The sequence below is a fragment of the Saccopteryx leptura genome, chromosome 5 (assembly GCF_036850995.1).
Source record: "Saccopteryx leptura isolate mSacLep1 chromosome 5, mSacLep1_pri_phased_curated, whole genome shotgun sequence".
In the NCBI taxonomy this organism is placed as follows: domain Eukaryota; kingdom Metazoa; phylum Chordata; class Mammalia; order Chiroptera; family Emballonuridae; genus Saccopteryx; species Saccopteryx leptura.
In genome coordinates, this window is record NC_089507.1 from 144,076,338 (window position 1) to 144,146,675 (window position 70,338).

General features: G+C 45.5%; 3 protein-coding genes across 9 annotated transcripts; 1 reads left to right on the forward strand and 2 right to left on the reverse strand.

Moving 5' to 3' along the window:
- Positions 1–2,844: 2,844 nt before the first annotated feature.
- SH3YL1 (SH3 and SYLF domain containing 1) lies at positions 2,845–32,171 on the reverse strand. 2 transcript variants are annotated; one of them, XM_066385732.1, is made up of 11 exons: positions 32,121–32,171; positions 31,360–31,619; positions 18,812–18,922; positions 16,445–16,558; positions 13,479–13,543; positions 11,028–11,140; positions 10,042–10,170; positions 8,932–9,100; positions 8,230–8,308; positions 7,489–7,545; positions 2,845–4,086 (listed from the first exon to the last, which is right to left on the reverse strand). In XM_066385732.1, coding segments are annotated over exons 2-11 (1,029 nt in total). In that variant the 5' UTR covers positions 31,361–31,619; positions 32,121–32,171; the 3' UTR covers positions 2,845–3,895. The 2 variants fall into 2 exon arrangements, with proteins under 2 accessions (XP_066241829.1, XP_066241830.1); XM_066385733.1 differs by lacking the exons at positions 31,360–31,619; positions 32,121–32,171 and adding an exon at positions 31,911–32,020.
- A 433-nt stretch (positions 32,172–32,604) lies between these two features.
- Positions 32,605–43,539, forward strand: ACP1 (acid phosphatase 1). Of its 3 annotated transcripts, none has more exons than XM_066385736.1 (6): positions 32,606–32,746; positions 36,531–36,604; positions 36,692–36,805; positions 42,168–42,229; positions 43,038–43,143; positions 43,290–43,539. In XM_066385736.1, the coding sequence occupies exons 1-6, from the start codon at positions 32,704–32,706 to the stop codon at positions 43,365–43,367; spliced, it is 477 nt and encodes a 158-aa protein (XP_066241833.1). In that variant the 5' UTR covers positions 32,606–32,703; the 3' UTR covers positions 43,368–43,539. The 3 variants fall into 3 exon arrangements, 2 of the variants coding, with proteins under 2 accessions (XP_066241833.1, XP_066241834.1); XM_066385737.1 differs by lacking the exon at positions 36,692–36,805 and adding an exon at positions 36,853–36,966; XR_010751606.1 differs by lacking the exon at positions 43,290–43,539 and having other exon boundaries at positions 32,605–32,746; positions 36,692–36,966; positions 43,038–43,114.
- Positions 43,540–44,962: 1,423 nt separating this feature from the next.
- Positions 44,963–55,779, reverse strand: ALKAL2 (ALK and LTK ligand 2). Of its 4 annotated transcripts, none has more exons than XM_066385739.1 (7): positions 55,345–55,779; positions 54,889–55,100; positions 54,045–54,372; positions 52,501–52,554; positions 52,336–52,416; positions 49,972–50,037; positions 44,963–46,295 (listed from the first exon to the last, which is right to left on the reverse strand). In XM_066385739.1, exons 3-6 carry the CDS (start codon positions 54,301–54,303, stop codon positions 49,973–49,975), a joined length of 459 nt encoding a protein of 152 aa, XP_066241836.1. In that variant the 5' UTR covers positions 54,304–54,372; positions 54,889–55,100; positions 55,345–55,779; the 3' UTR covers positions 44,963–46,295; position 49,972. The 4 variants fall into 4 exon arrangements, with proteins under 4 accessions (XP_066241836.1, XP_066241837.1, XP_066241838.1 ...); XM_066385740.1 differs by having other exon boundaries at positions 54,889–55,116; XM_066385741.1 differs by lacking the exon at positions 55,345–55,779 and having other exon boundaries at positions 44,963–46,292; positions 54,889–55,192.
- Positions 55,780–70,338: the final 14,559 nt, after the last annotated feature.

Genomic DNA, 70,338 nt, shown 5'->3' on the forward strand with positions numbered 1-70,338 from the left:
GCTGGGGACAGTTGCGTAGGCCTGCGTGTATCTGTGTCTACACCTCAGAGATTTCTTCCTTTTGCAAACTGATAGTTGAAAGAACATTGTGAAGGTGATGAGAGGCAGCCTCCTGATCATTGAGGAGATGAGCTCCTGCTGTCATGAGGTAATGACATGTTTGGCCCTAGTCCTTGAAACCTACAGCAAGTCTAGTCTGTTGGCTTTGTCCTTCCCCGTCCCCTGCCTCTCAGAGCCAATCAAAACATACACAGAATCCCAGTTAAGAATTAATTTCTATTTATTTTGTTATCCATTAAACACAGGTTGTGAGCTAGTAAGAATTATACTTTAAGGCTTGGTCATTTTTACAAATCAGCCCTCTCCTTAGGTTTCTGGTATGCTATTAGTTATGGGAAAATATCTGCAACAGGCCCAGAAGGGCCAAGACCATGTAGAATTGCAAGGTTAAAAAAAATTCTAAAATAACTCTTTGCCTCCCTGGAAGCTAGAAATGGAAGGAGTCAGATGATTTCTGACGGGAACCGACATCCCAGGGACAACCGTTTGTGGTTTTGAGCAGCAGATGTTTGCTGTATGGCCCTGAGCTTGGGGTTGAAGGGAGTTGTGTCCTGAAAGGAGTCTCTGAGGCCTCAGGAAGGGTCAGCCTCTGGGCATCAGCAGGCACAATCAAAGACTTAAATTCTTCACAGACTTTTGTTGGTCTGGTTGGGAGGCAGAAAGTGCTGTGTGGCTCATGTTCGTTAGTGCAGAGACCTCAAAACGCCGAGAGCTGAGCATAGACTGGGCCTGGCCAGGCAACTCATTCCACCTCATTGTTTGCTCATTGCTTCTCGTATGTGCCCTGACTGTTGATCAAACTTGTGACCCTGGCGCACTAGGATGATGCTCTATCCACTGAGCCACCCAGTCAGGGCTGAGGCTACTACTTTTAAGAGGATTGTTTTTAGCTGCTGTGTTGAAGCAAGGAATCCACACTGGAGGCTGTGACAATATTCTAGGGCTGGACTGATGGTGTCTTAATTTAAGCCGGTAGAAATTACTGGTGAGTTTGGTGTAGGATGTGGGATAAAAACAAGAGTCAGGGTGGCTCCTAGGTAACTGTGTGGCCTAAGCAACTGGATGAAGAGACTTCTCTTTGCTGAAGGGAAACACTGAGGAAGGGGTGGGCTACAGAGAAGGGAAAGGCCAGGGATTAGTGTTACACAAGTCAGGCTGGATGTGCTACTATGTGTCCTAACAGAGCCATCTCCAACTGTGAGCCTGAAGTTCAAGGAAGAAGGTCGATGGTGGCAAAGGGGCCCCAGAAATGATCTCTTCCCACAGAGCCCCTCCCCCAAGAGAACGCTGGGAACGAGCAGAAATGCCCCCACACCTCAGGTGACCGGAAAACACCCACATCAAAAGGTGTGGGACAGCTATGCTCATACCAGACAAAGTAGTCTTTCAGCCAAAAACTGAAAGGAGACAAAGTTCATTACATAATGATAAAGAGGTCAACTGATCCAGAAGATATAACAATTGTGAATTTTATGCACTCAACGTCAGAGCACCTAAATACATACAGCAAATATGAACAGACCTGGAGGGGGAGGAGACAGAAATATGGTAATATCAGGGACTTTCACCAATGGCTACGTCATCCAGACAAAAAACCAGTAAGGAAACATGAGACTTAAGCTACAAGTTACACCAGATGACCCTAACAGATACATACAGAACATTTCATCCAGTTGCAGGAGACTACATATGTTTCTCAAGTGCACATGAAACATTCCCCAAGGCAGAGCATGTGTAAGGCCACAAAACAAGTCTTAACAAATTTAAGAAGATGAAAATTATATTAAGCATTGTTTCTGACCACAATGGTATAAAACTAGAAATCATTTAGCAGAAAAAAACCTGAAAAAATTTCAAATATGTGGAGATGAACTGCTCATATATGACCAGCCCATAGCTAACATCATCCTCAACAGTAAACATCTGAAAGCTTTTCCTCTAAGATCAGGAACAAACAAGGACTCCCACTCTTGCTACTTCTAATCAACACAGTACTGGGAGTCCTAACCAGAGAAAGTAGGCAGGAGTAAGAAATAAAATGTAAAATAAATAAATAAATAAATAAATAAAAGAAGGAAATAAAACACATTCAAACTGGAAAGGAAGAACAAGTTGTCTCTGTTTGCGGATAACATTATATACATATAGAAAACTCTAAGTGCTCATGGATGGGTGAATGGATAAAGAATTCATTTACATATGAATTATTTTTTAGCCTTCATAAATGAAATCCTGGACTTTGTGACAACATGGATAAATCTGAGGGCATTATGCCAAGTGAAATATACCAGTCAGGGAAAGATAAGGACTGGAAATCTAAAAAAAACTGAACTCATAGAAACAAGGTAGATTGGGAAGTACCAGGGGCTGAATGGTGTGGGAAATCATGAGATGCTGGTCAAAGGGTAAAACCTTGCAGTTATAATGGGAATGTGTCCTGGTGCTCTCCTGTGTAGCACGGCAACTCTGGTTGATAACATTGTATTGCATAATTGAAACTTCCTAAGAGGTTAGAATTTAAGTGTTCTCACTTAAAAAAAACAGAAATGTGTGAGATGATGGATGGGTGAATGGGTGGAGATCCTTTCACAATGTATACGTGTATCAAATTACCATGCTCTAGCCTTTAAATGTTTTATAATTTTGTCAATTGCATTTTAATAAAGCTGAAAAAAAAAAGTTAGGCAGCCCAGTCATGGAGGTGGGTTTAACCTGCACACCAAACACAGGACCTATGCTTATTTTACAAAAAGAAAATAAGAAAAAGAAAATCAAGACATTAACTTAGCATTTAAAAACCATTTATTTAGGGACATTTAAACCATGTCATTGTAAGTTGATTCTATTGCTAGAAATGAACAAAAATATCATTTTAAAGAGAAAAATTAATGGCTACTTTTTCTCATGTATTCGTTGAATTTCTTTGTAATGGCACGTTTCTACTATAAATGTCTATACATAATTTTTAAAGGTATAAAGATAATTTTTAGGGATTCATATCCTGGTTAATACCTACAACTCTAAGTACGACTATCACTGCCCTATGTGAGCTGATTCTTTTTTCTTAGTCACTCTGCAAATGGAAATATGTGTACTGGTGTTCCTGTCCACATCCTCCAGATTCTCAGTTTAAGCCGTTATCATGAACATTCCTGAATCAAATATTTACTGATGCTTGAAAATAAACACAAAAGATATAAAAATATTCACTGAGGGTTTTAACTATTAAATAGTGTATGTGTGGCCCTGACTGGTTGGCTCAGTGGTAGAGAGTTGGCCCAGCATATAGATGTTCTGGGTTCAAGTCCCAGCCATGGCACACAGGAGAAGCGACTATCTGCTTCTCCACCCCTCCTTCTCCTCCCCTCCCATAGCCATGGCTTGGCCGGAGCAACTTGGCCCCAGGTGCTAAAAATGGCTCCATGGCCCTGCCTCAGGCCCTAAAATAGCTCTGTTGCAGAGCAACGGAGCAATGGCCCCAGATGGGCAGAGTATCACCCCCTAGTGAGCTTTTCAGGTGGATCCCAGTTGGGGAGCATGCAGGAGTCTGTCTCTCTGCCTCCTTGCTTCTCACTTAAGGAAGAAAAATAGTGTATGTGATAAAATTAGTACAAAGCATTTAAAAACATGTAAGTTAATAATTTCTTTATAGAAGGAAGAACAAATTCTTTTACACAAAGGATGGGTGTTTATCCTTTCCAACTTGTATCCTTCTTATTTCTTATTCTTGCCAAATTTTTAAACTTACACTAAACACTGTTAACTGGATAGTAAATCTTGTGGGTATAGAAATAAACATTTTTTGTAATTCTCAAAGAAGAGAATAATGTAAGTTTTAATTCATGGTAACATAGTTGGCTGGAAAAATGCCAGTCTGACCTCGCAGCTTCCCTTCCCACCAATCAAAATGCGAGTCTGTCTTTGACATGACTGTGATCCTGTCTCCCGTCTGGAAGCTCAAGTCCCCGGGCTGCTGTCCTTCAAAGGAATACAGTGCTGTCACTTCCATGGGTCGATGTGAATTGCCTAAAATAAGAAAAAATATTTAAATTATTTGTATTTTCACGGACAACCTGGGAGCACTGATTTAGGGAATTCTGAGGCCTGGGGGCTGCAGAGCCTGGCAGTCGACCTGCGTGGTTTCCACCACATGAGTAAATTTAGGATTTTCTTCTCTGCAGAGGGCAAATGTTGGGAGATAACATTTACTAAACCCATACAAGACAAAGAGCATATTAATATATACTTAGCAATGTATTTAGCAAATGCTTCTGGTTATAATTGTTTGTTTGAATTTTAAAAAACCTATATGATATTATTTATGTTTTTCTTATTTTAATAGGGTAGTCATGATGGCTCCATAGATTAAGTTTTAGAGAAAAGCTGATACTAATGCTCATGATTGTATCATGAAAGATTGAATTGAAACCGTGCTCTGTAGCCACAGGTGGGGGGTGTGGCTCGGATGTGTGTGCTTGGCTGTGGTAGCCGCACCTTCTCTGTCGGCTTCCTGGGTGTTTCCGTTTCTGTGCTTCACTGGCCCTTTCTCTCTAAAGAGATGGTGTTCAAATGATCACATCAAGATATTCAAGTCAAACATCTGCATATGTTTAACAAAAATTTCAATACAATGTGTAGAATTTAATCTCTTATAACAGAAAGAAGACTTTGAGAACTGAGTGGTTAACATCAGTAAAAGGCATTAAATATTGTACAGTGTGTAACATCATAAAATTGTAAGCAGAGACCTTCTGTGTACTCAGCTGCATGGAGTTCAGTGTTTCTGAATTCTCGTTTAACTGTGTGAATTGTGCACTGAGATGCTTATTCACTGCATCTATGTATGGATATGCTGAAAACATATGTAAATCTAAAGCCACTTACTTATTTGATCCCTAATATAATAAAAAATAAACTGAAGTTGGCCTGTCAGTAAGAAATAAAAATAGTCAACATCGCAGTTAAATGACACCGACTGGCACCTGAATTTGTAGCCACACCAGACAGTGCTGCAGGTCTTGCTGTCAGCACGTGCAGTGCCGTTCTGCATTCTCCTAAGAAATCACCTTCCTAATGACTAGTATCAGTATATTAGAGGTGTTACTGGGGTAGTTTTGCTATCATACAAAAAGTTCTGCATATTTTTACATTTTATACTATGTTTACCTCTACTCAATCAGTTTGCAGGAATAAGGTTAAAAGAATGTCACAAAAAAGAATAAAGTTTTGACATAGTCTGGATATAATCAAAACCAGCCCAGTGCCCGCAACACATATTAGTAACACAGTCATGATTATGTAGTGTGAACGGAGCTGGGATACTGCGCAGGGAAGGGATGAAGCAAGTCCTCGTGTCACAGCTCATTGTCATCAGATCAGAGGAATACAAGTTAATGTTAATGAAGAAACCATTCTGAAAATTATTCTTATCAATAATTGTATTGACGACCTCCATATCTAAAGATGAGTCACAACCAACCTCATACAATGAAAACTTGAGGGTTCAAGTAACACCTCCTTTTTGCCTCCAACACATGCCAGGTAACAGAAGGAAACAAGGAGAGAGGGCTCGTGACTACCAGCGGATGTTCCAGAAGCCACGGCCCCCGCAGCTGACAGACACGCACACGTTAGCAGTGTCTGCAGTGACAAGTGCGCAGGAAGGGCGTGCACCGAGGTCACAGGTACTTGTGGGGAGCAAGATCGGCTTCTGTTCCTGCCTCGGGCCATCCCAGGAAGGGACACGCACCCCCTCATCCCTTACCTCCAGTGAGGCTTGGTCAGGTACTGGGAAACCGCGACGTGGACCCAGAGGGAGCATGAGTGAAGGCCACCTGGGGCCATGGCCCAAGTGAGTTTCTTCTTCAATAGTGACCTTAACTTCCTCTCTACTGTAAATATTAGGAAACTTTCCATCAGGAAGTATTTAATGCCCACAAAATAATTCTTTGAAAAAAAATAAAACCGGTGAGCCAAGCAGGTGCATCCAGGAAGGGAGACCACCCTGGAACCCCACTGGGCTATGAACTCTGACTGTTCACAGATGCCATCCCTCTGAGAAATGTGTCTTCAAGTTTTCCATTCCTGAGCTAAGTAAGAAAATCTGAAGGATCTTTGAAGCAACTGGCCACTTCATTATACTATTCAAATTTAATTCAAACAGGGGACATTTTTCTCTCCCAAACCAGGGCTGCACTCAACAGGAAACAGATTACCATCAACTTTAGTGATGGGCAGCTGCCCTGAGGCCTGTAATGAGCAAGTTGGTTTGGCTACCTTTTCAGTAGAGGCAGCGAAATGTAACCCACATGCAGCCCACAGCCGACAGGATGCAGGGCGCCCAGCCTGTGCCCGACCACACCAGGCAGGGAGCACAGAGCTCTGGTTCTGTCCCCATTTACTGTAGGGATGAGTCTGGTGGTGACTTGATCCTGGCACCCATGTCTCAGGCCACGTGTGGGGTCTAGGCTTTGGGGACCACGTCCCCTGTAGGAGTGTGAGTGTTACTGGTGAGTGAGCCAGGCAAGGCCACCAGACCAGTGGTTCGGGCACATATGGTGGCCACAACTGGGGAGGGTGCTGCAGGTGTTGACTGCCCTCAGCCAGGGTGCTGGTAGGTGCCCACATAGCACAGGAAGGTGCCCAGCAGTGGAAGCTGGGCTGACAGCCAGAGCCAGGAATCCTGACATCAGGTCGATGCTCACTTCCCTTCAGAGGACTCTGCTTAAAGGTGGGGGGGGGGGGCACCTTGTTACCTTGTAACATGAATCCCCAACAGTTAACCCAGCAGTGCATGGTTCTGGGACTCCATGACAACAGGCGGCGTGAAACATTAACAGGCTGTTTAACAACTGTTTAACTTTGGCCTCAATCTGTGTCCCACTCACATTTCTAAATAATTGCTTGGTGCTTTGAAAGAATATTTTCTAAAGAATATTAAAGTAAGACAGATTGAAGGATTATTTTCATTGTAAGAAATCTTAGTAAGTTCTATGATGTTGTTCCCCATCACAGTAAAATATTTGAACTGGAAAAATAAAAATTTCCTTAAAAATATAAAAAATATTCATGAGGCTAACACCCAGAAAAAATGCAATAAGGATTAAGTTGTAATTCACAACTGACAAACTTAAAAGCCCGTGGCCCCTGTCAGCCGCGTCTCGTCCTGTGCTCAGGGGCTTCTTGGCAGGAACCTGTCTATTTCGGCTCCCACATCTCTCTCATCACCTCAGATCCAGGAGAGTAAAGGAACAAAAACAGAGCATTTAAAAAAATGGAATGTTCTCAAAATAATGTGGATCTCCCGTAAATCAGAGAATGGGTGCAGAACAGCTGCCCAGAGGTTTTCACAACCTCCAGATTAATGAGGAAATGTGTCATTATAAGATGGATATAAGTAATTTTTAACAGATGGATGTTTTTATTTACCAACTCTCTCATGATAGCTGGGAAGTTCAGGATAAAGCTTGTGTTCATTTCTGCTACCTGCAGGGGGAAAAAAAGAGGGGAACATTTAGAAAATGTATTAGTTTACAGTATATAAAGTACCCAAGAACACCAAATCTGGCCCTTGCTAAGCAAATATTTTAAATCACTCCTTCCTTCCTTCCTTCCTTCCTTCCTTCCTTCCTTCCTTCCTTCCTTCCTTCCTTCCTTCCTTCCTTCCTTCCCTCCCTCCCTCCCTCCCTCCCTCCCTCCTTTCTCTCTCTCTCTCCCTCCCTCCCTCCCTCTCTCTCTCCCTCCCTCCCTCCCTCCCTCCCTCCCTCCCTCCCTCCCTCCCTCCCTCCCTCCCTCCCTCCCTTCCTTCCTTTCTAAGAGAGGCTGAAACAGAGAGAGGGACAGACAGGAGGAAGAGAGATGAGAAGCATCAATTCTTTGTTGTGGCACCTTAGTTGTTCATTGATTGCTTTCTCATATGTGCCTCAACTGGGGTGCTCCAGCCAAGTCAGTGACCTTGGGCTCGAGCCAGCAACTTTTGAGAATGGAAGTTTAACAACTACAGCAATGAGAATCTGTCTTGTGCATTTAGAAGAGGCATTTGATTTTCTTTAATACCCATTAGTTCTTTGGTTTGACTGTAAAGTTTAACAATGTCACTCCATTTCTTAACAATAATATTTAATACTTGCTTAATTATAATTGAATTTGAACTGCAACAAAAATACTTACTTTGAGAGCCGAAGTTCAGCTGTTCTTGTGGAGATGAGGGCTGTGGTCTGGACAGTGGTTTGGGAGGGAGTTCTTTAGCCTGGGAAGAAAAACAAACAAAAAAGCACTAATTTTAAAACCCTGTTTTTCCTTAGAAGCCTATCAGGTTTTTTTCTGAGTATATGTGGCAGATTTATCCCATGCAGGGATGAATGAAACACCCTCACGCTCACATGTACTGCTCTGAGCCTCCTTGACTGAACTGGGTGACAGCACACACACGTTGATGGGTGCCTCTGTAACAGGAAGCACACCTCGTCCAGGTACCACTGATCTCTGCAGGTACAGTGCTGGGCAGCTGGGTGGCAGTGACAGTTCAGACTCTGTCTGTTTCCATCGTGTAGGATGGGATCAGGTGACTGTCAGTGTGTTGTGGAATGAGGCGACCGAGGTGCACAGAACCCTGGTCCTCCCCAGCCTTGGTCTCAACAGCTACTGTTATTGTTAGTGAGTGACACCACAGAGTTCTGCCCTTGGAGAAACGCAGTCACAGAAAACATCTGTCTAGATGACACACAAGCCTGTAGGATATTTCCACTAGAACTTGACATAAATGTAACTACAGGGACATTTAGCAGGTTACTAGGAAGCAGCTATCAGGGACAGACGGCCCTCTGTAAAGAAGGAAGTGTCACGTGACCCGAGAAAGGTGAACCAGCGCACCGAGGCCCTCTGCTGCTCCCTGGCTGCCTTCCGCGCATTGATTCGTTGTCCTTCATTTTCATACTTCTCACTAAAGGAATCAAGGATTTCATAAAGGTCTTCCGCTTGAGCAGGCCGTGGTGTATCTCCAAATAAAATGTCATAAGCTCGAAGATCTTGGCAATAAAACCTAAAAAGAAATATCAAATTAAGAACATTTCTTTCATAGACATAGCTCTTTTCAGAGTTAAATCCTGTGTGAGTATTCACTCATTTACTACTTTTCAAACAGTAACTACAAGCCATAACCATGCTAAACCCCGAAATTCAGCCCTAAGCTCACCTTTACAGGTGGCTACCAGACATAGTCTGATATAGAAAAATTACAAGGAGCATATCATACACACACATAAACACTTGTACATACAAACATATATTTACATATGTCAACTTTTTGCAAACATGGCTATAATCACACAGGTTTTTATTTTTAAGTGTCTTAGTAATCCTAACCTAAGGCTTTATGTTAACATATATGCCTTTATAATTTCTTTAAATGTGTATTTGCTTCTAATTTATATAAAGATTTGCATTAGATATATGGAAGTCCTGCAATCAAATAACTATTTTTGTTTTAGTTTATCCAGAATTTAGGTGAACTTTAGCAGGAAAGTCTTCCAGAAGCCTAAAATCAGAAGTTTCTAAAAGCATTCTCTCTCTCTCTTTTTTTTAAAGTGAGGGAGACAGAAAGAGACACACACAGAGAGGCAGAAAGGGAGAGAGATGAGAAGCAACAGCTCATAGTTGTGGCACCTTAGTTGTTCATTGATTGCTTTCTCATATGTCCCTTGACGGGGGGGGGGGGGGGGGGGGGGGGAAGGGGGAGGCTCCAGCAGAGCCAGTGACCCTTTGTTCAAGCCAGTGACCTTAGGCTCAAGCCGTTGACCTCAGGGTTTCAAATCTGGGTCCTCAGGGTTTCAGCCTGGTCCCAGGCTGATGTTATATACACTGTGCCACTGCCTGGCCAGGCTAAAAGCATTCTTCATTGTACCTCTCAGATTTACAAACCAGAAGTAAAACATCTCATAGCACTTTCTTTGAATCAATTTATATTATTTTGCTTGCACTTACTTCCGATTAGTTTCTTTCCTTTCGATCAAACAGCTGCCTTCCAAACTGATGCCGGCAAAGAGCCCCCTGGACTTACAGTATGTGAAGACCGCAGCGGAGCTCCGCAGCGCGACGTTTCCTTCCAAGTTCCTGCGACAGAGAAGGTTGTGCCTCAGAGCTGAGGGGCTCTGTGCCTGAGGACGACCAGTGGAGAGCATGGGATTTCTGACCCACGAGATGGACTTGTCCCACATGCACGTCACCAGTCTGCACAGGTTTCACCTCCTGCTGGCCTCGCCTACACAGGGCTGAGGTGGTGCAGAGAAGGCAGGTGGTGAGGAAAGACAGCGTCCACGACACCCTCCGCAGGGATGGGGCAACAAGAGGGCTGCACCTCGTCTTCTTTTCCCAAAACAGGGGAAGCACATCTCACGAGAACCAAAGACTGTGGATTTGTTTTGCACAGACTATTTTCACAGAATTAGAAACCTTTTTAGATGATTTTACCGTGTAACTTCTATAAACAGTCTGGGTTTAAAATATTTCTAAACTGCTCAATGAACACAAGAATAGTACTTTATTAACAGAGAAGGAAAACCCACCATGTTTTAAACAACACTCAAGTAAAACACGTCCATATCAATTTTTCACAATTTAGGTTGAAAAAAAAAAAAGGCTTTTCTTTCCTGATCAATGCTACCATTCACCAGTTAATTAAATTTAACTGGCTTTTGCTCCTTCAAAGCTCAATGGAAGTTCGTATTCAATTGCAGCAGATACAATGGCTTGCATTTCAGAAATATTTAGTTTCTTGTTGTGTGTGCAAATTCTCTCATTTTATCACACTGGCTATTTTATAAACTTATTTGTAGGCAACCTCAAACCTGTGAGATATAAAAATCATAACTTTGTTTCATTTTAATTCAAATTTCCTCTTAACATACAACAATCCAGTTTTTGTAGCTTTTCTGTCCAATAGCTGTCCCAATATACTTTATGGAACTCACCTCCCCAAGGGGCCAACCGCCACCGTGAAGTTCCCTCCCAGTGTCAGGTTACCACCTTTCGCAAAAGCTTCCACTGCTCTGCTGTAGTTCAGAATTATAACCAAATCTGATACCTAAAATGTAGAAACCTATTTATATAAAAATGATTATGTTTAAACCTTATTTAAAATGTATGCTGATTAAAACTTTAAAATATTCTATCTATACTGTAGAAAACATTGCAATGTAGACAGAGAAAGAGACCTATTTCTATTTTTTAAAGCTGAGGATGTGTGCTTCTACTATTTCTGCAGATAACAGCGACTCACACTCTGAGATTCACTGTGACGCACCATGAGGGGCTCATGCCTCACCTCCTTCAGTCTATGAACAACCTTGTGACATAGGTGATGATGGGGACTTAGTGAGGTTAAGTAACTGTCACAGTGATGACCAGCACAGACAGATCAAACAGGCAAAGGTGGAAACATCAACAGTACTGCCAGCAAGTGAATGCTCTTGCAAGTCAAGTCAGAGGGCACAGAGCAGGAGCAGGTCCCAAGGTCATGGCCCAGAGGGGCTCTGGCTCTCAAGATAGCTGCACAGTGATATACCCGCCACGCCATGGCTCTGGTACTGGTCAACTATACAACTACACAGTGTCCACTTTATTTAATGTCACAGAGACTAGAACATCAAGAAGAAATACAGTCACCATTACTTAGGGTCTACCACTACTACTTAATTCTCTAAATGAAAGAAAAAACTAGAATGCAAATGCTCAAGGCACATCGACATGGAGAAAGCATTTGTTTTCCAGACACCATGGCTGTTGGGGAACCCAAGGTGAGAACTGAAAAATGACAGGACCATCCCGCAAGAGGCTGGGAGACATTTGGGTGACAGAGACCGTGTCCCAATCCCAAACCCTCACCTCAGTAGCTTATGCAGTCCTCAGTGTTTTCATGCAAATTTCTTTATTAGGGTCCCAGAGGGAAGCCTATCTACGTCTCTGGGCTGCAGGTGAGGGACGTGAGCTGGCCCAGAGCACGTGGTGGGATGGTGCCCGGCCACGGCGGGACGGGGCTGGCTCATGCAGTCTCTGCTCCTACAGCTCAACCACTGGTCCAAATTGCTTTGGAAAGACAACCAAAGCAAACCACATCATTTTATAAAATTGTTTTAAGTTTTTTTTATTTATTTATTCATTTTTAGAGAGGAGAGAGAGAGACAGAGAAAGAGACAGAGAGAGAGAGAAGGGGGGAGGAGCCGGAAGCATCAACTCCCATATGTGCCTTGACCAGGCAAGCCCAGGGTTTCGAACCGGCGACCTCAGCATTTCCAGGTCGATGCTTTATCCACTGCACCACCACAGGTCAGGCTAAAATTGTTTTAAATCTTTCTGTTGCACTCACTGACAGTAGGGCTACATTTTACTTGTACTGATTTTTCAAGTCTATTGTGTGCAGTATACTCGCACAGTTCCCAACGAATCATCATGGAGACTGTCATGTTCAGTTTTTACTACATTGCATTTACTGAAGTTAGTACTTCTTAGTCTCTCATTGTTTCTGAAATAAATGCTGTGAGAGACAGACCTCACAGCAAGCCCAGCTTCAAGTGGAGTCCAAGAAGGGAAAGTGGCTGCCCACAAGGATGAGCCACCTGTGGGCACCCCTGCTGGGCCAGGAGGTGGGGGGCATGGGGGCAGGAAAGCACATTTTCCACATAGGATGGAATTTTGAAGGCTTTGATTTGGTCAAATGCATAGCAATGAGCTGGTCACAATGAGCAAAGCTGACAAATGCTCCTCTTTACAGCAGTGCCTGCAGTGGTGAGCACAGATGCTGAACAAGGGGAGGCTTCCCCCACTGAGGCTGCGGGATGCATCAGCGACACCAAGGAAGAAGAGACGGGTCAAGAAGACAGTGGTGAGTATGTGAGGACCCGATTCACAACCACGCAACAGCAAAACAGCAGGTGGGGACCAACGCCGTGCAGAAGACCCTGCACACCACAGAGCCAGGCAAGCGAGGGCACTGAGTAGGACTCCTCGTCCGCTTCATAGAGGCCTTAATTACTAGGCGCCGAGTTTTCAGTCTTTACAGAATTTGAGGTAATTTGAATGTTGGATGTGAAGAAACTGGATTGTGCCATAAATGCCCATGCACTGTGTTGTGTGGCTTCCACCCTGCTCAGCCGTGAGCCCACAGAAGACACAGGTGAGCCACAGACAGCCAATCACAGTTCAGCAGACCTGAGACATGTCTGCTTTACAGAAGTGCTAAGGATGGAAACATGATGAATGAAACAAGTTCTATTCTAAATGAAAGAAAAGGAAGGAAAATGGTAACATCAGATAGTTTCAGGCCCAGATTCATCAAGAAAATAGAAGGGAGCTGTTTCCCCAGTTGGTAAAATAAGAAAAGGAGGAAGTCTCTTCTGACTGTGTGAACAGTGTCAGCCACTCACCTCAATTCCTATCTCAAATCCACCACCAAGCCCCGCTATCCCGATGGCTGAAGGTGCGGACCATTCTGACGAAAACAAACACAACATCACTTTAACATGAAACCTGTTAGGTAAGTGCCAGAGGGGAAACTGATAAAACAAGTAAGAATACTATTCTTTTAAAAATAAGAATGTCGGCCCTGGCCAGATGGCTCAATGGTAGAGCATCGGCCCAGCGTGTGGAAGTCCCAGATTTGATTCCTGGCCAGGGCACATAGGATAGGCACCCATCTGCTTTTCCACCTTTCCCCCTCTCCTTTCTCTCTGTCTCTCTCTTCCCCTCCTGCAGCCAAGGATCCATTAGAGCAAAGTTGGCCCAGGCGCTGAGGATGGCTCCATGGCCTCCACCTCAGGTGCTAGAATGGCTCCAGCTGCAACGGAGCAACACACCAGATAGACAGAGCATCACCCCCTGGTGGGCATGCCGGGTGGATCCTGGTCGGGCGCATGTGGGAGTCTGTCTCTCTGCCCTGCCTCCCTGCTTCTCACTTCAGAAAAATACAAAAAAAAAAAAAAAATATATATATATATATATATATATATATACAAAAAAAATAAAATAAGAATTTAGCATTTTCCTCTATGTATCTAGATGTTCTTTAATAATTATATATAATGTTTATTATAAAAATATTTGAAAGATTAGATATTCGTAATGAGTCTCTTAGACTTGCAAATTCATGTTGTGTAATCTTTCTCAATAAACAGGCTGAATACCTAACTACTGAATTCTCACCAACTAAACATACATAGTATTTGATAACTTCAACATCAATATTGTATAATTTTACAAAACAATTGAGCAGGAATTCTAGTCCTTAGTTAGAATTTTATCACAGGTATCAGAACAAAAGGCATGGAAGAGGTGATCATAATGGCTCCTAACCCAGAAATAGGTAATAAATTCAAGATTATTAAAATTCTAGTAAGATAAATTTCCTTACATTTGGACACTAAGCTCAGTAATTCCATTTGCCATGAATGGTACATTTTAGACTACTGTATGCTTATTTTTTCTGATATAGAAACAGGTTAAACAAGTCTAGAAAAAAACAAACACGTTCATTTGTTTGTGGAAGGGTGGAATTGTCCAGATAAAGTTAATTCTTGAAATGCTGATGGGCTTCCAAGCTGAACATTCCTTGCAGCATGTATATTCCCAGTAATAGATATCGCTTGGGTCTGTCCAGAACTAACCTGGTCTCAGAGGCGCTCTGATCGAAGAATTTAGTGTCTTATAATGTCAAAGTTATTTTTCATTTTCTGTGTGAAGAACAGTCCCTGTCCCCCATCTGTCAGGGATCTGGCAACTTTCTGTGCCTCATCTGGACAGCTTTTAAACTACTCTGAGAATCCGCTACCAGGCAAGATGAGAGAGAAATGTAGATATTTAACCCAATAGAAAGGTCCACCTGGGGCTCTGAGGGAGACCCCAGAGGCCAATGGCAACTCCACTTGTCAGACAGTCACCGTGTCAAGGACCGAGAGGCTTCCAGGACAGAAGCCTTCTTATAGACCCAGGGCCCAATGACGGTGACAGGGGGATGCCCTCTGCATGTGCCCCTTGTTTGGCTGTGCTGCTTGGAAGTCTGAGAGTTCTGTCATTCTTGTCTCATTGCCAAACACGAGCTCTGAGAGGAGCCACAGCTCCGAGAGACTGTCACCACTGTGGGGACGCCTCGCAGGAGGCAGCGGGCCCAGGGACTGAAGCTCAAGGCTGTGTGCCCCACAAGGTACCTGATCTCTCTGTGGTCACTTAGTATCCCACAAATCACTTACACTAGAAAATAACTATTTACACAACACTGTGTTTATGTACATGACTGAACAGCAAGTGTTAAATTGGTATATACAGCATTTTTGTTGGTCATGACACACCTACATACATTTTAAATATTACCATAAATGTTGGTTCTTGGGATTCAAGGCAATTATACTTTGATTTAATCTCAGAATAATCAAGTATTAGATTTCATTGCAGAAAGTGAAACCAAATTATACTGATCTTCAAATGACTGCTCTGGGGATATTCGTTAAAATGACCCTCACAGGAGTGGAAGAAAAAGCTTCCAGATGGCTATTTCTTTCTTCTTTCTTTCTTTCTTTCTTTCTTTCTTTCTTTCTTTCTTTCTTTCTTTCTTTCTTTCTTTCTTTCTTCCTTCCTTCCTTCCTTCCTTCCTTCCTTCCTTCCTTCCTTCCTTTCTTTCTTTCTTTCTTTCTTTCTTTCTTTCTTTCTTTCTTTCTTTCTTTCTTTCTTTCTTTCTTTCTTTCTTCTTTCTTTCTTCTTTCCTTCTTCTTTCATAGACACAGACAGACAGGGACATACAGACAGGAAGGGAGAGAGATGAGAAGCATCAACTCATAGTAGCATCACTTTAGTTGTTCAGTGATTGCTTCTCATATGTGCTTTGTTTGGAGGCTGCAGCCAAGCCAGTGACCATGGAATCATGATGAGCCTGCACTTAAGCTGGCAACCCCGGGGTTTTGAACCTGGGTCCTCAGCGTCCCAGGCTAATGCTCTATCTACTGTGCCACTGCCTAGTCAGATGGCTCTTATTTTCTTATAAAATTCCATAAAACAAAAGAAAACTGTTGTGCTGTAAAGTTGAGGAATAAGAACTCTTGAACAGTAGGATACCAATCATGTCCTGTTTAATATTTGCTCCAGGAAAGAACTGCAAATGTAGACAGGACAAAGCTAGATCTACCCGCCTCTCATCTAATATTTCAAGAAGAGGAGAGCACTGTGCAGGGTTGCTGCCCTGGGTCACCTGACATGCAGGGCACACCCTGTGGGAGCCCTTAGGATGAGAGTTTGGGGTGTAGGAAGCTGGTCATGCTTCCATCACACGTGTTCAATGGCAACAGAACAAGAAGAATCAGGATCCTCCACCTCCTTCCCACCCCTGTGAAGAAGCATCACTCACTTCCGTCGGGGAGCCGGGCCAGCACCACCCCGCTGCCCCCTCGTGCCGTCACCAGGAAGCCAGCCTTTATCACAGACAGGACCACCAGGCCTTTCGCTTTAGCAATCACATGGGCTGCAAAGGTCAAGGACAGCAGGTAAGAGGTGTGAGCAGTCCGCACACAGGTCGGCTGCACAGCTACTGGGCTCTCACGGTGGCTGCAATGGCACATCTGAGCCTCAGACAAACCTGTTAAGGGACAGAGGGCCCGACCCCCACCTCTGCTTTTCCACTGCTTTCGCAAACTCCACATCTTAAGTGCTCAGAAGTCCTGCACCTGCCATAACAAATGGGGTTTTTCTGGATAAGGGTTCAATGATATCTAGTAGCCAGACAAATAATTTGGAGATTTCAGTTAATTTACAACATAATTCATAATTTAAAAAAACAAGTGAGTATTTTCAAAGAAATTCAGATTTCTTTGTATTAAGGAGAAACTTTAAAATGACCCACATACAGAGTGTGGTACAGCTTTGAAAGCCACTGTCGTTCACCTTTCATTAATATGAAAATCTCGACTCAGAAACAGAAAATTAGGTGATTCTGCCATTATGAGGTGTTTTTAATCTCATAAAACAACCTGTCATAGTTTTTGAGGGACATAACCATGAATGAGTGCACTGAAAACACAAGTCAAATTACAGAATCTTGGTTTATTCACATTTCATGGAAATTTGTTACACACAATGAGTGTTATTAATATATGCCCACTAAACACAGCACCCCATATTCTATGGGTTTACTTACCCAACAGTATATCTTTAAAACAACAGTGAAAATCTGAACATTGGAAATCATGTTAGGACCCAACTTTATTTAAATGCAGTTTAAATGTCTCACTTCAGTTAGACATTCTGTCTGGGAAGTCACACCAAAGACTGTATTTAAATATACAAAGAAGTTTTCGTAGGTGTCTCTAGAAAAGCACTAAGTTTCTAATATAGTTAATGTACATCACTTCAACATTTAAATTATACCTACTCTCAGAGATAACTCATTGGAGAGCATGAAGAACTTACTAAGCAGAACATCTTGCAATTGTTTGTGATTAAGCAAGGTATAGAAAATAAGGTTGGCTTCTTAGCTGGTAGTCTGCTACGTGTACCTCAGTGTTGTATTTTAAAAGGTTATAAATTGTGACAAGGTTGTGAGCCATATTCTGTATCAGATAGGTTTATTTTTACCACCACACACTGGCAGACTCTTTCTCAACCTCTCACCTTCCCGGCTCACTGAAAGAGTTTGTAGTTAGTATACTCCACTGCATTCAGAAACATAGATACAGCAAAAGCATTGGTTTTTACCATGAATATAATTCATGTTTTAGAATATGGCTACCGAGATTTCAGTGTTTCCTAGAGTCGTGCTCTCACACATGTGTGTGTGCACAAGTCACTGGAGGGCTTGTGAAAATGCAGAATCTGGTTCCTCAGCCTGGAGCACCATGGGATCCTGCATCTCCAAGGAGCGCCCACTGCACTTGGAGTAGGAAGGCTTCACGAAGCCTTGTTTTCTTAAGGTGGCTGGACCAAAACTATAATTAATGCTATTAAGATGATGATAATAACAAATTCAAAAGTTCTGCTAAATAATTTCAGAAAACCTGGCTTAGGAGATTGAACTGGGTTCTTTAATGCAGGACCAGAGCCCGGGCTGGGACTCACAGTGGCATTCAGCAGCACCGTTGTCCGAGCTGGTCTGCACATGCATCTTCTTTGCATGAGGTGGGTATTCCATGCCACACACTTTAGAAATAACTGGTGGTGGTTCCCAAAGTCTCGCCTCAGACCAGGTCTTATGCTACAGGCCTGATTGCATAGGAATCACATGACAAAGGTGTTAAATCTGCACTCTGGCCACACTTGTTTGGGGGAGGGTCTGATTCAGCAGGTTTGGGGGAGCTATTCTTATGACCCAGGAATACTGATGTGCAGCTGTGTTGAGAATTTTTGATTAATGTCCTCTTAAACCATTATGAACTGCAAAGAGCTTAGAAAGAAAAAACAAAAATAAAAATTTATTGCTGAGATTAGCTAGTGAATTTGCAAGATGAGCTTGCAAAGTCCTCTGAAATCGAGGACAAGAACAGGTGACTTTGAGGTGGAGGACAGAGGGTCCCAGGGCATGGGCACCTGGGAGGGGAGGCAGGGAAGGAAGCCCTGGCCAGGAGGCTGCCCAGACACCAGCAGGGACATCAGCCCAGAGAAACAGGGGTTCTGAGGATTTGCTGCTCTCAGGGGTCTGAGAGCTTCAAGTCAAGAAATACAAAATATAAGTTAGGAAACAAACCACATTTATAAATAAACATTATGTATTTCATTTACTTACCAGGAATGATCTTATCGGGTCCATTTCTGGAAGTTATTTCTGTGAATTCTCTTAGAATTTTAGCAGCCTTTTTTGCTTCTGATTTCAAATTGGAAGGTATAGGGTTATTCACTAAAACATTAAAAAAATTTTTAATTAAAAAATCTGAATAGAAGTTAGATATTTATTGTAATTCCATTTTTCTCATACACAATCAAGCATTCACAAATCATACCCTACCAAACAAAGGAAATGAATTAGAAATCCTCAATTTGTAACTGTTTTATCAATGTAAGAAACGTTCAAGCCTGTGGAGAATTTTTATGAGTTTACCTGAGCCAAACTGACAACAATTGCCAGGACGCAAAATCTCAACAGATTGAGAATGCTCTGAAAAATGATACTTTTACCACTTAATTTACACATCAGAATCAAATGGGAATATGTGAGGGGTTACATAAATTCATTGGTGATTGATCAGTGAGGCGGGAGAAAGCAAAGAGGGGGTAATCTCTGGGATTGAATAAAAAGTAAAATCAATTGACACTTCTTTTACACTATGGGTATAGGACAGCCAACATAACAAGTAACCCACTAACAACAGTAGTGGATCTGTGGTCTCTGGCTCTGGTGGGAGATTGTGCCCCCAAAGGTCTGGAAAAAAGGAAAGTACCCTGACGACATTCCAGAGGTACGTGTCATAGAGCTGCAAAAAGACTACAGACAAGCTCAGTTAAAGTAAAGATCGACCTTTGTCAAGGACATGACCACACTCCACGTACTGCTTTTTAGTCAGGAAGTTTTCATTTCAGACCATCCTGTGTGGTCACTTGAGGTCTCTGTGAGCTCCTGAGGCCACAAGGCAGGTTTACCATGTGGCCCCTTTTTTGTCCACAGTTTCATCTCTATTTTTCTAGTAAATTAAATTCACTTGGAGACTGGGAAACCCTAAACATCTCAGAAATGACAAAATCATGGGATTCTACAGGAATTCTACGAGTTTGAAACCAAACTTGGTCCAATCTCCCAGTTATGTACATTCTCCTTGTAATTCTTCACTCACCTTAATACTAATAAAAACATTAAAATATGAAGAATTTTAAAAAGATGTATTTTACAACTGTCTATAATAGACAATATAAAATTTAATATATTTGGCTATTTTTTTCAAAAATGTGTGGACGGTCTGTATAGATTTTCCTTATTAGTAAAATTCCAGGAGATTCAGGAGCAGAGTGGTGATTCCCAGTAACAAAGGCTTGCACTTGTGCAGGACTTAATGTCTCAGTGTTGCTTGTGTGGGGGCTAAAAATATTCATGCTTTTCCTCTCACCTTCTCCGTTCTTCCAGCTAGGCAAATAACCAAATTTAGAGACAGATTGGCAGGAGAAAATATTAGCTTAATACCTGCACATGAGGAGTTCATGCTGGCATGATAATTCCTTGAAAATTCTAAAGACAGTAAGGCAACACTGGGTACATAAAACATTTTTGGACAAAAGAGAAAAGGGGGATGTGTATTATATTTCAGAGGTGAGAATGGGCAATCTACAGGGGGTGGAGGTTGAAGAAGAGCGGGAAGGAACACACAGGGCAAGAAAAGCCTTTTGAGGCCGCTGGGAACAATGGGATGTAGGAGGTTTCCAGCCAACAGGCCCCTCCCTGCCCGAGTCATCTTGTTGACCGGCTTAATTCAAAGTAGGCTAAGGCTGCATCCTCTGTCCAGAAGCAGGTTTCTCTGAATCTCTTGGGTAAGAAACAGGGGGGAGGGTCAAAGTTCTTTCTGAGTCTCTTGTTTCTTAATAAACGGCCCAAAATCCATATCCCAAAAGAGCAGCATCCAGGTGGTAGCATTTTGGTCCCTTCACTAGGGACCATAAGCCCCTCACAATGCTCACATGATCCTTTCAGCTCTGAAGCATGGGGGGGGGGGGGGCATTCGCTATCACAGGACACAGGATCAGAAGAGCCAAAAAAACCAAGAGGTTTAACGTAAAACCTGCTGTTCAGACCATCAGTGTTTTATTTTAAAGACTGTGTTTCCTGTTCTGAAAGTTCCATTGGTTGTTGTTTTTTTTGTCCCTTCCATTTCTGTGCTCATTATGTTTAAAGGTTGTTCTTTAAACCCTTGAGGATATTGTAAAAGGCACATTTATGTCCTTGTCTGATAACTGCAATCACCTCTGTTCTTCACGGGTCTGTTTCTGACGGATTTTTCTCCGAGCTATGGGGTTATATTTTCTTGTTTCTACCCACTTCTAGTAAAATTGAATGGTTGCTAGAAGTTGTGAACATGGCATGTTGTGAGCAGACGGGTGAGCTGAGGCTTGCTTTGATGTGTGGCTCAGGTGTACACAGTAGTCTTTAGTTCACGGATAACCCTACAATTAGGGTGTGACTCTTTGGGCTCTCTCTGGAATGTTCTTGGGGTTTAACAAGCTCTGTCCACTCAGCTGGCTGGCACTGCTATCGCCCAGCCTTGTGCTGGCCCAGAGCTGTTCCCCTCACAGCTTCCTGGCAGTTAGTTACCTTGCCCTGCCTTCCAAGTTGCCTCTCTCCCCCAATAATACTTACTGTTCAGCCAAGGAATCAAGGGGTCCCTTCTTAGCAGATGTCCTCAGCTCTTTCTCTCTTGAACTCCCTCTGCTTTCCTAATCTGCCCTGCAAACGCCTTGGCCTGAACCTCTCCAAGCTCACCATGTCTTTTAGGTTCAGCAAAGCACATGGCCACCTGCTCCCCTCTGGGGCCCACTAGCCTGTGGTCCATCCAACACGTAAAGACAGATGCTACTGACATTCTGCCCAGTTTCTAGCTGTTTACAGCAAATGTTGTGAGTTCTCAGTGTGGCTCCAGTTCCCTCTTTTATAAGTATGTTGAATATCTTTCTAATTAGGTCAGATATTTTTCACATTTCTTGTCCTTTTATGGGGGCAATCCTTTGTTTCTTATTAAGGGAATTAACCTTTATTCTACAATACGAGTTACAAATTTCAGAGTTTTTCTGTTTGCCATTTGTCTTTTGAATTTTCTTATAATGGCCTATCTACTTTTTGTCTTAATGAAATAAAAAATTCACCTTCTCTATTAAGTTGTATAAGAGTTTAACTAAACAAAGGAATTCCAAGTTCATGTGGTAAAATAAACAAACAAGGAAAGTGAGGAAAATACGTAAAAGAAGAAGAATGAGGGGTAGCAGTGCCGGAAGCCGTATATAGCCTCAGTAGGGTAGATGCAAAATAAACAGAAAAATCTATTTTATGGACTAGGAAATTCAGAAATTGACCAAATATACTGTATAAAATGATTTAATAATGATACAGAAAGCACATCAAACCAATGTGAAAAGGCTCTATTGCAGAATAAAGAGTGGTTTTTTGGGGAAAAAACAAGGAAGATCCATCCACAGCTTCGTGTTACAAAAGTATAAACTCCAGAATCATTGATGATTTAAAATTCTAAAGAGCAAACCATTAAAGAACCGGAAATGACTGGAGAATTGTCAAATGCATAGTACAAAAGGCCCAAGTATGACAAAATTTTAAAAATATTTTTAAGTGATCAGAAATCTTGGCATAAGCACATTTGTAATAATGAAGGTAAAATTATATCGGCATTTTAATGGCTTTTAGCTGATTCTTGTTCCTAAACATGTAGGTTACGCCCTTCCCAGCTTTTATAGATTCCACAGTTGGATAGAAATTATCTTGGGATAGAACCTTCAGTGTTGGAATTAGTGAATTTTTAAAAATACAATTTTTTAAGATTTCTATTACATTACCAAATAGCCTTCTTAAAAGCAAGTTTAGAACCACTGGTACAACCAGAAAAATTTCCACTGTTGCTGGGAGGCTGGCACAGCTATAGTCTGTACACCAGAAAGACAGAATGGCAAAGCTTCATCTGAATTTATCTGAATACTCGGAGATTTTCCTTTTGTTTGTTTACTGTTCCTGTTTTGTGTGTTTTCTGTTCATGCTCTTTGCCAGTTTCTCTGCTGGCAAAGCCCTTCTGTATGCAGTCCCAATCGGGTCGGGTCATTATAATTGGATGATGTCTCCCTGGGCTTTCATGCGTTACCATCTTCCTACCTAATGTGACAAAGGCCTTAATTGAAAAATTACACAGTTACTATTCTGTATTTTCTTCCTCAGCTGTGCTTTTACGTGACATGTCTAACCCACCTAATCTTACATCTGTCTAGCATGTGAAGTAAGACACCCAAACTTTTCAAATGTACAACACAATTTATGAACTGATCCATAGCATTTAATGAAAACCACCTTCTTTATGATAAAAGTAACAAAATTCATATATACAAATACAAGGGTGAGCAAAAGTAGGGTTACAGTTGTGAGTACATGAGAGTTTACTCTTGTGTTATTATTTATTGTATCTTCCATGTGAACTCTAAACCTATTTTTGCCCACCCCTGTATATTAAAAACAATCTATGGCAAAATCCCTGCAAAAGCCTGGCCTTCTGGGTCTCTGTAGCACTGATGTGGCAAAGGGAGGGCTCTGGTGCTCCTCCCAGAGCATCTTAAAGGCATCGTGGGGCTGAGCTGGCTGTCCACCTCTGGTCAAATCCAGCCACTGCCTGCGCTAGGGCTTTGGAGGTAAGAAACACTTTTACTTGTATAATGGTTGAAAAAATTAAGTCAACAGGTAATTATATTTTTTGTGAAAACATTTTCAAAGACTAAACAGGTAAAATCACATTCCAGAGCAGCAGTAACAGCTGAACATCTGTGACCTATTTGATGATAAAGAACACTTTGAACCTCAAGCAGCAACACGTTCTCCCATAAAGAGAGACATTCTTCTCACCAGGAGACTTATATTACAAAAGAACGTTCACAATTTTGATATTTCAGCTTTCATCAATATAAAAATATGTGGACGTTTTGTGTTCTCTAGTTGTATACGTGTCTGTCTATATCCTCAATTTTGCCTCTGGGCTGGGAAGCCCAGTAGCTGTCCTCTTTAGCTATCTCTAATGAAAAAAGTTGCTAACTTCTGACCTCTAGAAATATTCACCAAGACCTATGTTAAATGCTGCTCCGGCATGAAACCACTCAACACAGCCCCTCATAAACTGAAATCTTGGCAGGGCTGACTCCCACTTCTGGGCATTTGAGTGTGATGACAGGGTCCTCAACAATGGCCCTGCCTTGTGCTGGCTCAGGGCCACTCACCCCTTTTCCTGGAACAGCTGGGCAGATCTTCTCCACTTTGTCCCACATAAAACAACCAGTGACCTGAGGAGCAGAGACAAACCTGTCCCATGTTTGGTTTGAGTGGCAAGGGGGGCCACAGCAGCCTCATTTTTTGAAGGAGGCAGCCAAGGTAGCTCGCCCGAACTTGAGCTGCCTCCAGGAAGAGGGAGGCAGGTGGCAGCCAGCGTCCTTCTCTGCCTCCTTTCAGGGCCCCTCACCTTCTCCAAGACTCCCCCTTCTCTACACTCAGACCTCATGTCCTCAGACCTTAAGCACCACTTATGTCTGCTCATTCTCCAAGTTTTTTCTTGTCTTTAACCGTTCCCTAAATTCCAGACTCAAAATACCAATTACCTGCTCAACCCAAGTATCAGATAAGCATCTTACATTAAACACATTCAGGTATAACCTGTGATGTCCTGCCTCCTCCCCAACCTGTTCCCCAGCTTCCTCTCAAGGTAGGTCTCATCCAGGTGGGTGGTCACACTCCAAACCTAGGCCAGCTGTGACTCCTCTGTTTCTCCTGCCCTGTGCCAGTCCATCAACAGACCCACCCACTCAGAATACAGTGTGTCTGTAAAGTCACGGTGCACTTTTGACCGGTAACAGGAAAGCAATAAAAGATGATAGAAATGTGAAATCTGCACCAAATAAAAAGAAAACTCTCCCAGTTTCATACCTATTCAGTGCAGTTCGATGTGGGCTCATGCACAGATTTTTTAGGGCTCCTTAGGTAGCTATCCTGTATAGCCTCTACAGACTCATCACTGACTGATGGCCTACCAGAACGGGGTTTCTCCATCAAACTACCAGTTTCCTTCAACTGCTTATCCCACTGAGTAATGTTATTCCTATGTGGTGGTGCTTCGTTATAAACGCGCCGATATTCATGTTGCACTTTAGTCATGGATTCGAATTTAGCAAGCCACAGAACACACTGAACTTTCCTCTGTACCGTCCATATCTCGACTGGCATGGCCGTGGGCTGCTCCGCTGTATACACGGTGTTACATCATCATTTGTGCATGTGCACATGCTGCCACATTATCCTACAGAAACTGGGAGGGTTTTCCTTTTATTTGGTGCAGATTTCACATTTCTATTGTCTTTTGTTGCTTTCCTGTGACCGGTCAAAAGTGCACCATGACTTTACGGACACACTGTATGAACCTTCAACATACACTCAGAATCTGAGGATATCACCTTGCTCCCTTGCCACCAGCCTGGTCCAAAGAATATCAGTGTTTGTGATATCTATTCAACAGCCTTTCCATTGGTTTCTGTACCCTGTCTTGAACCTCTATGGTCATTTCTCCAAAGAAATGTTCCATCTAAGTAATATCTCAGATAATATAAGTCTACTGCTTACATCCCTCAAAGTTTTCCTATCATTAGTCTGTGCCACAGCTTATATGTCTGACATCTGTCTGCCAATATGTAGTATATCTATCTATCTGACCACCCCATGTATCTGTCCAGCTCTAGGTATCTTATACATACATTTCCTTCATCAGAGGATAAACACACTATTTTATTTTATTAACTGTAATATCTCCAGCACTTGCCACAATGACATATAATAGCTGCCCAATAAATATTTGTTGAATGAATAAAGTATCTATGTGGCTTTAGGGAATTAAAGGTCAAATCCCTGTGAGGACCAGAAAAGGTTCATTTATATAGGAAATCCCATGGATCTGTAAGTGAATACGCTGACTAACAGCAAAGTGTCCCTGCCTCTCAGACTCATGGCATTTCCCAGACATTGAGAGAAAGGAAGGTCAGAGCAAAACAAGGGATGGGTTGGTAGTATTTTGCCCTGCAATAGTTCTTTCTGGTCCTCCCAGAAAAGGAAGAACAAAACAAAGCAAACACACAATGAAGGAGACCAGAGGGCAATGCGACCAGCCAGCCAAATGCTCCAAGACACTTCATGCACCCCAGTGGCGGCAACGAGTGTGGCTCATCCCACGAATTGCCTCTACCCAGGAAGGCACAGGGCGGCCACAGCTGTGCCTGCAGGAAACTGCTGCTGTTGCGTCAGAGCCGGACAGTCAGACCTTGCAAATGCAGCAGGGACTAGCAGAATCCTCAGGATTAATGGTGCCTGGAGACCAAAAGCAAGTCTGACTGGCTAGTGAGCAGACCTGAACCTCTTCTCAGCCACCACCCTGACACAGGACTGCCTCCAGTAAGTGAGCAAGACCCAAGCCCGATTGAAGGTGAGGCTCATGAAAAAAAATGTTTATCTTTATGGCACTCAGGTTTGTGTTTTGACACTCCCACCTGTGCATCTGTCTTTTCTTCCTACTTCCTTTGTCCTATCTCCTTTTCCACCCCTAACCTACAATCCTGACAGTCCACAAGATTTTTCTAATCTTTGTGCCCCCATAGTGCCTGTCTGTGTATCTAGAAGTTCAATATGTCCTATTGAATTGAGTTAATAACTAGTGAACTTGTTCTTTCTGCTGAACATCTGTGTCTTTTATTTTGGAATCAGCACCAGTTTGTTGATCTCTATTGATGCTGCACCTCAAGTGAACAGGTGATCCCAATGTTTCTCCTTGGCCTTGGTTTAACTACTTCCTTTGACTTCCTCGGCCACCACGACTTCCACGATGAGCACCTACCGAAGGGCTGGTGTGGGTGCTGCCAGGACCACTTTTCCCAAGCACTTGCTGCAAGATTGTGCAACCCCAAAGGGTGGAGCCTGAGGATAAAGCCATGCAACAGAGCTTTGGACAAGAGTTGGAGAGAGAAAACCTGGGTTCTGCTGGCACTGCTAAAGCCACAAGAGGCTCTGAACTGTGCCATCACACGGGCCTGTGAAATCCTTTTCTGTAACTCCAACTTGGATCAGAGTTTCTGACACGTGCAACTAATGCATAGTAGTAAAGAATACATAAATCTTACCTCCCCAGAGACTTTCTATTTTGATCTCCACACCCAAGCAGAATTAAACCATCAACTAAGCAAATTCCACAGATGAGAGTTGCTATTGCAAACATCCTGCCGTAGGGGAAGGTCTTGCCTCTTTTGTAAACACTTGGGGGTTCAGATGCAGCCTAGGAGGTCTGCAGACCACAGAGCTCGGATCATCAAGCCAGAGTTCTGCCTAGGCACAGTCCTGTGTCGCTGTGAATGGTGTGTTCACAAGGCTGGTCACGGTGAGGATACCGTCATGTTCAGCTGAACTACAGAAAAGCCTGGCTAATTTGTTTTAATAACACAGATTCTATTAAATTTCTGATAAAATCATACTACCTGGTCATAGTTACATATAGTGACTTTCATCCAGAACCAACAAATAATAACAACTCAGCTATGAGCCGCAACCTCTGTCCTCAGCATAAAATCAGGGCTCACCCACTGTCTGTCTCTCTACCGTTCATAAAGCACAGCGAGCATGATCTGATCAACATGTTGCTCAAGGGATGGAGACAGAAATCATTACTAAAGAAGCCCCTTAACTTTTAAATCATGGTAGGCATCTGCACAATCATAAAAGTCTTAAGTCTCTTGAATTCCAAGGCAAAGTAAATTCTCTATAAATATTTGAATTTCCTCCTAACAGTAGGATGGCTGCCAAACCGCAAGCTAAGAGACTCAGATATAAAGTTTTCTTTACAAAGTATTAAAGTATTTGAAAAATTTCATACTAAAACTTTTTTAAATTAAGAAGAGTTTATAAACTACTGGGGAGTAAATTTTTACTTTGGAACCCTCGAAAGCTCGGAATGCGCTTAGGATGTGGGAATAATTCACATATTGATCATAGACAATAAGCTCAGGTGGGGGCTCTAGGGGCAACAGCGACATTAGCATCCTACTTGAAACTGCCGTGGGTGTGAGAAAACTGACTGGTTTCTGATCCACTTTCCACCAAGGGTCTGGAGTAAAAGCAAGGGTAGTTCAGGGTTTCCCAAACTTTTCTTCTATCAATAAGCACTGTTATGTTTCTCAATGGACTCTCAGTTATGAGAGGGGTGCCTCTAGGAAAAGTTTAGAGGTTAAATGGTTTCCCAAATTTACATTAATTAGGTATTAATCAAATTATTAAATTATCGGGAGCCGATCAACGACTGCTGGCTGACAAGGTCACAGCAGAGAAGACCCACAACTGCTGGCTGACAAGGTCACAGCAGAAGATCAAAAACTGCTGATTGACAAAGTCACAGCAGAGAAGACCAACGGCTGCTGGTTGACAAAGTCACTGCAGTGAAGACCAATGGCTGCGGGTTGACAAAGTCACTGCAAAGGAAAGTTACCACACAATGATACTGCCCCCTTTGACTTTTTGAATTAATCTGGCCTTATATTCCCCCTTTTCTGGGTGTGTGCTATTATTTACGGCACAGGGATAATAGTACTGTGCTTTCCCTGTAGATTCGTAGTAATTTCTTTGGAAATGAGACAGAAGGTGTAAGTTCCACAGAAAAGCCTGTAAGCCCCTTGAACTGGGCTCATAGACATAAGAGGCTGGCTATGATACCCTCGTAAAGGGTTAAGATTGTAGGAGAATTTCTTCTTATTAATCATGTTAGAAAGAATAAAGTTAGAACTTAACTAGTGTATGAATATAGTTAATAAATAAAATTTGACTAGACAATAGAATCTTAGGTAAGGTGTAGTGGAGTGGCCCGTTGCGTGGCCTTGGATGGGAGTGCAGCTGGCAAGAAAAGAATGTTTTGCTAAGAGGTTTTGTGACTGAAGGCAGTTGCTGGGTTTTTCTCAGTGAGACATTCTCATGAGATTTATGTACTTTCCCAGGTTTTCCCTTCAGATAATGAGAGGAATGTGGGGGGATCCATAGAAGCAATAGCAATTAATGCCTTCTGATATTATGTTGCTACTAAGCTATCTTGCAGGTGCACTCTATATATCTTTAAGCAAAAGTTACTCTTGATGTTATGACAATTTCTTAATAAGCAAGCCTTTTGAAGTCTTGTGAGAAAAATTAGGACACTGCATGAACTCAAGGCCATTTGCCTGAGCAAGAGGTGGTCCTTTGCTAGTCCTTGATGATTTCGTCTGCTAATCTCTCTCTGCGCCCTTGACTCACAACTACAGTAAAGTAGAGTTATTAATTAGTACTAATCTTCTAGAAGTTTGTACTGATATTGTTATTGCTATTCAAGTTATTGTATGTCTGTACTTTGAATGACTTACCACCTGATTTGTAGCTTATAGATATGAATTAACTGTTATCTGAAAATATGTAACCATAGTGAAACAAAATACCATGTGATTGTAACTTAGTGTGTGTGCATAAAAAGAAAGCTAGACCAGCATTTGGCAGAGATGCCTGGCAGTAAATACTAACGAGAGAATAAAGAGAAAGAAAAGAATTCGGCTCTCTCACTCGATTCCTGCCGATGCTGTCTCTTCCTGTGGGACCCCTGGATTCCCCCCGGGGCTGGACCCTGGCATTAAATCTTATAATTTAAATGAAATAGAGACTAACTCACTAAATTGATAAAAGTCCCAACCAAAACCAACAGTAGGACAATGGTGCTAAGAAATATTTAGAATGAATTGATTAAATCCTAGATTAACTAAAAGAAACTTCACCTATCTATGTAATCTTTGAAACGAACCTTTACTAGAGCATCAACCATCAACACTGCCTGATAATGACAGTCATTGTTTCTGAAACCAATTCTTATCTATCAGTGGCCTTGGTTTAACTACTTCCTTTGACTTAAGGAGACAAAGTTGTCAGTTCCAGAAATCAAAACTGGTCTCTCTGGTCAGATCATTAACCTTCCTAGTCCAAATTCTGAATCCAAACTTTAAACAAAACTAACCATTTGAATCCAAACATTCATGTGACCCGGGCTGCTTTTCTAGTTCCCCTGATCCCACGTGCAGATGGGGACGGAGGCAGGAGTAAGGGGAAACACAACCTCCAGCCTAAGGAAGTTTTTACCCTCCCCAACACTGAAGCTCCCACGATTCTGGCTCAGAGCGGGAACACACATGCCACTCTGGTCAGACCCTTTTGTGTAAAAAATGGACTCTTCCCAAAGAAAACAAAAAACTCAGCATGCTTAGATCTTCAATTGCACAGGATTATGTCCTATTGTGATGTACCTGCAAATAAGAAAAGGTGTGCGAGGACTTCTGTGAACACACCAGCCTGGCACACAGATACACTCTTCCCCTCTGCTCTGCATCAACTTTCTTTCCTTGGAAACACCACCCCCTTATTTCTAAATAGTGAGAAATCTCCCGAGAATAAAGTTTCCTCAATGAGATAATAGCATTGAATTGCTCTTGATAAGAAAAGATTTCTTTCAAATTATTTTTTCAGTCTTACAAAAGATGAAGGGTAGTATTTACACATTTTACAGAAATGTTGTTTAACTAGAACATGAGTAAAACAAGTAACCAATTCTCCTGAAACATGATAAACAAGGTCGAAGTTATAACTTGTTTAACCTCCAACACAGAGATCTGTAACACCTCCACAGTCAATCACTGCACAGGTATCCCCAGTAGGCCAGCATACAGGAGGCCTGACATTCATCCCAAGTTCTACTAGAGACTTCCTAACAACCCAGTAAACACACTCATGAGGACAACATGTGGGTCCATCAGACTGGGACCCATAGACAGGCGCCCCAGTCTGTGTCACTCTTTCCAGACTTAGCAGTATCAGTGGTGACACTGAAATATTGGTTGAAATGGGGTGAAAATGATAAGTTTCCATCCAGCAGTGTAACTTTCATTTCCTTATCATCATATATCAATTCAGAACACTTTAATACTTGTTCAAATAAGGAAGAACCACCTGCCTCAGACCTCGAGGGATCCAGGGGCAGTCTGGGCCAGCTCTTTCCCTCTTGGAGACCTCGGACTATTTGGCTGATGGCAGGAAGGGCCAGGGGAAAGCTGTAGGACCTCCTTCACTTCGGGGGCCCCCACCACGCACGTCAGTCCACCTTTCTGTCTCCTTACCCACGACTCAAGCACACGCCAAACCCAAACCATCACGCAAAGCTCTAGAATGTCATCTACTCAAACCGGAACGAAAAAGATACAAATCTGTGATCTTTCAAATATTACATATTTAGAAATAACAAATTATAACCGTAAAAATGAAAAATTTAGTAAGAACTTTTCTGTAAATCGGAACGACTGGGATTAGCCAGGAATCAAAACCGCTGTGGTGCAGATAGTTCACCCCTAACTTCTGAGTTTGCGGTGGATCTCAGTGTCAATAGATGCGCAACAGCGAAAATCCCAGAGACAAATCGTCCTTCTCTCAGCAACCAAGTACAGTACTTCTTCTCCAGCAGAACTTTTACAAAGGGGAACGACGAGGTCGGCGTGCCCGACGCCTATACTCACTTGTGACCCCAAGCCCGGTATGATCGGCGTCCCTCGAACCGCGGACACCTAGCCAGGAAGAGGAAGGGCACACTCCTCCCGGCTCCACCGCCCAGCGCAAGGATTGGCCCGCGCGGTACACCTGAGACAGGTAACACAGAGCAGGAACGGCTCCACCCTGGGTAGCAGCTAGGGAAAGTCTGTGCTCGACTTCGATCCAGGGCGGCTTCGTAAGCCTCCCACCGTTTAGAAGTGAGACAAACAGCCCTGGTGGACGGTGCCTGTCGCAGAGCGGACGGTCGTGCGCGGCCGTTCAGACAAGGGACGGGGGGGGGGGGGGGGGGCGAGGCGGGGGTTGGGGTGAAGCGGAGGTCTCGGGTATGGGAGGAGCCCCTGGTCGCCCGCGGACCCCCGCTCACCCCTGATCGTGGGCCTCACTTTCAGGCCGCGAGGCCCAGATAAGGGGGGGGCGGTGTTCACCTGGGCCGCTCAGGACCCCGCCTCCCCGGTAAGGCTCTGTGGCCCCCCAAAGCCCCATCTGTACCCCGGCATGGGCTGGTGCCCTCCCTTACTCTCAAGTGTTCACTTCGCAGAGCCCTAAGTTCGCCTCACTGTGAGCACGCCCCGCACCCCTGGGCCGTCCAGGTAACTCGAACCCCGCCTCCTCCGCCGGGTCCCTGAGCCCCACCCTCCCTCCAGGTACTGCCAGCTCCACCCCCGCCCTGCCACCTCCCCGAGGCCCCTGCCCCGCTGTCCCGGGTACTTTCGGTTCCGCCCCTCACCGCCCTCCAGGTGACTCAGGACCTCGCCTCTGCCGGGTCCCCAAACCCCTCCATCCCTCCAGGTACTGCCAGCTCCGCCCCCGCCCTGCCACTTCCTCGAGGCCTTGCCCCCACCGTCCCGGCGACTCTCGGCCCCGCCCCGCCCCCCGCTGGTTTTCCCCAAGCCCCTCCCTCTCTCCAGGTACTGCCAGCTCTGCCTCCCCCCCCTCCGCCACCTCCTCGTGGCCCCTCCCCACCGCTCTCCAGGGGACTCTCGACCCCGCCTCACCCCCTCCCGTCCAGGTGACTAGACCCCGCCCACTGTGTCCCCGAGCCCCTCCCTCCCTTCAGGTGCTGCCAGCCCCGCCCCTGCTCTGTCCCCTCTAGGGCGCAGTCCCTCCCCCGCCGTCCAGGCGACTCTCGGCCCCGCCTCCCGCCGGGTGGTTTGTGCCTGACTGCGCAGGTGTGTGCCCCGCCGGCTCGCCCCGGGCGGCTCTGAGGTTGTAGAGCGCAGGCGCGCGGAGCGGGACGCTCGGAGTGCGCATGCACTGCGACAGGAAGGTTCCGACGCGGTCGGTAGGCGCCTCGGAGTTTGCGCGGGAAGATGGCTGAGCAAGTTCCCAAGTCGGTGTTGTTCGTGTGTCTGGGTGAGACGCCGATCTGGGTCCACCCGCACTTTCCTGGGGGTTGGGGTAGGCCTCGTGCGTTCCTGCTGCGCCGCTGGGCGAGACGCGAACCCAGAGGGCGGCTGGGTGCCAGTTCTCTCTCCGCGATTCTCACGGCGGGCTCCTCACCGTCCCCCAGCCGGGCTCCTCCCGTGCACCTGCCCGGGTCCCTGTGCGCTGTCGCCGCGTAGACCTGAGCTGCCTCCTGCCGCGCTCGGACCCGGGTCGCCGACTGCGCCTGTGACAGAGCCCGAGCGGACTGCCGGGGGAGCCTGAATCCCCGCCACTTTATTTGTGGACGTTGGGGTTTAAGTGCCGCATCATAACTTTCTCATGTCCCAAAATATGACCCTGCTTTTGAGGATTTTAAAAAGATCTGTTTAAAGATGTGAAAGTTATCCTCATCTCCGTGGGCTGCACACACAGGCGCTGCACAAGCCATGCGTTTGGCCCGTCTCAAGCCGGGAGGGCGGCGGGGAGGCCGCGGGAGGCGTGTGGGCGGCTGGTGGCTGCGATTAGACTGGGGGACGCGCTGCCCCGGACCGCGAGTGGGGGGGCGCGGAGCCCAAGCAGCGAAGGGCAGACAGTGAGGGGCTCGTGGGTCGGGCGCAGCGCGCTTGTGGGGCTGGGGAGCGCGCAGTTTTGAAGTGTGAAGATGTCGTTCCTTCGGAGCACTAAATGTTTTGCACTGAATTGAATTCTTTTTTTATTTTTATTTTTGGCAAGATTATGAAGTGTCATGTTGTTGGAAGATAACTGCCACAGCTGGCAGCGTTGGAGGTGATACAATATTCGTAGTGTTAGATGACTTTTTTTTTTTAAGAAATTAAATTTGATGGGGTGACCAATAAGAGTACATAGGTTTCAGGTGACCCCTCTCTACAGCATTTGAGCTGTTGTTGTGTTGTGTGCCCTTCACCCAAAGTCAAATCATTTTCCATCACGGTGTATTTGTTCCTTTCTACCTCCCCCCTTCACTTTTATCTCTGTGCATGAGCCTGTTTTATATTCCAGCTATGAATGAAATCATGAAGTTCTTAACATTTTCTGATGTCAGATGACTTTTTCCTGCAACAAATCCCTCTTTGTTGGGTGCTTTATTTAGTTGGATCACACAGCTCGGTGCTGGGGCCTCTCTGGATGGGACAGATGCAGCCTATGCCTTTGGAGAATATAATTTCTTTCTGAACCTTTGTCCTTGAAATGAATATTATGCTAATTTGGAAAAAAACAAAGTTGATATTTCAGAAATTGAAAGCCTTCTGATAATTAAATAGTGGATGGTTCGGTTGGTTAGGAGCATTGTCCTGAGACACAAAGGTTGTGGGTTTCATCTCCTGTCAGGGCGCGTACAGGAACAGATCAATCTTTCTCTTTCTCTTCCCCTTCCTTTCTCTCTAAAGTCAATAATTTTAAATAAGTGGGGATGATATTACCTGTTTTTAAAATTAAAAAAATAATTAGAATGTGAAAAGGAAAAACTTCACAGCACAAATTAGCTTCTGGAGGGATTTCAAGGTTAATCCCTGTCTTCCTGAAGAAATTGAAGAGAATTGTCATCGAGTCAGTGAGCTTCATACAATAGGGAATTAGTTGTGTTTCTCAACACTCTGAAGGATCCTAATTCTCCATGTCCACTGTGAACCAGAAGATTGTAATGTTAGTCAAGTGCATCATCTGATTCTGTCTATTCTCAGTTTTTCATTCCTTTCCCTAATCTCTGTCACTGCATCCTTGCTTCAATTTCTGTTTGTTCCTTGCCCTCTCACCTTAGCCTCTTAGGGACTCAGTCTCCACCTTCAATCTCTAGCTCGCCTGTTGTTTCCTAATCCTGTTGTTATTTTCCTAACTCTGCAAATGGTCTGTGTCTTAAACAACTTTCTCTCTCGTGCCCTGGCTTGGTGCTTGGCTCATAAGTAGTAGCCATACACGTTATGTTTGTGGAATAAATCTTGTTACTTTTCCCCAAAACCTTTGGTTTCTTCTCACCATGGCTGCGTGAAGTCCAGGTCTTGGCCACGGTCTGAGATTCCTGTGTACTAGGCTCATCAGCTCATAGACCAGGGGTCCCCAAACTACAGCCCGTGGGCCACATGTGGCCCCCTGAGGCCATTTATCCGGCCCCTACCGCACTTCCGGAAGGGGCACCTCTTTCATTGGTGGTCAGTGAGAGGAGCATAGTTCCCATTGAAATACTGGTCAGTTTGTTGATTTAAATTTACTTGTTCTTTATTTTAAATGTTATATTTGTTCCCGTTTTGTTTTTTTACTTTAAAATAAGATATGTGCAGTGTGCATAGGGATTTGTTCATAGTTTTTTTTTTTTATAGTCTGGCCCTCCAATGGTCTGAGGGACAGTGAACTGGCCCCCTGTGTAAAAAGTTTGGGGACCCCTGTCATAGACCTTTCCTCTCTGTACCTGAAGCAGCCTCTCCTGCTCATTCATTCAGTTGCACTGACTCACATACCCTTTCTAAGCTTGTGCCGATTAAAGTCCTCTTTGCTCTTTAAAGATCTGCCCTAATCTTCGTTCTTTTCTGATAACCAAAATTTTTATTATATTGTGTATACTTTTTAGAATCTTGTCAGAATCTTTTCCTGTGCTCCTGTCAATTAGCATTTATTTTCTTCTTTTTATTATAGTTAACACTGTATCTCCCATAAGTACCTTGTTTGGCACATGTTAGAGATAATTTGAGAGAAGATTTTAAGTCTTTTATCCCCTGTATAGTAAAGAATTTGGCCCCAACTAAAGAAAGACATGGCTTTTTTCCTGGCCCCTGGCTCTTTGGGGAGGGCCCCTGTGTGGGACACAAAGGAGATGATCCTGCTGCGCGAGTGGGGGTTGTCTGGAGGTTGAGTCCAGCTACAGGCTAATAATTCAGCCAGTCATGCCTCCTTGTGAAAACCCAGTGCACCTTCAGAATCAGATCCCTGGTGAGCATCCTGGACTCTGAGTATTGTCACACATTGATGTTAGGAGGGTGACCTGTCCCTAAGGAACAGAAAACTTTCTCTTGGTTAACTCTTCGAGAATCTGCTATATGCTCTCTAAATTTGGTTGGTTCTGCTTTGTGTGTTTTTGTTAGAAAACTACAGTCATAAGTGTAGCATTTTCCTGAATGCTCTGAGCTAGAGGGTTCCTGAACCTGTGGGACTTCTGAGCTTGTAGCCAGCTGGGTGGGATGAGGGGCCCTGAGGATCCTGTATGGCTGCCCAGGGGCTGAGCCTGTGACTCCAGTGGACTCCTGGGTCCACACACTCTAGGAAGGACTTCACACAGATGTGCAGTAGAGTTTGTGCTGGCAGTACTTACACCTGAATACGTTGTTGTGTATTTTATGAAATAGTAGTAATCATTATGTGTGGTGTACTTGAAAATAACGTCTTTTAACTCTATTGTATTTCATTTTTAAATGGGTTGTTTGTAACCCACTTGGTTGATTTTGTGACCCACTTTGAAGTCATTGCTAGCAACATGAGAAATGGTGATTTTGGTTATTGTTGTTTTTTTGTGTCTTTGTCATTCGTACTTTGAGTGCTTGAACAGTTGCTGTCAGATGATTGAACTTGGGTTGGCCAGCTGTTCCCCTCACAGGTCCCACTGTGATGGGCTTGGCGATGGCACCTGGGGAAGTGCTGTCCTTGGGGAAGTGCTGTCCTTGGACAGGTGTGTGAAGTGGCTTGTGGACCGTCCTTTGCTGCAGTCAGCACCTGTCTTGCCCCAAACCTGACACTCACTTTCTGCCCTCCCCCCTTTTTTAAGGTAACATCTGTCGATCACCTATTGCAGAAGCAGTTTTCAGAAAACTTGTAACTGATCAAAACCTTTCAGATAAGGTAAGTACCATTCACTACTTTGAAGAGGCCCATCTGAATGTCTTTGGGGCAGGAAATTGTGAAAAAATGTGTTTTTTTCTCCTGCAGTGGAGGATAGACAGTGCTGCGACCTCCACGTACGAGATAGGAAACCCTCCCGATTACCGCGGGCAGGATTGTATGAAGAAGCATGGTATTCCCATGAATCACATTGCCCGGCAGGTACCGTACTTGAACTTGAAGGTGCACACATGTGTTTTGTATTACAGTGGGTCATTGATAGCGGTGCTGTTTCTGACTGGAACGTGGGCCGGTCACCAGATCCCAGAGCTGTGAGCTGCCTAAGAAATCATGGCATTGACACGGCCCACAGAGCGAGACAGGTAGAAGAGCTCTTGTTTACTTTCTGTTACGCAGAGTCCAGTGACTGGACAGATTGAGAGGCTTCCCCAGACTCACCTGTTCATTAGTCTTGTTATTTGCGGCCACTTTAATTGCCACCCTGTACCCATTCCATTTAACCTCTGGTTCCACAGACTTGTGGGATCTTGGAATTTACTTAAGACACATGGAGTTACATGATTTGTAGCAGAGAGAGCCCTGGCGAGAGCTGGCGACCTGTGCCATCTCCCCTCATTTCTGTCTGTGGCTTTTGAGCACTTGAGCCACTGTGCCTGCTTTGTGAACATAATGAAGTGTTGCTGGGTCAAGTCCTACCGTAGGTACACAAACACTTTCATCTGTGAGGTGCCTTAAAAGTCTCAGGAACACCAACATTGCTGTGGGTGCTCAGCCTGCAGCCCAGCACTGCAACTGCTGGGGTTTGGTTCTGAGTGCTGCCCAGTGAGGAGGGAGCCTGTGGTCAGGACGAAGGTGCTCTTGTCTGTGCCCTCCAGGGAGGCATGTGGCTACTGCTCAAGTGTCATAATGCCAGTGTGATGCAGGGACTGGGCTTTAATTAAGGTAAACCGGCCCCTGGGATTGGTGGGTACCTTACTGGACTGAAGGGTCCTAGACTCACACAACCACAGAGGAGAGTGAGGGTACACAGCAGCTTTCCTAGTGGAGACATGGAGCCCATGGGCACCATGTAGAGTGTGCCTGGAACCTTCCATCGTCACAAGGATCAGCTTCTAAAGACATTGGCTCTGTTCCTGGTTCAAAGTGCCTCATAGCTTGTTCTGCAGGAACTGTGGTTATTTTATGGAGATTCCATTGGATTAAAAAAAAATCTGGCTAAAATATTTTAACTCCTTTTTGCATCCAACCGAAGGACAGGCATAGCAGGGCTGTGGGATAACATCAGAGGATACCAGGCCGTGTCCAGAGATGGGCTTTTGAGGCCTTCAAAACGAGGAGCTGAATGCTTTGAAAATCAGTTGTCAAACGGATTGCGCATTGATAAGCATGGATGGCACTGTTAGAACTGTGATTCAGTCTTAGTGCTTGAATCAGAACTTCAGTCTTTGTCATTGCAAAGCTTGTAGAGCTTTTCAAATGGCTTTGTTACTCAGCACTGTAGTTTGTTTTTTTTTTTTTTTGTATTTTTCTGAAGCTGGAAACGGGGAGAGACAGTCAGACAGACTCCCGCATGCGCCCGACCGGGATCCACCCGGCACGCCCACTGGGGGCGAACTCTGCCCACTGGGGGCAAAGCTCTGCCCACCAGGGGGTGATGCTCTGCCCCTCCGGGGCGTCACTCTGCTGTGACCAGAGCCACTCTAGCGCCTGGGGCAGAGGCCAAGGAGCCATCCCCAGTGCCCGGGCCATCTTTGCTCCAATGGAGCCTTGGCTGCGGGAGGGGAAGAGAGAGACAGAGAGGAAGGAGGGGGTGGGGGTGGAGAAGCAAATGGGCGCTTCTCCTATGTGCCCTGGCCGGAACCGAACCCGGGTTCCCCGCACACCAGGCCAACTACCACTGAGCCAATCGGCCAGGGCCTCAGCACTGTAGTTTTTAATTTTTATCCTCTCCATTACTAGCTAGGGAAGGGAGTAGTTGGCAAACCGCTTTTGTAGATCAAGAAGTTGAGTTCTGGAAAGAAAACAAATGACATCAAAAGTTACTAAGTTTCAAACGTTAGACATGGGATTTGATCATCACTTTGTTTTAATAAAAACATGGAGGTGGAGTCAGAATTCACAAAACAAAATTGTCTTAGAAACACTTCTGACACGTCATTTTTAGCTTCTGACACGTCATTTTTAGCTTAGTTAAGTTTACTCATCTGTGAACTTCCAGTTTCTGGCTGTGTCACTTGACTCTGTGCATTAACAATTTACTACTTAAATTAATTACCTTATTGACCTCTTTTTTAAATGGAATTTTCTTTCTTTTTTTTAAGCAAGAGGGACAGAGACAGAGACAGACAGACAGGAAGGGAGAGAGACAAAAAGCATCAACTTGTAGTTGTGGCACCTTATGTGTTCATTTATTGCTTCTCATATGTAACTTGACCAGGTGGGGGGCTCCAGCTGAGTCAGTGACCCCTTGCTCAAGCCAGCGACTGTGGTCTTGTCTGTGATCCCACACTCAAGCTATTGAGCCCACGCTCAAGCCAGTGACCTCGGGGTTTCATACCTGGGCCCTCAGTGTCCCAGGCCAATGCTCTACCCACTGCACCACCACCTACTCAGGCAAATGGAATTTTCATTGGACAGAAGAAGGAATATTTTATTGTTTCTTCATTCTAATCGCGTCAAGCTTTTGCACACTTCTCCAGTTCCTCCTTTGTATTTTTTAAAGACTAGATGCATTTTAAAGAGTTCTTCAGAATTAAGAGAATCATACTTTCACATTTTCTATTTTTCACCAACAGTGGATTCTCTTCTGTACACTGTTATACGCTAGAAGTGGGTACAAAGAAAGTATTTTAAACACACATGCCATAAAAGAATCATAGCTAGTAATTTTACTTTTTAAGAACACTGATAATTACCAGTTTTAGAAGTAATATTTTCACGTAATCTGTTTTTTGCCTTTTTTCTTTTTCTTTTATGAAAATTATGTTTCATTGATTAGTACGTCTGTTTTTATGCCAATACGATACTGTTTTGATCATTATAGCCTGTAGTGTAGTGTAATATCAGGTAGCATGAGTCCTCCAACTTGGTTCTTCTTTCTCAATGTTGCTGTGGCTATTCGGGGTCTTTCGTGGATCCATATTAATTTTAGGATTATCTGTTCTAGTTCTGTGAAAAATGCCTTTGGTACTTTTTTTATATTATGAAAATTAAATTTAATGTGGTGACATTGTGAATACGAGTATGTAGATTTTCTTGATTTGTTTTAGAAAATTAAATGTAAGCCTTTGGTGTTCTGTTAGGGGTTGAATCTGTAGATTGCTTTGGGTTATAGAGCTATTTTGACAATGTTAATTATTCCTATTCATGAGCATGGTGTATGCTTCCATTTATTTGTGTCTTCTTCAGTTTCTCTCAGCAATGTCCTTGTTTTTTAAGTACAGGTTTTTCACCTTCTTGGTTAAATTTATTCATATATATATTATGCAATATAATTTTATGCAATTATAGATAGGATTTTTTTCTTAATTTGTCTTTCTGATACTTTGTTGTTGATGTGTAAAATGCAACCAATTTCTGAATTTTTATTTTGTATCTTACTACTTTACTGAATTCATTTATCAGTTTTATTAGTTTTTTGGTTGGACTCTAAGATTCTCTATATACATGTCATATCATCTGCAAATAATAGTTTTATTTCTGCTTTTCCAATTTGGATGCCTCTTCTCTCTTCTTGTCTGGGTGTTGTGACTGGGACTTCCGTTCATTACCGTGCTGAATAATCATGGAAGTGAACATCCCTGTCTTGTTGATGATCCCGAGGGAGATGCTTTTATATTGCCCATTGAGTATGATGTTGGCTGTCGGTTTGTCATATGTGTGGCCTTTGTTATGTTGAGGTATGTTCCCTCTATTCCCACTTTGAGAATTTTTATCATAAATGGGTGCTGGATTTTGTCAAATGGTTTATCTGCACCTATTGATGTGGTTGTATGATTGTTACCCTTCATTTTGTTTACGTGGTGTTTCACATTAATTTATATGTGATGTTGTACCCAACTTGCATCGGTGGAATGAATCCCACTTGATCCTGGTGTATGATTTTTAATCTGTTGCTTGATCTGGTTTGCTGATTTTTTTTTTTTTTTTTTTTTTTGTATTTTTCCGAAGCTGGAAGCAGGGAGGCAGTCAGACAGACTCCCGCATGTGCCGGACCGGGATCCACCCGGCATGCCCACCAGGGGGCGATGCTCTGCCCATCTGGGGCGTTGCTCTGTTGCAACCAGAGCCATTCTAGCGCCTGAGACAGAGGCCATGGAGCCATTCTCAGTGCCCGGACCAACTTTGCTCCAATGGAGCCTTGGCTGTGGGAGGGGAAGAGAGAGACAGAGGAAGGAGAAGGGGAAGAGTGGAGAAGCAGATGGGTGCCTCTCCTGTGTGCTCTGGCCGGGAATCAAACCCGGGACTCCTGCACGCCAGGCCGACGCTCTACCACTGAGCCAACCGGCCAGGGCCCACAGTTTGCTGATGTTTTGTTGAGGGCTTGAGCATCTTTGTTCTTTGGGGATATTGGCTTGTAATTTTCTTTTCTTGTAATGTTTCTGTCTGGTTTTGGAATCAGGGTAATGCTGACATTGTAAAATGAGCTTGTGAGCTCATTAAAATTCTTGGAATAGTATGAGAAGGGTAAATGTTAATTCTTCTTTAAATGTTTGGTAAAATTTGCCTGTGAAGCCATCTGGTTGAGGACTTTTTGTTTGTTGAGTTTTTTGATTACTGTTTCAATTTCAGTGGCTGTAACTTGTCTGTTCAGATTTTCCGTTTCTTCCTGATTCAGTATTGGAAGAGTGTATGTTTCTAGGATTTATCCATTTCTTCCTAGGTTATCCAACTTATTGGCATCTAGTTCTTCATAATATTTACTTATAATCCTTTGTATTACTGTGGTATTTGTTGTTACTTCTCTTTAATTTCTGATTTTATTTGGGTCCTCTCTTTTATTCTTGATGAGCCTATCTAAAGGTTTATAAATTTTATCTTTTCAGAGGAACTTAGTTTTATTGATCTTTTCTATTATTTTTTAGTCTCTATTTTGTTTATTTTTACTCTAATCTTAATTATTTCCTTCCTTCTACTCAGTTTGGGCTTTGTTTGTTCTCTTTCTAGTTCCTTTAGGTGTAAGGTTAGATTGTTTCCTAGTGTAGGCCTGCATTGCCCTGAATTTTCCCTGAGGACTGCTTGACTGTGTCCTGTGTCCCATAGGTTTTGAGTCATGTTTTCATTTTTATTTGTGTGTTTGATGTTTTAATATGTAAACTGAACTCTACATTATTGGTAAGAAACTGAAGATGAAGTATAAACTTTACTATTTTATGTTTACTCCAGGACCTTTACAATATAAGATTTCTTTGCAATCTTTTGTAGGAAATAGGTTAATGCTAGAGTACCCTAAATTTAATTTTTTAATAATAGATTCTAATGTAGCAATTTTTTTATTGCTCTGTATCCTCTAGGTTTGGTTGGTATAAATATAAACACTATGTTTTGACTTACTTAATTTTAGGTCACTAAAGAAGACTTTGCCACATATGACTACATGCTGTGTATGGACGAGAGCAATCTGAGGTAATCAGCGTTTTGAAGGGTTATTTCTGGTGGGCGTTTCAGCCCTCATTTCAGTAATAGGTGAAGTAGTTTGCTGTCCAAGTGACTTTTACTATCTTCAAGTTTTAATAGATAGTGATGGCCACAGTATGTAGAATTTATTTATAATAGTAAGAAATTCAGAGGTGTCTTATGGGTGTATCTACAGAGAGATACACCTTAGGAAAGGCAAGGCTCAGTCAGCATGCTTTCGTCTGGAGACCTGCTGGGCTGTGCACAGCTGTTGGTAAGGCAGTGTCTTGTTTCTGTTAGACACCGATGTGCCCACTCCGGGTCTACACTCGGTCAGGATCAGCTGAAATGTAGCTTAGCAAAACCTGGTTCCTCCTGTGGCAGTGAGCTGGTGGCAGAGGTGTGAGGGTGGGCTGTTCCCTGAGTGGGTCCAGGCTGACCGCCAAGGCTGAGTGCATAGTGAGGCTGACCACAGGGACGCTTACGCCTCAGGGCTGATGGCCCTCGGGACTTAGTTCCCATGACTTTTTTAGTTCCATTCTGTCATCTCTGCTTTTGATTGACCATCTCATATGTATTTCATGGGAGTTTACATAACTGTTCTTTGATGTACCGTAATGTGTTTTGTGTAAAAAGTCGCTGAGAATGTGCTGATGTTGGACTGATGAGGAGCCGGCTGAGGATCAGAAGGTCTGCTGATTGTCTGACCACACCATCAACTAGGGCCCTGTGCTGCATTCTGATTGGTTAAAACCCCAGCAAATGTCCCTCTTGAAACCGCAGGTCAGAACACTAAGTCCATGTTTTAATTTTACAGAGACTTGACTAGAAAAAGTAATCAAGTTAAAAACAGCAAAGCTAAAATCGAACTACTCGGGAGCTATGATCCTCAGAAGCAGCTCATTATTGAAGACCCTTATTATGTAAGTAGTCTACCGCCCCCACCCACGGTCATGTGTGGGGACAGTGTGAGGGCTGCCTACTTTGTGTCCAACCTCCTGGAGGTACATATTTTTCTCCAGGGAATTTTTGATTTGCAGGTTTGGTTATTTTTCTTTCCTCCTTTCAGGGGAATGAGTCCGACTTTGAGACCGTGTACCAGCAGTGTGTGAGGTGCTGCAGGGCCTTCCTGGAGAGGGCCCGCTAGCTGCGCTGTCCACTGGGGCCACTGTACCTGGCCCATGTCCCAGCTGAAGGTCACGTCCGTAGCTCAAGGCCAGTCTTGGTACTTTGTCTCCCTGCTGTTTCTTACCTTAAAAATAATTGTGGATGGAAATCAGTGGTTGTGTTGACAAAAGAATAAACATCTTTGACTCCGACAGTGTATGGGGCAAATGAACTGTTTTTAGACCAGAAGAACCTCCCAGTTTATCCCAGTTGCAGGCAAGAGCGTAGAACAGCCAAATACAACATAATCACTTAGAGCAGTGGCCCCCAACCTTTTTTCGGCCACGGACCAGTTTAATGTCAGAAAATATTTTCACAGACTGGCCTTTAGGGTGGGACAGATAAATGTATCACGTGACTGAGACAAGCGTCAAGAGTGAGTCTTAGACGGATGTAACAGAGGGAATCTGGTCATTTTTAAAAAATAAAACATCGTTCAGACTTAAATATAAATAAAACGGAAATAATGTGAATTATTTATTCATTCTCTGTGGACCGGTACCAGTCCGCTGCCCGGGGGTTGGGGACCACTGACTTAGAGCACATGTGAACATCATCTGCTCTGCCTCTTCCCCGAGTGTGCGTACGATGTGAGGACAAATGGCCTGTCTTGGTTCTCCCTTCCATAGAGGAATAGGAACCCCGTGCATGGGGCTCCCAGCCCGGATGAGTTGTGTGCATTCACATACACCTGTGTGCACTTGTATATTTATAGGGAAGAGGAAGATTTCTGGAACAGTCTTGAGCACCTTTAATACTTCCCAGTTTCTGTCCAGTTTATTGCAATGGGAAGTCAGCTTCTTTGCTCCCTTTGAGCCACAATTATGTCCACAAGGAAGAACACTTGAATGCTGCTTTGTCTTGTGGTCTGTTTGAGGAAAATGTCCACTTCTACATGCATATGTAACCCAAATAATTAAAGAGCTGGAAGAAGTGTTTATGTTGAAATGTTTAAATATTGAAATGGTGGTAAGTATCCTTTCATCACTGTTTAATTTGTAGGCAAATAGAGGTAATTTCTGTGTGCTTTCAGATAACTAATCTAAAATGCACACAACTATACAGCAGAGAAGACTTCAAAATAAATTGGGGAAATTATAAAAACACAATTAAGATATGAGTCTGCTGTCTCCCTGCTTTTTTATTAACAAGTGAAGAACTAGAAAATGATGCCTTGGTTATCCCTTTCAAGTGGTCTGTGATACTTGTCTTCATTGTTAGGAAGTGTTAGAATTACAATTACGTATAGTTTTGATAGAAGTGTGAGGTGCTTACAGCCAGGGCGGCCCTGCCTGACCCCTCATGAGTGGGTGTGCTATCTCTGGGGTGCTGGCCCAAGTCACGGCTCCATTGGGGGCAGTTCACTTCATCTTCACCCCACTCGCAGCTTCTATCTCCATCACAGGCTGGTCCCCATTCAGTGTCGAGGGTCATCATCCAGGAGTAGGAAGTTAGGAAGGCTGCTTTTCTGGGCACCTGCTTCTCCTGGGTGTTGGGGCCTCCTGATTCCAGTATCCCAGGTGGGTGGTGCTTAGTCCTGAGCGCAGGTGTGCCTGAAGATAAACAGGTGGCTTTCCCACCACTACCATAGGGACACAGAGGCAGTGGGACCCTCCAGACTTCCCATGATGCTCTTCCTGGGACTCGTGGGACACTTGAGGTTAACTAGATTGAGAATGTGATAAGTCACTAAGAAGTAGAGCATGGAGGAGAAAGCTCAGTAATTAACCAGTTAGACTAACAGCACTTCAAAAATTTTACCCCGCCCTAATCTTTCAGGAATTGCTGAATAAGCCACAGTAGAGAAATGTCTCACTCTTCTGTCCTTTTGTGTTCATGAATGAACCCCGATAGTTTTTCATGTTTACATCTATATCTCAGCCATGAGCCCTCAAATCCTAGGTCTCTTCTTGGTCATCATGGCTGTACCCAGACTGGGGTCATGAACTGAGTTCACCTGTTTTCATTGGATCTAGTCAGATTTGTTCAAAATATATCTTCCTGGTAAAGTCTGAAGCTGCTTAGAAGTCTTAAGATTCCTATTAGTTCAGCATGTTTGCGATTACAAAGTCACAGGAAATACCCACGGCAAATTTAACTTGAAATGGTCGCTACTAAATCAGTTGTCAAGAAATGTCACCCCAATATAGTAATCTCTCCTTTAAAAGGATGACCGATTATGTTGATTGCACGAATTCACACTCGTTCCATTTCGCTTGTTTGTGCCTCTTACGTTCTCTTACTGCTGCCAGTGTTACATCCTCAGATTCATGAACATGAAATCCCAACAGTGCACTTGTGATGAAGTAAAAAGTCATGTATTGTTTTATTATAACAAACACTTTACCACTTGTTTTATTTATAGTATATACATATTGCACAGTCTGCTGACACTATTGTACATTATCACACAGAGGACAGGTTGAAATTACCCTATGTTCATGACTGACATTCCACTGTCTCCAAAATACAGCTGAAGTTTTATCTTTTTAAAAAGTTTTTCATGCTGTTCCAAATACTCTGGGAATTTAATTGTAAAAGTAATAAAAATATTAAATCATACCATATACTATATGAAAATATAGTTTCAAATCTGCTTATATTTCTAAAGAAATATTCTGTGATTTCACCCAATCAGAATGAGATGCCTTCTGTCAGATCATAGCATTACATGGCAAACATGGGACTTTATCTTATAAAATAAAGAGTGGCAAGTTTGCTGTCAGGTGCACAGGTTGACTGATGACGTGTCTGCAAACTGTCAACATACAAAACTGAAGGAGTTACGGAAGTCTGCAAAAATAAACCTCTTGTTCACAGGGGGCGTGTTCATGAAGGTAGTAGGTTCTGTTTTCCCTGTTGGTTTCCAAGGCACTTTTCATGGTTTCCTTTATAGGTCTGCTCCCTGCTGGAAATAAACACATGGTTTTACACCATTCTGCACATGTCATCAGTTCTGGAAAATCTGTGTGTTATTACATAACATAGTCTCTTTATAAACGCAAGGAATCTGCACGTGTAGTTCTCTATCCCCCAAAGTAGAAATAACTTAGCTGTGCACTGGTTACGTGCCTGCTGGGCCAGGAGGTGGAAACTGCCACAAACACAAGTGATTTTAGTCCTGAAACCTGTACTGTCAAACCCCTAAGAAGCCAGTCTGCACTGATTTACACCGTGTGGCTGTCCTGGGCTAGAGCTGTCAGCCTTGTCCTGCCATGTGACAGGGTCTGCAAAGCTGACAGTCACAAATAGACATTGCAGTACTCCTTGTTGTCCTGAACCACTGATCTGTTCACTCTTAAGAATAACAATGGGCCCTGGCCGGTTGGCTCAGCGGTAGAGCATCGGCCTGGCATGCGGAAGTCCCGGGTTCTATTCCTGGCCAGGGCACACAGGAGAAGCACCCGTTTGCTTCTCTACCCCTCCCCCTCTCCTTCCTCTCTGTCTCTCTCCTCCCCTCTTGCAGCCAAGGCTCCATTGGAGCAGAGTTGGCCCAGGCGCTGAGGATGGCTCCATGGCCTCTGCCTCAGGCGCTAGAGTGGCTCTGGTCGCAGCAGAGCAACGCCCCCTGGTGGGCGTGCCGGGTGGATCCCGGTCGGGCGCATGCGGGAGTCTGACTGCCTCCCAGTTTCCAGCTTCAGAAAAATACAAAAAAAAAAAAAAAAGAATAATGATGAACTTCAAGTTACTGAGCTAAGGCTTGTTTCTGTGAAGACATCGCAGTGCTCAGGCTTGTAACTCCCTCGTGCTGCACATGAGGCCACGTGGTGTGTGTGGCTGAGGGCGCAGGCTGGGAACACGCTTCCCTGGCCAGAGGAGCTCTGTTAATGAGCTACAGAAAGGAGCCCAGATGTCTGCTCCTAGGCCACAGATGCAGTCCCTGCGCTCGGACCCCAAGAGACCTACTCTCCTCAGGCTCGGCCTTTAGCAAGGCAGAAGAGAGATCTTTCCCTGCAGGCCTGTCCTACATCTTTGTGTTAGGACAGCAGCAGAGGGTGTGTGCACAGGCCCTCGGCCGTCCAGAGCTCTCACGGGTGACCTGACCTAGCCGCAGGGCACTGTGGTGACCAGATTTAAGAGTTTGCTCTTGTGGTTTAAAACTTCTGGAATTAGAAAAAAATTAATCTTTTAAAAATGTGAAATTATTATAGTTAGCAGAAATACCTGTTTTAGACTTGACCCATTTCTTGGCCAAAAGGAGCTGAGTTATGTGATGAACACAGTGGCTCTTCATCTTTAATATATTTTGTCTAGTTAGATTCTGATTGGTGGCTTAGGGTGGGGAAGGGATGTGAAGGCACATGGACTGTCCATGCCGTTTCCAAGGCCATATCTGCTCGACAGGCCAGGGCACCTGGCCTTCTTGACTTTCCCTAAGTGTTTGTGTTGCATTGACAAAGCCCTGATGTGCCCGTCCTGACGCAGAAGCAGAACCTCACTCAGGAGCAACCATGCACGAAAATCCCCCTTGGCGATAGCCCCTGCTCTCCTGAGTATGATCCCTGTCTGCCCAGCAGAGCAGCTGTGGAGGCTGGCCAGTGGGCAGCAGAGGACCGCGGGAGCCTCCCCTCTTGTAAGGAAGTGGAAGCCATTTTCCAAGGATCTGGAAAGTGACACTTTATTTTTATTTTATTTTTTCTTTTTTTCTTTTTCTTTCATTTTTCTGAAGCTGGAAACAGGGAGAGACAGTCAGACAGACTCCCGCATGCGCCCGACCGGGATCCACCCGGCACGCCCACCGGGGCGATGCTCTGCCCACCAGGGGGCGATGCTCTGCCCATCGTGGGCGTCGCCATGCTGCGACCAGAGCCACTCTAGCGCCTGAGGCAGAGGCCACAGAGCCATCCCCAGCGCCCGGGCCATCTCTGCTCCAATGGAGCCCTGGCTGCGGGAGGGGAAGAGAGAGACAGAGAGGAAAGCGTGGCGGTGGGGTGGAGAAGCAGATGGGCGCCTCTCCTGTGTGCCCTGGCCGGGAATCGAACCCGGGTCCTCCGCACGCTAGGCCGATGCTCTACCGCTGAGCCAACCGGCCAGGGCGACACTTTAAATAAATGCTTACTGGCCCTGGCCGGTTGGCTCGGTGGTAGAGCGTTGGCCTAGCGTGCGGAGGACCCGGGTTCGATTCCCGGCCAGGGCACACAGGAGAGGCGCCCATCTGCTTCTTCACCCCTCCCCCTCTCCTTCCTCTCTGTCTCTCTCTTCCCCTCTCGCAGCCGAGGCTCCATTGGAGCAAAAGATGGCCTGGGTGCTGGGGATGGCTCCTTGGCCTCTGCCCCAGGCGCTAGAGCAGCTCTGGTGGCGACAGAGCAATGCCCCGGATGGGCAGAGCATCGCCCCCTGGTGGGCGTGCTGGGTGGATCCCAGTCAGGCGCATGTGGGGAGTCTGTCTGACTGCCTCCCTGTTTCCAACTTCAGGGAAAAAAAAAATACAGAAAAAAAAATGCTTACTAAAAATAACATTCTCATCTCTCCTAACCTATCACCGTGGGAGAAGAACAAGAATCCATTCGGTGTTCGGAAAAGAAAAAGTATTTTCTGTATGCTACGTGGACAGTGGGAGGGACTACACAGGTCAGAGGACAGCATGGAAGGCCCAGCCTTTCTCAGCTTAGGCATTAAAAACCATGCTTTCGGTCGACCTGAACAGAATGTGGGTGTATGCACCCTTGGACCCTGACGTGGTTCCTCTCATCTGTGGTGGGACTTCTCGTGGAGCGGGATGGACCCCAGCATTCACTCCCCCGCCTGTCCTGCCCTGACAGTCTCAGCACAGGGAGTGTGGTCCTATGCAGCGTCACTGCTCCTGAGATGAGAGGAACCAGTAGAGTATGTTCCCTTTCTGTGAATGTTTCTGGACAGCTGACTGGTTTTCTGGATTGGCCACCTGAGGGCCAAAGCCTGTCTTACTGGGGACATACTTGGCATCTGGCCACACCCAGCACATACAGGACACACAGTAAGTATAAAATGATAAAAGTATGGCATTTGTGTCTGGAAAATAGACTTTCAGTCCATCCACTGACTAACTGATGCTGAGTGTTACATACCAGTTCTCAAGAGGCCAAGGTAAAAAGTAGTTCACAACTTCTCAGTGTGCTTTTATAATTTTACTCTCAGAGGCTATAGAAAATAACTTTTGACAGAAACATTTAAAGAGGATAGCCAGTCTTTATAAACTTATTGGCATAATGATAGAGTCCAACTCTAAAGTTTTCCAGATACATCTATGAAATGTTCGTAGATGTGTTAGTAAATGAATGAGAGTGAACAGGCTGTTTTAGCTGTTTACCCTATTTACACACTTTATACACTAAGTCATATGCTGAAATTCCTTAGCTGCTGTTCTGTTTCAAATAACCACGCCATCACATGAGTAATTTAGGGTGGCTGCTTGAGGTATTGTGCAGGCCAGTATGGGCACCTTTCAACCACGTTCAGTATTGGGAGATATTTTGACTGTTATGTCAACCTTACTCAAAGTAAGGCTGTATCAGCCAAAGAATGAGTGTTAAAAGTCCCATGAATGTTTTCACATCCCCACCAGGATCCCCGTCTGGTGTGTGCTGGCGTGACCGTGAGCTTACCTCATCTGTCCATGCACACAGGGCTGACTGCCAGCCGGGTGAGGAGCCTGGCACATCTCTTGTAGTCTGTAATGGGAGTACGTCACAGACCCTTGTCAGTTCCTGCAACAGCATGTCTTAACAAGAACATCAACTGCTAAAGCCATTTCATTTCTTTAAATATTCTGAATACTCTGGAAGCAATATGGATACTGACATCTGCAACCAGGGGCTCTAAGTAATTGATTTAATTAGGGTGCTTTGGGGCCGTGGTGTCTTGTGGCAGAAGTCATCCTGTAAGGAGGCTTTGAGGGAGGGGCAAGTGCAGACTCCACAGCTGGGCTCTGCTCCCCTTTGGTGGCACTAAGGCTCATGGAAATAACTTCAGTTTGTTTCCCAGCAGACAGCTCCCCATGCCCTTGTTACTAACTTCTAGGTCGTGTGCAGTGGCTGAGTCCCCTCAACCTCATGGTAACAAAGCCTTCCGCATAAAAATTCCAGAGAGGGTGAAGTGAGGTGGGGAGCACAGAGACCTGGGCTGTGAATCGGGAGAGACAGGCTGGCCTGAGTGTAGCCTGACGCCCCGTATCCCATCCACAGCTCCCCATCCCACCACACCACCCCCCTGGCTGCCTCAGCAAACCAGCGAGCTCAGTGACGCTTGCCTTAGCTGTGTCCTCTGCAAAGCTGCTGTGGATTACACATGACTGAAGTGGACCGCTCACGTCACAAATCCTGCTAAAAGGGAAGAGTTCGTCCTCCTGAGTGAGAACGTGAGTGAGCGTGCTCTAACTCCACCTCTAGAGGTGTGCCTCAGTGTTGTGAGGACCTGACGTGGGTTCAAAGGGAAGAATGGTCTCAGCTGGCCCTCGAGTTCCGGGTTCTCTTCACCTGCAGCTGTGTTGACATGAAGTGCAGTTCTCACACCACCTGTGCATGTGCTTCTACTCGGTCCACATATCTCCAACCCGTATGTCCACCCAGGACCTAAGGTGCATACTTCGTGCTGCCGCTCTCAGTGGGACCTAAAGCCCTGCCTTCACTGGAGCTCCTCGGACCAGGACACGCTGAGGACAAAGGCCCTCAGGTTCCCCTTAGCTCAGCCTCCCAGGAACCCCAAGCAGTGTGGGTGTGGTCCAGCTTCAGCTCTGTAGTGGTGTGGGCCAAGAGGTGGATACCATGTAGTAGCCATTCCTGCAGTGCACAGGTCTATGGGCCTCCTACCTCTCCAACACCTGGACAAGCCGTGGTTGGGCCTGTTCTGGTGACTGCCTCGTGCTATGGGTGACCAGGAGCCTTGGTGGCATGCAGCTGAGTGTGAACATAGGAAGGAGGCAGCAAATACGGGCACACTGGTGTCCAGACAAGGGTCTGCAGAGTTAGTGTGTGGTACCTGCCCAAGCAGCTTAAGTTTGTGGTCTATTTCCTCATCCATAAATGGAAGGATTAGTAATAATGACCCCAAAGGTCACTTTCAAATTTACATCTATGATCCAATTACGGTAAGACAACATTTAATGTCAACATATGTACACAAACAATGGAATGAGGTTCTCTGACCTCAGGAAGCAGGTTAATGATTCTCAAATAGAAGGTGACTATCTCAGAGGAAGGAAATGCAGGCGCAGGTCCAGGTCCATATGGCAGGGACTAGAGGGCAGGCTGAGTGCAGTGCGTGAACATATGGAGACAGCGTTGTGGGGTGTGTGCTGCTCACCTTGGGGTCACCAGGTGAGTGAGAGGGGAAGGCCTGCAGGTGCTGCCTTTGGGGCAGTGTGTGACTGTGTCTAGACACTGAGCTCCTTAAATGACACCTGCTATTGTTCAGGGTAACTTTGCTGCCTAAGCTGAAAAAACTTCCACTTCATGGAAAGTGGCATTTTTTTTAACAGCCGGACATGTGTCTGGTCTCTGCCCCTGGTCCACCCTGACAGCAACTAGTAAGATACTGGGTATCTGCAAACACCCCTCCCCGAGCCCTCAATGAAAGCTGTATACCCTCCAAAAGCAAATTTACTTTGGGCTCTGGCAGATGTCACTTCACCTGGTAATGACTTATCACCATTCTCCACACCCTAGAGCACATGCCATACATATCACTTTAGCATCTCATGCTTAACATTGGCTTGATAGTCATAGTTGAGTAGACAGGAAGAGGTGAACAGCCACTCCGAGTGTTGATTAACTACAGTGATTGTCACTGATTTTAGTTTGGTCCTGGCTGTGGCCAAATGTAGTGACCTTCAGTGGTTTGGTCACCCTGGCCCCGGACTCCATGGTCAACAGGGAACATGTATGAGGAGGGCGAGCCAATTTGGTTAAGTGGAGGACAGGGGAATCACCCCTGTCTACTGCTTTGGAAGCAGCTCAGACACTGACACTTACATGCCGGGATAGTGCAGTCTCTGGTGTTGTGGTAAAGTCTGTGGAAGTGTTTGCTGCACTTTGGGCTGAAATATAGAGGACCTGGAACAGACGGAGAGACAGGCCATGAGGGCACCTGGGATGCAAGGAGCAAAGGACCGGTGAAGGGGTGAGGGGAAGACTTACCTGTAAGATGCTTTAAAAACTTGTCCTTCATCCTTAGATCTCGAGGAACAATTTCTGTTTGAGAAGAAAGAAATTAGTTATTGAGTTGTCTTAAAGAAGCATTTCTTCCATGTGATATTAAATGGGTGTTGAAGAAGCTTATTCAAAAGTCTGCACAACCTTACTGATTGACCAAATAAAATAGGTCCAGCCCCTTGCTTGTACACACTATGTGAACACCTGTCATCAGGGACATTTAAAATTTTTCCCCACTGATTTGATGTGTGTGTGTGCGCGCGCACACACACACGTGTGTGTGTGTGTGTGTGTGTGTGTGTATATATATATATGAGAGAAAGAGGAAGAAGCAACTCACTTCATTTTTGTTTTTAGTTGTGCATTCATTGATTGCTTCTCCTACACACCCTGACCAGGGATTGAACTCGTGACTTCGGTGTGCTATGATAGGCTTTATCCACTGAGCCACCTGGCCAGGGCCTCATAAGGGACATATTTTTATTTAAACAGTAATAACGACCCACAAAGCTCCAATATCATCTGTCTGGTCTCTACCATAGGATAGAGACGGTGACCATAAAGTTATAAGATAAAGAAAATTATGTGTGTGGCTGTTTTTTGACAGCTTCCAGTGAATAAATCACTTAAACACACTTTTATCTTGAAGAGCTTAGTTATCAAATGTCACAACCTCTCAAAGTTCTAGAAAGAAAACCTCATATTTCATACAAAAAATGGTATAAAATTTTACTTTTTCTGGGTATATATTTAGAAAAGAGATGCAATGTCTTCAACCACCTGTTAGGAGAGCTGGTGTAAGTGTGTGATCTGTCTCATAAAGCAGGAGGTTAAGGTGGTTTATGAGAGAAAAACAGGTTCCTGCGGAAAGCTACTGCAAGCAGACACACAGCTCTTGGTGGGTACCTGGTGACTGGCAGTGATCCCACTGACATTCCTTCTGACTTCAATTGTACCTAATCATTTCTCACTCACCTATTCTGGACTAGAAACAGCTTCGATTGTCTGTGGGCACCTCTATGTTAGCACGAATGCTCCTCACACAGGCGGTTCAGACATCTCCCAAATGGAATGTCTGTCTTCATTTACTCCTAACTTTAGTCAGTCTATATAAAATTGACCTTATCATCTTTGACCTAATTGTGTCATGAAAGCATTAACAGCTTGCATGCTTTCCTGGGAAGCTTCCCCTGGGGCGGCCGCTGTGGGAGGGCTCTACAGGGGGGTGGAGTGGAATTTCTGTCTCAGTTGAAACTGCTATGCTGAGAATATCTGCATATCCAAAATAATAGAAAACAGTTCTGTGCGAAATTTCCAACCTAGGTAACAACACGTGCATCTTGGAAATGGGCTATGGATGGTTATCCGCTAGGCATCATTCACGGACTTCCTATTTTCGTCTTTAAAAATATTTTTTTTTTTTAAAAAAAAAACAACCTTAATGGATTTGCCGTTTGAAAATGTTTTCTCAAAGATCCTTCTCTTTACATGCTAACCTGAGCTCTGGCTCGCGGGCCGCGCGCACTCACCCGCGCGCTGCTCCTCGGGGTCCAGCCCGTAGTCCACGGCCTCCCTGCGGCCCGGACCTGCGTCCTGCGGTCCTGGGGGCGACAGTCGCTTGAGCTCCCCCGAGTGGTACTTCTTGAGCTCCTGGATGATCTCCACGATGAGCCGCAGCAGCGTCTGTCTGTCTGCCGCCTCCCGTGGCTCCACGACTCCCCTGCCCAGCCCCGCCGCGCCCAGCACGAGCAGCAGCACCAGGAAGAGGGGGCGCCCGGGCCCGCGCATCTTGCGCTCTGCTGGCCCAGCGGGGGGTGGGGGTCCTCGCGTCCGGAGCTCGCTGGCTGGAAGGCTGGGCTGTGGGGGAGACCCGGGGGAGAGTCGGCGGGCTGGTGGGGCGGCGGGAGCGCGAGGAGAGGCCAGTGCCAGGGGCCCTCGATGAACCCCGCTGACTCCCGCGGACGCTCGGCGGGGAGGTCGAGATCCGCGCCTCTTCTGTGCGCCCGGGCCCTGCGGCCTCGCCCTGCCCCAGCCACTTCCCGCCCTCACCCGGCCCCCCGAACTTGCACCGAACCGCACGGGAAGCGCGGACGGCCGCACAACTTTCTTGAACCTTCAGAAGCCGCGTCGGGGGTCCGCCCCGTACCCACTCCGTCCCTCCGACAAGGCAGCCCGCGTGCCCAGCCCGGCTGCTGCGTTCACGTTTCCAGCCCTTATGGTGTCGCCTCCCAACCCCGCCCCACCAGGTCCCGGAATCCCGCCGAGGAGCCCTCAGCGCCAGGACCCTCACTGTGGAAACGCCTCGGCGCCCGGGGCGGGGGCTGGGCTCGCACCTGCCTGGGGGGCCACCTGCGCGCCCGACCCTCCGCGTACCTGTCCGGAGCGGCGGGCGTCCTCCGGCGTCGGTCCGCGTGTCTTGCTACTCCATGCCCCGTGGCGCCCCGGCCTGCCCAGCGCACAGAACACGTGTGGACCAGCACGCGCCCCTCGGCCGCTCCACGCGCTTCACCGCGGCCGCCTCGGACCCCGGCGCCTCTTATCCCCGCGCCGCCGACGTCAGGCGGGTCCCGAGGGCTCCGCGCCGGCTTTAATTAGAAGCCGCTGAAGTGTTCGTACCCCCGTGCGGATCTTCGTCAGACACCCCCCCAACGCCCATCTCCCGCCCGCTCTCCCCACCGCAGCCTTCTCCCCTCCTTTCATCCTCTCCCCTCCCCCACTCCCCCCCACCCCGCCTCCTCCTCTCCCGTCTCCCCTCCCCTCCTCATTACCCTCTATCCTCCCCTATCTCACCCTGCCCCCCCCCATTTCACCCCGCCCCCGTCTATTTACCTCCTTTCCTGTCACTTGTGACAGATTGAGAAGAAACGCCTTTACCAGGAACTCGGATCTGTTTTTGTCTAAATGTAGATCTCGGGCTATTAAAAACGGAGCTGCCTGATGGCCTCGGCATTAATCAGTCAATTAGCGTCTATCGGATTTGGAGGGACCTGCGCGCAGTCCTGGTAGGAGGGTCAGCGGGAGGCAGGGCAGGGGCTCGGGATCGCTCTGGCATGCCCCTCCCACCGCTGCCCCGGGCTCGGTCCCAGACCCTCGGGGCGGGTCGCGCGCGTCCCTTGCCTGGGACCTGCCTGCAAGCGCCCCGGGGGCGCTCCCCTCCGGGACTGCGTCTTTCACAAAGTTTTACTTGTTTTACATGTAGCAGCCTCGCGGTGAGAGTTCGACAATTTGTCTCCTTTAATTTTTTTTCTTGTAAAACGTATTGTCAATCAGTCGCGCACTTTCCAATTTCATTGGCGCTTTTCTGGGCAGCAGCTGGCCACCCTCCAAGCCCGCGCTCCGGCTGGAAAAGGTGTTGTAAGAGCCGCACCGCGAAGGGGCGCGGGGCTCGAATTAAAAGCCTCGCCATTAACCGGCGGGAGAGCGAAGATGCTGGAAGGAAGCGTGGGGGCGGGGGCCTCCCGCGGTGGGGACGGCCGGGACCCACTGCCTCTGCCGGGGTCTCTCTGCCTCTGTCTCTGGGTCTCTGTGTCCACGCCCCCCTCCCCAACTGCACACACTAGGTCTGCTTCTTCAGGAAGGAGCTTTCGGCAGAGGGAGGGCGGGTAAATCGAATAGAGATGGAGGATAACAAAATGTGACCATCCACCCCCCCACACACACACACACATGTTGGGGTGTCAGTACTCTGCTCTTGGAGAGCAAATGGCTTGATTCTCAGGGAGCATTCTTTGCAAGCAATATCACTAAAAAGTGAACGTTTGTGTTAAAATATACTAAGGAAAAAGTAAAAATTTGTATCAAACAGATCTTAGGCAGATAAAAGGAGATATTTGTGTTTTTTCCCTTTGCCTTTCTGTGTATAAAAAGAAATGTAAGCGCTTCTTTTAAGAGCGCCGCCTAGTGACAAGACCCCCCTCCCCCATTCAGGACCCCTCATTCAGGTAGCCTGGCCGCTGGCGGGGCTCGGGGCTGCAGTTTCCAGCATGTGAAGCGTCCATTGTAAAATTTTTCAGTATAAAGCTGCTTTTGTAAAAAAATCTTGCTGTAGTGAAAATAGGAAAACAAGAAATTAGCCCAAGCCCATATTATTTTACATACAATTTTCCCTTTTAAATAGTATTCTACAGAATCTAAAGCTACATTTTTTCTTTCTCTAAAAAATGCCAGTAAGAACTGTCTCTCCTTCCTAAAGTCTACCAACCAAGGAAGGTTTGCTAGTAATTAATATTATCCTTTTTTTCTTTTGCAGTTTTTATGGGGAGACAATTGGATTCCTTGAGTCACTTCTGTCTGCTACTGGGTGGGGTATCCCACCCAAGTGTCCAGTGCCTCAGCCCAACTAGTTTAGACACTCACCTGAGAAATGGCAACTAGACTGGTGCTTGGCTGGTTTTTAGATTCATGAGATCTAGCCAGTAGGACCAGGCAATTCATGTGTTAATTCATTAATTTTTGCAAAGCTCTGTGCTGAAAACTCTAGATGTCCCGCATTTTGTATAAATCTGTATTACAGACTTTTTGAACTTAATAAAAGCATGCACTGATTAATAATCTCTGAGCTTTTCAATGTAAGGTATTGTCAGGACTACTCCTTGGAGTTCTACAGTGAGCAGAAATATGAGTGCTGTACCCAGTGTTAACACAATCTGATTGGCTAAATTAATTGTCTGTGCTGGTTAAGGCAAAGCAAAGTATATGTAACTGGTTTACAAGAAAATGTGATGTGTTTACTAAATTGCTTATTCTCTCTACTTTCTTTTGTGATTGGATGGATGGTCTGTGTAGTCCAAAGCTATGTAATTTTGTGGTTGTTACTAAAACAACAAAATGCAAAACTGAAGTGAATTACTTGAAGTAATCACTGAATTTCACATCTATTTCAGGCAACAAGAGGTAATACTACGGAATTTAATTCACTCCTTTAGTAAGTAAACAGCTTTCTACTAGGAAGAGTACAAAAAAGAAGAGAGTAAAATTAAGCAACAATTTATATTTTAACATTGTCAGGCAAAAAAAATAACTAATCATTTATTTTGCTAGATTTCCCTTAGCTCTATTTCCCTTTGAGAAATCTATATGGGATCAAAGAAAGAAAACTAATGGAGTGGGGGGAGGTTTTACTTAATCTACTCTTATTACTGATCTATATTGTAGGAGGGACAAGTTATTAATTTTTTAAATTATAAACAGTATGACAAGCTAATGTTTTAACTATAATCACTTCTTTTTTCTAAACAAGTATATATTTATTTGACATGAATATTAACTACCTTCAAAGACTCCAGACATGGAGATAAATTCACTACGTTTGACTTGTTAGATTTGTTCAAACATCCTGTTATTTAACAAAGTAGCTAAACGCTTACCAGAGATAAAAAACAGTTAACCTTCATGAAGAACATTATGTTCTATTAAGAAATATTGTTTAATGTTCAACTTTTACCAGTTGCATTATTTTTACTATTAATATGTGGTTGGTATGCTAAGAATGTACTAGAAACGGTATAAAGCATTTGCAAAGACAGGCTTCCTCACAGGACCAACCTTTCTCCACGTAAATGGCATCCCTTATAGGTAATGATGAATGGATTCCCTCCATAGTCTATTCAGGACCAAGGCAATACAGCTCTCCCCTGACTCTTTCCCTCAGATGGAGAGGAAGCACCTGCTCTGAGTTACAGTTGTTTCCCAGCCCTGGCTCTCCCTGATGCACTTGCCTCTGCAAAGCCAAGGACATATAGAGGCCTGGCATCCTCCACAGCTGACGGTTCACGTAGGCTCAATTTTCTTGAATCGTGGCCAAGCTCACAGGGAAGGGCTTGAGGGGAACATGGACTTTAGTCTGCTCCGTGGTACTGGTTTAGTTACAGAACCCAGCTGGAGAAGATGTCTTCAGGTGAGGTGACCCTTCCCCCTCCTGTCGAGGCTCCTTCTGATGGCAACAAGGACAAGAAATTTAAATGTTCATGCTTTGCATCAGTGCGCTAGAAGAAGACACTCCATCTCAAATTTATGACCAGATTACCCAAGGGGATATCTGAACAAAACTTAGTCATGTGTGCTAAGGGGCCACACCAATATATCTTTATTTCATATGTTTTCCAATTATTTTCTGCAGGAGATCAAGTATTTTGATGGAAAATGACACGTGTGATGATTGGGGTCATGTAGGGCCTTCCAAAGGGCCATAAAAGTGCTATATTCTGGAGGTGCTCTCATACCAAGCAGTATTTGTTCTAGGATAAGATAACTACTCTGACAAATAGTTCATACATTTTAGTGGCTGAATGCAATAAACTGTGTATCTCTCAAGTCACGTCTAATTTCTGTTGGGGAGTGGTCTGGTCACGCTGTCACTCAGTTCTACCTTGTCTTAGGGCCTGAATGTCCCCACGGGGTCCTCTGCAGGGAGCCAGAGGGAGGGGTGATCCTGACAAGGCTGTAGGTGCTAGCCCTAGTGGCGGCACAGGGCACCTGCCCAGGTTCTGCTGGTCAGTGTTCAGCATGAGCATGCCCGCTTGTCCTTTCATGTTGATTGAGTACTTTCACATTATCATGAATAAGAGGAATATGCTTTCTGTAGAAAACTTGTCTTTGTTATGATGTTTTCTTTTCCCTTAAGCAATTCAGGAAGAAACAATTCTTGAGCCCAGACAGAGGGGCCTGGACAAGGGCCATCTGGGCCATCTCAGGGACAGTCAGGCAGGGAGGGTGCGTGCCAGTGTGCCAGCATGCCAGCCTATGCAGGAGAGGACTGCGCTTCGCTCCCTGAAGGGTGCTGCTTCTGGGACAGAAAGGCGCTGCCCGCTGGCTTGCTCCAGCCACTGGGCACTCCTTATAAACTGTCTGCAGGCCTTTTGCCCAGTCTCCTTTTCCTTCCTTTTACCCCTTGCTTCATTCACTCAGAGGTGGTTTCTCCTAGGACCCCAAGCCTCCCTCTCCTGCATCTCCCACATCTTCCTCTCGCGGCTGCAGCCTCAGCTCCTTCCGTCTGCTGCCGAGCTCATCCCAGGTCTGTCCTGCCCCTTCTGCTGGACTCATCCTCGGTCACATTGTGTCACACTTTCTCATTGTGGAGGGAACAGCGTACCCACAGAGTACACAGTTTTGAAAAAATGAGTAAGCATACTATTTCTAAGTATTTCTACTGACGGAGTGTGCAAAGCAGGACTTGAATGAGTATTTACCAGGCACCTCTTCTGTGAAAACCACAGCAGTAGCATCCCAAACATAATCTGAATGTGGATCCTAGCCTTAGAATGTGTGTAATCACATAGTAAAGATATGGCCAATGTACTGTTAATAATAAGAGATGATATCACTTGGAGCTATCTCAGGAGACTGTGGGAACACTGACATTGGAATACACTTGAAGACAGGGGACAGGAACCCAGTGTCCTGGACCGAGGGTGGAGCCTTGGCACTGCCGTGAGTCTGGGGAGGAGAAATGGTAATGGCTATGGTCAGTCCTGGATCCTGGTCAAGGCTTCAGGGAGTCCGGAGATGGCTGAACTCTCTGATGCCACTCTCGCTCACTGACGCGGTGCTGTGGTTGGGCTTGATGTCCCTTCATTGACTGTCCTTGACTGTTGGGCATCCCTGAAAAGCTGAATATTGCAATCATGAGTCTTGCTAACGAATTATATTATTTTTATTGCATATGTCATTCTTGCTACATATTCCCAAAAACACCCAGTAAAAATGATCAGAATAGGGTAGGAACGTCAAGAGCCCGTCATGACAATGTTATAGCAAAACTCGGGACCGTATCTTGTAGAGTGGGTTTGGAGGACGGCAAGGGTGATCTCAGTCTGAGGTCAGATTCCATCTTCAAAAGGGACAGTTTATTTTTGTCTTTACATTTACTAAGATCAAAATATATTTTAACTGCCTTGCACATTTTAATATTGACAATACATTGCACTGACTTTATATACAGTCGCTGAATACACAGGGCAGGAAGCAAGCGGACTTGGCATCGTTCGGAATCATTGAGCTCTGATTTTCTTCAATTAGGATTCTCACCAATGTCATCGGTCACCATGATAGTAATGAGGATACAGCCAATCAAATGAAGGTCTGGGCTGAAACAGCCACACCTAGAACTGAGTGGTGTAATCTTTTTTTTTTTTTTTGTATTTTTCTGAAGCTAGAAACGGGGAGAGACAGTCAGACAGACTCCCGCATGCGCCACTCTAGCGCCTGGGTCAGAGGCCAAGGAGCCATCCCCAGCGCCCGGGCCATCTTTGCTCCAATGGAGCCTCGGCTGCGGGAGGGGAAGAGAGAGACAGAGAGGAAGGAGAGGGGGAGGGGTGGAGAAGCAGATGGACGCTTCTCCTGTGTGCCCTGGCCGGGAATCGAACCCAGGACTTCTGCACGCCAGGCCGACACTCTACCACTGAGCCAACCGGCCAGGGCCCTGAGTGGTGTAATCTTAAAGGCATTTCCAGTTGAACTGTTAGCAATAAACATATTTTTGCTAAAATCAATTGACAGGTGCTACCTAATGTGATTGGCAGTTCTTCTCATTTCCTGTCACTGTGTGCTGTTCACTAGTGAATATCCCTAATGAGGAACTCCTGTATGTTTTATAGTGTGAAGAAAGTCCATTCTTACAGTCACCAGGTCGAAGTCACAGAGTGATGGAGAATGGTGGAAACAAGTTGTATCGATCCTAAAGTGGCAGTGTCCATTGGGTCCAGTTTTCTCTGAGATAATTTGTGTGTACAAGAAGTAAGAGCTCTTTAAAATCTGACTTTCATTTGAACCCTTATGATATACAGTTTTGTGAAACAATGGTCCCATATGTGGGAGCTTGGTAACTATAATTTTCTTTATTTTAGAAGAGAAACTGATATATACCGTGGCAATATATTCTCTACAAAAGGCAGGAACATTCGGATAGAAAATGAAGAACGGAGTCAATCATTTAGATACTTTCAAATGTTTGGCATCAGTAGAAATTCCATGTGAGTGACTGGCTCAAGCTTGAGCAAGTGTGTTTGAAGAGCTGCCCTGAGAGCACGTGTGCAGCTGCTCATGTACAATACATGCCTGAGAATACGGCTGGAATGTAAGTAGAATTGAATCTTAAATGTGTGAAGGATATTTGTTATTTAAAGAAGCTTGGTTAATTTATTTTTAAAGCAAATAAGCACTTCATAAGGAAAACTGCTATTCATTGTGTTTTTGGTAAATTGAAATTAATGTCACCATAAAAATGAATTTTTAAAAATAATTGCAGATGTTTTATAATTTTTTGGCTATTTCTTTACATTTTCACAAGTTATATTAATATTAATATTTCAATTATAATGAGCTACATGAGAACACTGTCGTGTTTGCAGATAGACACATTCACTGCTGTGAACTCTGGCATTTCCACCTGCTAGATGGCTGCTTAGGCAGGATCGTGGCAAACTCAAGCTGGGGCTTTAGGGAGGGTGGTCGAGGGGTTTCAGAAAAATGTGTAAAAGTCAGTTTTAGAAGACTGTGTAAAAGTCCACTGCAATCCCGTTTTGTCACTCGGGAAAGGCACATTATTCTTACCACCATCATCACTGTCCACACAATCTCCTCGGAAGGTCGGGAGGGAGAGCACGCTCACGTGAGCACATGCTCTCTGTGCCTTCATGGTCCTTTACATTGGTCCAAATACACCCACACACCTGGTTCTTTCACTTCCACATGTGACTTGGGGACTGTTCAGCTCCCCTCCCCCCTTATATTTTGACAGAGACTGAGTCAGAGAGAGGGACAGATAGGGACAGATAGAAAGGGAGAGAGACGAGAAGCATCAATTCTTTGTTGCAGCACCTTAGTTGTTCATTGATTGCTTCTCATATGTACCTTGACTAGGGGCCTACAGCAGAGTGAGGGACCCCTTGCTCAAGCCAGCAACCTTTAGGCTCAAACCAGTGACCGTGGGGTCATGTCTATGATCCCACACGCAAGCCAGTAACCCCGCGCTCAAGCTGGCGACCTCAGTGTTTCAAGCCTGGGTTCTCTGCGTCCCAGTCCAATGCTCTAGCCACTGTACCACTGCCTGGTCAGGCCTGGTCAGCTCTTGAGACTCTGTTTCTACAGCTAGTTCTGGGGGGAGCCGTGGGGACCTTGGTCCTCAAAGTCCTGTCCCAGCGTGACACCTCTGGGGACTGCTGCAATCACAGTGTGCAGCCCCTCCCCTAAACACACAGCTGGACAATCTCCAGGTGATTCTCATGCACACTAATGGTTAGAAGCACTAATTTACATTATTTAAAATATTTTAGATGATTTTGAATAATGCACATTGATTTCTGGACATGGGAATGATTGAGCTCCTCCTACATCCTCCCTTCTGTCCAATACAAATGTAATTGTTCCTGTTGTTTGCTTTCCAGTGGCTCCACTGCCAATTCTGTACACCAGACACCTTTCCCTTCCTTTCATCACAGACAAGGTCACCTGACCTCTCACTTGAGCATTTGTTCCTTTCACTCTCTTTGCCTCCCGCGTCTACACCTGGGTCTCCACTCTTTATTTTCAAGGTTGATGAGCCAAGTGTTCTGTGCAAACCATCACCACATTTATTGCGTTCTGATGATCGCCACCCTAAGAGTTGAGAATGAGAGATTTAGTAAGGAGTATGTGATAAATAACAGAAAAATTGAAAGTGGCTGAAGAGTATATGTGTGAAATATGTGCACACACAGGGAGTCAGGTCAGTGGCTCAAGGATGTTAGGTCCAGCACCTGCATCATTCTGTGGACATTTTGTCATGGTCACGAGTCGGCTACCTCAGACGGAGGGCTTTGTTTTCCCACATCCTCTGGTGGAATCTGGGCCTTGCCTGCAGGGGTCACATCTGCCCTTCATAACTGGTGCCCATTGCTTGACCTGCAGATCCAGTTTTCTCTCCACTGACTGGAGGAGTTCACATTGCCTAACACCTGGAGTTGGATCTGGAAGCCATGTGTAGGGGAGGATTTTGCAAGGTAGGGAGAAGGGCTGTTACAACAGAGGACACTATGTGAGGCAGTCATGTCCGCCCTGTTTCTCACTGGAATGAGCAGGGGACAGATAATGATGTGATTCACTCACAGGGAAACCATGGGCCATGGGGGCTCCCAGGGCTCCCCCCAACACCCAGGCCCCAAAGGATCTGATCTCAGGGGAGGCCTGATCAGCCTGGGACGAATTCTGGGGGAGACAGCCAAGGCTTATCCTCCCCCACCTCCGCTGGGCCTCACTGCAAGCTGGAAAGAAGTCCACGGTGGGCTATATTTAGCCCACTGGAGCAGACACATCTGGAAAGCCTGTCCAAGGTCAGACAGGAGATACACAGCACAGCTGCTGGTGCCTGCTCTTGCTGCTTCCTTGCTGATTGAAACCCAGCTGTGGGGTTGAAGCCATGAAGAACCAGGATGTGTGCAGCAGACAACCAGTGGGACCTTGGTCTTTTGTGAACTTGCTGTTTGAGTGCAAGATGGCTTAACTACGGCTGCTTGTTTTATGCAAAAACGAAGCCTCCAGCTGGTCCAGCCACTGAGGGTTGCTTTCCTTCCTGGTCCACGGAAGTAGCAAATTCAGCCCTTGGTACCAGCAAAATGACCCACCACCCGGACCATCGCTGTGACTTCGGGCTGCTCTGTAAAGGTTAATCTAGGTTATTCTTTATAAAAGTTACAGTTTGGCCCTGGCCAGTTGGCTCAGTGGTAGAGCATCAGCCTGGCGTGTGGAAGTCCCGGGTTCGATTCCCGGCCAGGGCACACAGGAGAAGCGCCCAACTGCTTCTCCACCCCCTGTCCTCCCCCTCTCCTTCCTCTCTGTCTCTCTCTTCCCCTCCCGCAGCCGAGGCTCCACTGGAGCAAAGTTTGCCCGGGCGCTGGGGATGGCTCTATGGCCTCTGCCTCAGGCACTAGAATGGCTCTGATTGTGGCAGAGCGACGCCCCAAGATGGGCAGAGCATCGTCCCCTGGTAGGCATGCCGGGTGGATCCCCGTCGGGCGCATGCGGGAGTCTGTTTGACTGCCTCCCCGTTTCCAGCTTCGGAAAAATACAAAAAAAAAAAAGTTACAGTTTGCTTATCTTTTGTCTTTCATCAAGAACATCTTCTTTTATGTTATAGACAGCAGGCTTTTGTGCTTGGCATGTCTTTGTGTGAGAATCTTCATCTTCTTTTGTTGAGCGGATGGGTGGAATCGTGGGAGGTGACGTTGAAACAGACACCAGGGAGCATCCCTGAGTCAGGGGAGCCTGAGCGCGGCTGTTAGGTCCCCAGACCTAACGTCACCCAGAACAACTGTGCTTTCATTTCTCTCTTGGGCTTCTGCTTAATTAATATTACACTCTGAAAAAATTTGTAACGTTTTGGTGCCTAATTCATATTGAAAATCACTGTCAATTCTGAAGGTCTCACCATCGGAGGGTCTGTTTCTCAGAGGAGTTATACTTCCTGAGGTCACACAGCTCACCAAGCAGTAACACCGAGGCCTGTGACAGGGGCTTCATCGCTCCTAGTGTTACCTTTTTAAAAGTAACTTGTGGCCTAGAAGGAAATACAAGTTTTGTAAAAGAACAAGATGACGGTGTGCTTGAGGTGAAAGGTGTGTAGGGGCGCCGTGTACCCCAGGAGTAGTTTTGGGGAAAAGTGGCAGCAGGAAACCTGGAGGGGTCGTCTCTAGCCACATGGGGCCCTGCAGACTGAGCCCCTGTGTCAGGAACCCCTTCACCTGGGTCCGGGGCTCACGAGGGCCGGTCGTCAGTGACGTAGGTAGAGCGACTGCGTCTTCAAGCTGAGCTCGTCTGTGGAAACTCAGTGCCCATTGGAGGTCAACAACATTATCTTTTCTTGTATGCAGTTAGTATTTTTTGTTAGTTTATTTCTGAAAGTAACTCATGAGAAATGCCTTGGTCCTGTGTGTCCCTGTCTCTCCAAGACAGGTAACATGCTCTCAGGTGAGACCTGTACAGCAAATCATCAGGATGAATTGATTCAACCAGCACCTCAACTGTGATGCCCCCTTCTTTGCTGTGGGGCTCAGACACTTGGGGGTCCCTGGGTGGCAGTGGTGGCCCCTGTTACGTGCACTTTAATGACCATTTGGCTTGTCTTTCTGCGATCATGCGCCTTCCGTAGGGGCTCTGTAGCCGGCCAGTCCTCTGCGTGGTAGCATTATTTTCCTCCTGAATCTTTTTTTAACAGTGTAAGCAATTATTTGTCCGTGGGTAACCTCAGCTAATATATATCTAAAAGCACAATATAACATAGCACTACTTCTTATATTTTGTTAAATAATACTAATAACATGAAGACACATTGTTTTACTAAAAGAAACACGATTTCTGTTTATATAGGATAAATCAGGACTCATTCCTTGTTTGATGTGTTTTTACTTATTTCTCATAAATGGAGAGACAGGCATAGTTCTTTCTCTCTCTCTCTCTTGCATCAACTCCTGAACCTTTTATACATGACTTGTTTATTTTGCCTGAGGGTTCCCACTGAACATGTCTTATTTATCCAGAGATCAGTCGTTTTTCTTGGAGGTGGTGACTTAGAACCCGATTGGAAATCCATATTGAACGACACTGGCCATTTAATTGAAGAACATGTCTTTGATGTACAAGATTTCCCCTCCAGTAGAGGCTATTCTTCTCCTTAAATGATTCCATAAAAATTTGTAAATAAGACAATTATAAGTGCACTGATGACTCTCATCCAGAGTTGACGACGGGACTGTGGGTTTGACAGAGGGAATGGATTCCCTTGGAAATGTGACAGAGCTCAATGATCCAGGGATGGGCTTTGCTTTCCGATGGCCATTCAGATAGTGGCTACCAGACGCTGGTTCTTAGCAGGAATGCTGCTCTACGCACAGAACGGTGAAGTCTCCCGCAGGTGAGGGAGAAACGGCAGGTTGGTGTTAAGAATGATCAGTGCCAGGTTCCCACCAGTTCCAACATGGAATCTTGAGCCATGATTTAAAATCCCAATCCAAATAACAACTGCGTGACTAATGTCAGGAGTACGTATTTTACGCCATGGCGCCCATGTTCCGAAGAGACTTGCCTTGCTGAATCCCAGGCTTGTCACCACACTGACGTGCTCATCTCTGTGTCACAACTTTGTGTGTTTATGACCCTCCTATTTGTTAACCTACAGCTATTACAACCATGAAAGAACATCTGCCTCTAGAAAAATATTTTTAAAATCCTTTATACAGTGGTACCTTGAGATACGAATTTAATTCGTTCTGTAACCGAGCTCGTAAGTCAGTCAACTCACATATCAAACTGCCAATACTGGATCCATGCGCCAACTAGCGGCAGCTTCCCAAATCATGACTCGTATCTTGGAATTTTGCTCAGATCTCGAACAAGAATACGGACTGAGTCACAGCTCGTATCTTAAAAATTCATATGTTGGTCTGTTCGTATCTAACCACCCCAAATTTTCCAACTTCATTTCCTTCGGTCCCGGGAAGGGATGGCCAATTGTGCCCCAAACAGATGCCTGTTGCTGTAATTAGCAACGAACAGCCCACCATGATGGGTTGGGCTGATTTTTCTTAGATCGACACTGTGGTTGGTGGCCGCCTCCTGCTAGGAGCCCTGCTGACCTAGGACAGGTGAGCTGTTGGAGAGCACCATCCGTTTCAGAAAGCAGCCACCGCAGTGACCATGTGGACGCGTCTCCGTCCTATTAGGTGGTGGGAAGCATCTATGCACACCCACCCTCTGTGTCCTGCGTCACAGATGCAGACTGCAGGCACGTGACCTCGATGCCTCAGGCCTAGGTGACAGCTGGGGAGATGCCCAGCCTGGTTTCCCCAAAAGCTGAGTAGCTGGTGGCAGTGTCACCTCTGAGAGCAGCCCCCAAGGAGCTGCACAAGAAGCTGGGAGGGTCTGACTTGGGCACTCCTGGAGATATCCCTGCTACCTCACATTTCCCATGTGTAACTTTCTGCTTAGACTAACTAGAGACTACTCTCTTGTTTGTGAGTAAGAACAAACAACAGTGGGCGTATGGCAGCCAGAGTGGAGCTCTACCCCGCTTAGTGTTCAGGTTACTGGCTTCATCTCACAACCCCCACTAGGTAAGACTCGGGGGGCTCCTGAAAAGCAGCCAGTGGCCAGGGATCTCGACATTCCACTAACCTGCTTGGCTTTGTGATGCTGGGGTAGTAGTTAGATTCTTTGGAGAGTAAGTACAAATGGCCCAGCAGACGGTGGTTGTCAAGTCTACATATGACAGGTTCAGAGTGAAGGACACAGAGGAGGAGGCGGCCCCGGGAGCAGAGCTTTTCCCTCGCCTGTGACAAGTGACCCTGTGCAGGTGACCAAGCCACGGCCAGTTAACGTGCATGTAACAGAAACTAGAAACATCAGTCACTCATTCAGCGTGAGTCCAGTGCCCGCCCTGCATCAAGCACTGTTGTGGGTTCTGGAAATTAAGCAATGAACAAACCGTGTTCCTGTGGAAATAGCGTCTCGGTGAGAATGATGACGGCAGACGATACACGGTGTGTCAGGTGATGAAATACTGTGGAGAGAAGCAGCTGGTGGGGGGCAGGGGGGATGTCAGTGTTTGTATTTGCAGTGGGGCCCACAGGGCCTCTTTTAGCTGCACAGCGGGGTCCTTCATTGCCCCCTACAAACGCATATTGGGAGTGCAGGCAGAATGGAAACAATCCTGTGAGTCCAAGAAAACCCATAAAGACATGAGGTAAGTTCATCAAGGAAGAAGTCACAGGGAACAGAGGTGACGGTATGAATGCTTCCTCAGCACTCGGTGGCTCTGAGGGCAGTACAGCTTTCATCAGGGTGACGGCTCCACAGGGTCGTGGCTGCGTCTGTCCATCTCCTGTGTGGCTGTACCGCCTGGACGGGCCACCTCCCTGGCAGAGGACACCATAGACCTTCTGTGCTTGCAAACATCTGGAATTTAATTCAGATGTAAGAAATCAACAGTGAGGACGGAAGCACACGCTGAGCCTCGATTGAGGGGTATCAGTGTTTGGTCATCTGAGGGGAGCGGTCATGGACAGTGGCTTCTAGTTTCTTCCAAATGCTAGCACCCCTCCACCTAAGTGGGTCCAGTCAACACAGACAGGCAGCGACATACTGGTGGAAGCCCAGGTTCGGGGAGGGGCCTCCTCCCTCCTCCATCACCAGGTCCGTGGCCCTGCCTGCAGACTGTTATTTCGCTGATCTGGAGTCAAGTTCAAACCTGTTTCCCCCCTGAAACCTGTTGAAATAACCAGTGTTTACAAGAAGGGTGCCCAGAGACACCGTACGTGTTACTAGAGGTCAGGGCCGTGTGTATTTATAGTCCTTTTGGTGCATTTCTGTTCCCCAAATTGAAAACACATTGAGGGCCCGGTCCTGCGGCCCACCCACCCTGCGCCTCTCCCCCTGCTCACGGCCGCTCCTGGGTCCCTCCAGCCCCTGCTGCCACCCCAAGGTTGCCTGTGAGTGGTGTCCTTCCTGTGTGCCAGTTTACCAGTGACTTCATCTTTCCGCTCAGGCTTTATGAAAAGAATATTTTTGAATCGAGGAAAGGATAAGGAAAAATGATTATTTTTTTGCACATAAAACTGAGGTTGGTCAATGCCTTCACTAGTGAGCTGAGTAGCTGAAGCGCACCAGCCGCTCGGGAAGGAGCAGGCTCCACATCCGGAGGTCGTGTGTCTGTGGTGGACGTGACCATGTGCGCCTACAACGATTGGAATCCTGCTGCCTGTGACGCCCACGTGTGTCACCAATGAAGCTCTGCTTGGCTGGCTAGTGGGGATGTGCTTCTGGCGTAAGCATGTTAAGAGCAATAATATAGTTTTGTTTTCCATAGATGACCCCATGGTCAGCTGAGCATTTGAGAGGTGCTGGACACCCATGACTGAATCTGAATCAGCGAATCAATGCCTTTGCTCAATTTAATGACCAGGATGGGAAATTTTTAGGCTCTTAGTTCTTTCTTGAATCGATACCACTCACAGAGGTGATACTGAAAGTGCCATCATCATATTAAAAGCTACTTAAATAGAGTTGTCATGGTTATTCAGAACAGTTATTTAATAGGGCCTAATTAATCAACATAGCAGCCAGGATTCCAGAGGAAGCTTCTCTGACCAGGACAAGAGTAGAGAGTACGATATGCCCCAATTTGTATGTTTCTCCTAGGACTGAACAACGGGCAGGGTCAGTGCTGAGTGGATGCTTCACGTCTGATTGGACACATGCTCCCGATGTCACCTGACAGCGCTCAGACGGGTCTCTGACTCACTGCAGAGTGACGCGGGTTGCGTGGGGGTGGCTGGTGTCAGGAGTGGTGTTGACTCCCTCTCACCTGGTCTGAGGGCATTGTGGGAAGCTGCTGAGAAAACCCTGCATGTTCCCGACCACCCTCATGGGTCAGTCTGGCTGGAATGGGAAGAAAATTTAATTCCTGAGCAGTGAGGAATGAGCTTGTCAGCTGAGTCGCGTCAAGTAGGGATGCACCCGGGGAGGCAAAGGGAACAAGTGATGCGGATGTTTCCCAGGTCTCTGTCCCAGCTGCCACCGATCAGCTTATGATGCAGATGAGTGACTTACCCTCTTTGGCCTCTGTGCCCTCAAATGTGAAACAAGAAAGAAGCCAGTGGTCTCTGAGGGCTCGCTCATTCATACTCTATGCTAATTCAGCAGCATAGTTTGATGACTCACCATTCACCCAAGTTAAATGATATTTTTCACTTTTCAACCAAATGACTTTCTGTTGTATAGTCAGAGCTGTCAACCCACATAGAGGGGCAAGTCTGAGGCTTCAGTTTAATTAACACATTCACTGCAATAGAAGAAAAC

Bases quoted from the DNA above. Each gene is read 5' to 3' on its own strand.
- SH3YL1 (XM_066385732.1), bottom strand. The intron at 13,544-16,444 runs GTGAGTGATGCT...TGTTTTCGTCAG, and splicing joins GGCCCGGCTCCCCGACGGAA to AATGGTCCGCACCTTCAGCC. The intron at 4,087-7,488 runs GTAAATAAAAAC...TTCTTATTTTAG, and splicing joins CAGCTATCATGAGAGAGTTG to GCAATTCACATCGACCCATG.
- ACP1 (XM_066385736.1), top strand. From the start codon at position 32,704: ATGGCTGAGCAAGTTCCCAAGTCGGTGTTGTTCGTGTGTCTGG. The intron at 42,230-43,037 runs GTAATCAGCGTT...TTAATTTTACAG, and splicing joins ATGGACGAGAGCAATCTGAG to AGACTTGACTAGAAAAAGTA. The intron at 43,144-43,289 runs GTAAGTAGTCTA...TCCTCCTTTCAG, and splicing joins TTATTGAAGACCCTTATTAT to GGGAATGAGTCCGACTTTGA.
- ALKAL2 (XM_066385739.1), bottom strand. From the start codon at position 54,303: ATGCGCGGGCCCGGGCGCCCCCTCTTCCTGGTGCTGCTGCTCGTGCTG. The intron at 52,555-54,044 runs GTGAGTGCGCGC...CTTCTCAAACAG, and splicing joins CCCCGAGGAGCAGCGCGCGG to AAATTGTTCCTCGAGATCTA. The intron at 50,038-52,335 runs GTAAGTGTCAGT...CTCCCATTACAG, and splicing joins AGACTGCACTATCCCGGCAT to ACTACAAGAGATGTGCCAGG.